Here is a 72089-nt window from a genome sequence, read left to right on the forward strand (position 1 = left end):
TGGGATGCCTCACTCAGCCTTGATGCAGAGGGGAAGAGCTTGGTCCTGCCTCAACTTGATATGCCATACTTTGTTGGCTCCCATGGGAGACCTTATCCTTTCTAAGGAGTGCATGGGGGTTGGGGGTAGAAAGGAGGTGGGGAGAGGAAATGGGAGGAGAGGAGGGAGGGGAAACTGGTTGGTGCAGGATAAATACAAAATTTAATCAAAAGCATATTTTATTTTGAAGAATTTTAATCTTATATAAGCCTTTTGAAAGTTGCAGATATTTATGGAGTACAATGTGGTGGGCAGATTCATGCAAACGTTGTGTAATGATCAAATAAACATGACCACAGCTTTAAATATTTATCATTTCTTGAAGGTGATAACATTCAAAATGTGCTAGTTTTGCTATTTTGAAATGTACGATACTTTGATATTTGGTATAGCCACAGAAGAAAAGAAAAACTCATTCATTCCTCTTATCTAACTGAAACTTACTGGATTTACATGACATGTTTAAAACAATAGAGTTTTTTAAAAGTAGTATGACGTGGAAATGATTTAGGACAATAACATAAAATTATGTTTAGTCGGGCTGGAGAGATGGCTCAGCCGTTAAAGGCTAGGCTCACAACCAAAATTATGTTTAGTAAATAGGGAAACTGAGTAAATTACACGATCAAAACATATTATCAAGAAATAAAGAAATCAGAGGCTGAGGAGATGGTTCAGTATTCAATAACACTTGATGCTTCTTTTCACTAGGGTTTCTATTGTTGTGAGGAGACGCCATGACCACAGCAACTCTTGTAAAGGAAAACATCTAATTGGAGTGGCTTACCGTTCAGAGGTTCATTCCATTATCATCACAGCAGAGAGCATGGAAGTGTGCAGGCAGACATGGTGCTGGCTACATCTTGATCAGAAGGCAATAGGAAGTACACTGAGACACTGGGTGGTATCTTGAGCATATGAGACCTCACAGCCCACCTCCATTGTGACACACTTCCTTCAACAAGGCAACACTTACTCCAACAAAGCCACACCTCCTAGTACTTCCACTTTGTTTGGGGGCATTTTCTTTCAAACCACCACATTCCACTCCCTAATCTCTAAAGACTTATAGCCATATCATAATGCAAATATGCGTTCAGTCCAACTTCAAAAGTCCCCATAATCTATCATAGTCTCAACAATGTTTAAAGTCCAAAGTTCAAAATCTCTTCTGAGATTTATGCAATCTTTTAAATGTAACATCAAAATAAAAAAGCAGATCATATACTTTCAACATAAATAGCACAGGATATATATTACTATTCCAAAATGTAGGGAAGGTAGCATAGTGAGGCAATACTAGACCCAAGCAAGACTGAAAACCAGCTGAGCAAACTCCAAACTCTGCATCTCCATGCCTGATGTCAAAACATTCTTCAGATCTCCAACTCCTTTCAGCTTTGTTGACTGCAACATACTTCTTTCCCTTGGGCTGGTTCTACTCCCTGTTAGCAGCTTTCCTTGGCAGGTATCCCATGGCTTTGGCATCTCCAGCATCTTGGGGTCTTCAAGGCAATCCAGGCTTCAACTTCACAGCTTCATTAAATGGCCTCCATGTAGGGATATCCTTGACATATGTATGGCCTCAGAGGCTGTCCTTAGGTACTGAGGCAAATTCCATAATCCTTTTTTTTTCTATCCTTAACTCTAAAGCCAGAACTACATGATGAAAGATGCCAAATTCTGTTTTCTGGGGCAGGAACAGGGCCCCCCTTGTTCAAGTATGTCTGTACCAGCATTCCATCCTTTACTGCCTAAGATTGCTGCCCTGAAACTTGCTCTGTAGAACAGACTGGCCCCAAACTCAGAGATCCATCAGCCTCTGCCTTCAGAGTGCTGGGCTTATTTCTAAGGCATGTACCACCACACTTGGCTCTTAGCTTTTCTTTAATTCCTTTTCACAAGTTGGAAATTTAACTGGATAGGATCTTGCCCTTTATTCCATTTTGTAATCTGTTTATCTCCTTGAATCTAGGACTTAGCTACATTCCACTTTCTGATGCTCCTCAAATATTTTTCCTTGTTCAGCTTTCTCCTTTTCATTTTAACTCTGTATAAGAGTGACCAGTAATAACCATACAACAGAGTCAATACTAGGCTGTTTCAAGATTTCCTCTGCCAATGGAATTAACCCAAATCTCTTCACATTAGCCTCAGGTAGAGTCTTCAGACAAAGGCAAAAAGCAATCACATTTTTTCACCAAAATATCACAGGAACGATCTCTAGGCCACATACTAACATTCTTCTTCTCTGGAACCTCTTGATCCCTACAGTTCATCAAATCACACTCAGCACCACTGTCTTCCATGCTCCTACTAGAATGACCCATTAAACAGCACTTAAAGCATTCAACTGTTTTTCTAATACACAGTCCAAGATCCATATTTCTTCAAACAAAAGCATGGTCTGGCCTATCACAGCAATACCCCAGTCAGACGGTCTGTATGTCAAATCTGTTGCTCTGATTGGTCAATAAATAAAACACTGATTGGCCAGTGGCCAGGCAGGAAGTAGGTGGGACAAGGAGAGAGGAGAATTCTGGGAAGCAGAAGGCTGAGTCAGAGAGACACTGCAGCCGCCGCCATGACCAGCAGCATGTGAAGACGCCGGTAAGCCACCAGCCACGTGGCAAGGTATAGATTTATGGAAATGGTTAATTTAAGATAAAAGAACAGTTAGCAAGAAGCCTGCCATGGCCATACAGTTTGTAAGCAATATAAGTCTCTGTGTTTACTTGGTTGGGTCTGAGCGGCTGTGGGACTGGCGGGTGACAAAGATTTGTCCTGACTGTGGGCAAAGCAGGAAAACTCTAGCTACAAATGGCGCCCAACGAGAGGGCAAGAGTTTCCACCTAAAACCTGAGAAAAGATTCTAAAACGGAGCTAAAAACAGCTTCCTAATTGTCTCTCTCAAATGAGCGGCAGCTGCCGGTTTGAGTTACTGGCGGGTTCCTGGCGTGTGCGCTTGACCTACAGTATGGCGGGAATGAGGCCTCTGCAAGTGGCACATTAAGCTGCATGGTGGATTTAGCCTTTGCTAGTACAAAACAAAAAGAGGTTTCTGGGCTACACGCTGCTTTGATAAGAAGCATAGACCCACTATTTCTGAGAATTGATGGCTCCCAAAGCTGGCGGAAAACGCACCACCACCATGTTGGGAAGCTGAAGTGGGCGGAGCCAGCAGCCACAGCGCTGTTTCAGGCTTAAAAGGCTGCAGTTTAAAGCAATAGGCTCAAGGTAATATAAAAAACATAAGCCACGTAAAGATGGCTACCACACAGAGAATCTGGATTATGTTCTCTTTGATATTCATAACTGAAGAGAAACATTTGATTGCAAAAGCTGTTGAGTTATGCCAAACTGTGTGTTTTAAAGGTACCTTGACTTTAAAATTTGGATGTAAGGATATGTTGCTTTGGAAAAGAGGCTCTGCTTTTGTTTCTACAGAAAGCCAGAGGCTATGGATTTGTTCCAGATTAAGATACATCAGGTTTGACCAGCCAAGACCACCTGAAAGGTCTCCGATGACACCATGGCCCAGATGATCCAACATCCAGAATCATTTCAAGGCAACTGGCTCAGATGATACAGTCTCACGGACTACTCCATGATCCTAAAATTTTCTTTGTGTCCCCATAAGATACAGCGCCCCCCTCCAGCAGGAAGTAGTAAGAGAAGCTACGCCCAAATTCCCAAATATACCAAGCTGACTTTGGAGATGTGTAAAAGTTAAAACCTTCCTTTTAAAAAAAAAAAGAAAGGGGAAGTGCTGTGGGACGGTCTGTATGTCAAATCTGTTGCTCTGATTGGTCAATAAATAAAACACTGATTGGCCAGTGGCCAGGCAGGAAGTAGGTGGGACAAGGAGAGAGGAGAATTCTGGGAAGCAGAAGGCTGAGTCAGAGAGACACTGCAGCCGCCGCCATGACCAGCAGCATGTGAAGACGCCGGTAAGCCACCAGCCACGTGGCAAGGTATAGATTTATGGAAATGGTTAATTTAAGATAAAAGAACAGTTAGCAAGAAGCCTGCCATGGCCATACAGTTTGTAAGCAATATAAGTCTCTGTGTTTACTTGGTTGGGTCTGAGCGGCTGTGGGACTGGCGGGTGACAAAGATTTGTCCTGACTGTGGGCAAAGCAGGAAAACTCTAGCTACACATTAGCCTCAGGTAGAGTCTTCAGACAAAGGCAAAAAGCAATCACATTTTTTCACCAAAATATCACAGGAACGATCTCTAGGCCACATACTAACATTCTTCTTCTCTGGAACCTCTTGATCCCTACAGTTCATCAAATCACACTCAGCACCACTGTCTTCCATGCTCCTACTAGAATGACCCATTAAACAGCACTTAAAGCATTCAACTGTTTTTCTAATACACAGTCCAAGATCCATATTTCTTCAAACAAAAGCATGGTCTGGCCTATCACAGCAATACCCCAGTCAGTCCCTTAGTACCTTCTGCCTTAGTTAGGGTTTCTATTGTTGTGAAGAGACACCATGACTACAGCGACTCTAATAAAGGAAAAACATGCAGTTGGGATGGTGACTCATAGTTTCAGAGGTTTAAAGGTTTAGTTCATTTCATGATGGCAGGGAGCAGGGGGATTGCAGGCAGACATGGTGCTGGCTACATCTTGATCAGAAGACAAAAGGAAGTGTGATGACATACTGGTTAGTATCTTGAGCATATATGAGATCAAAGCCATAGCGACACACTTCCTCCAACAAGGCCACATCTACTCCAACAAAGTACCTCCTAGTACTGCCAATTCCTTTGGGGGCCATTTTCTTCCAAATCACCACACTATTCTTGTAGATGACCTGAGTTTATTTCTTAGCATCCATGTTGAGCAGCTCACAACCTCCTGTAACTCAAGATCCAAAAGAGCTAACATCGTCTTTAGCTTCTATTGGTACTGGCATATGTGTGAACCTACAGACAAATAACACGCACGCATGCACACAAGCATGCACGCACGCAAGCACACACACACACACACACACACACACACACCAAATTCAAATATTTAAATAATTACATAAATCAGTGTAATCTCATGATAATACTGAATATAATGGAAATTGTGAGACTTGAAATAGCCACAGAGTTTTATATATATATATATATATATATATATATATATATATATATATTTATATATGGATATTATAGGTGGAGCACATACATGTCATGGAGTTTCCAAGACTGTCTCAACCTATTATTACACTAATAGCTACATTCATTAGGTACTTAGTCTACATGAATTACTTTACATATTAATTATAATCACCTCAGCCTTAAAGTTACTAAAATTCCCCACATTTTTCAAACAAGTAAAGCAAGATGTAAAGCCATAGAATAACTTGTCCAAAGGCACATGGATTCAAGGTGAGAAGCTGAAATTTGAACCTATTATGGCTCTAAAGGTTTTGGTACCACACAATAGCTCATGTTCTGTGATCACAAGCATTCTTCCCAGGAAATATGCACTGATTTTTAGCTAAGAATATATAGTCTCTGTTATGAGTGTAAGATATTGATCTTTCTTCTGAGCTGCACATTTGTTATTTATTAGTGGCAAAAGTTGCCAGATGTTGCAAGCTTATCCTGATATCAGGAACTTGAGCCCCTTAATCTTTCAGGAACTCCATATGAACTTGAGCTAATGACTGCCCAGGAAATGGATAAAACCTAGGCACCCAGTCTTAGTCCTGGGTAGAGGACCAGCTTGTCTCAATCATCTCCTCCTGGATTCTGTTCTTCTGGCTCTCATTGCTGGTTTAACTTGTATTATTCCCTATGCCCTAGTACATATGGCTTGGGTGTGTGTAGGGACAGCCTTTAGAAACCTTTGCTTCTCTGGTTTGTTGGGTTTGCTTCCCATGATCAGTGGAAGGAGAAGTTATGTGACATCATACCTTGAGATAAACATCCTGTGGGGCAGGACAGGGAAGCCCATGTGGAGCCTCTTCTTAGTGTCCCTTCCATGAACATGATTTTCCTCTTAGTGAAGTCTGGGAAGGAGGAGGGACTTCATTCATTGCTGTCACTGCTGCTAGGTTCCTGTTGTCAACCTCTCCCTTGGGAGTTAAGCCAATGGGAAGTCTGGAGAATCTTCCCAGTGTCTTGGCAGAAGTGTGCAGGGAGGAGCAGAGAGTCTTAGGGAGAAGGAGGCAGGAGGAGCTGGAGCCAAGCAGTGAAGGTCCCAGAGCTGCAGTGGGAGGAGGTGAGTGGCACTCTTATGCATGCTGATTTATTTTAGGCTTCTAAAAATGAGTGACTGGTGCTCAATAATCTGTATGTTATGAGCATTCATCTACTCTTCAACTGACAGCTGAATGTCTAAGACCTGGCAGTTACACCCCATTACTTGGGGACAAATGTCCCCTTCACTCTTCTGAGGGGGTCTTAAGCTCCCCTACCCCAATCTCTGGGTTCTATGGGGTTTGTGGTAGAATTAACTTCAGAATAACAGTGACAGTGGATGGCAATATCTATTACATTGGTCAACACACCCTACATATAAGAAGCACCTTTATTCTTCACTTTGTAAGAAAAAGCCTACCACTGCTGCCTGCTATTGAAGTTTATAAAAGATAACATGCACAAGAAATGCAGTGAATATTCAAAGACCAGAGTCTGGGCTTTGGCAGTACTGAATAAATATCTGTGAATGAACAAATGAATGAAAGGTTATTTACAAGATACTCATTTCTACCTCCTTTTCTAAAGCAATGGTTTAAAAATCCTACCATACAAGTTACATGCCAACCCCAGGTCTAGAGGGCATAACACAATAATGGTAACTCCCTCAAAGGTCTGCTGAGTTAGATAGTCCCTGTTGAACATATTTTGCTTATTATAAAGATTCAGCAACTTTTGGTGGTAAAGTTGGGGACTTCTATTTAAAAACAAAAAGAAATGCTTTTCAGTTTTTAAGTTCTCCAACAGGTCCAAAACTGGGACAGTTGAGCTTTGAAATATTTCTATACTGTAACTGTCTTCTACAATTTATAGCCTCAACACCTCTGCTAGTGATTTTGCCCATGATAAAAAACAACTCAAAAGTGTTGTTTATGTGGAAAAAAGTTTTCTTTGTGTTTGTGAGGTTCTAATATTTGTGGTGATCAAGGCACCAATTTTAAGAAGAAACCTCTTACTTACTCATAATTGTATCTGAAAGATTTAGACTCCATGTCTGCAACAGGGTTTTCAATGTTAATACATGACTGGAGATGTTCATATTTAAGTCACATTAAATTCTCTATAGGAATCTAGTAAATCTATTCAATTATTCTTTAAAAACCAAGTGTGAATTCTTCAGTTTTTCTGAAGAGTGCTTTAGAGACCAGCAGATGGCAGACACAGGAAGAGAGCAACTCCACATCAGGAGGTTACAGTGTTATCCCTGCTTGATGCACAAAGCTAGCTTTAAGTTGAGTTTGTTTCTGAGGAAACACAGAGTTCCTAATTTGTTCTCTGAGAACAAAATGAAGTGTGTTTTCCTGTCTGAAGTCGGCTGTGCTGTCCCTGGATGTGCTAAGTGGAACATCACCAGAAGAGCCTAGCTTCCTAAGTCACACTTAGTAGGTGTGAGCCCTGGAGCCTCATCAGTTTCCCTGGCTGGATAAGGGGTGGCCACAGATGACACTGGTCATCAGAGCGGTCCAGAGAGGCAGGGGTGATGGGCACCAGGTGGGCAGGCCCCTCCCTCCCGCTCTACGCACCCCTGGCTTCCATTCTCTTGCTGTATTCTGTTTGGAAGCCTTCTGCAAGCCTTCCTGTTCTCCAAGCACTTTACAGAAACTCTGCAATTGCTCCGTTTCTAACTGAGCAGAGCACACGCTACTGCAGGTGGGGAAGAACGCTGTCTTACTGTTTTCTTGGTACTGGTAGTGCTTTAAACCGGGGTATTAGGAGCTTTAAGAGTTCTTGGTTTTCAGGAGCATTTAATCCAGGCTACAGAAGCTTTAAATTTGTGTTTCCTTTTTTATGAAATATGAAACATTGTGCTGCTTTCTCCCATCTTCCCTGCTTTTAACTGTGATTTCCCTGTGAGAGGCTGAGAGAAACCTGGGGACTGCAGAAGGTATTCAAGGGACAGATTAGACTGATCCTAATTTCTTCTTCCTAGTTAAGTAAACCTATTACATCTGTGGACAGTGGAGATCCTGAATGAGCTGAATGAAACTCACTAGCAAAAGCATGTGTCAGACAAGTGAAGGAGAAACTGCCTGACGAACAAGCCTGTAACTTGAAGACAGATTGAAATATCCATTAAACAGTCTACAACAATTATATCACTCTATGAATAAAAGTTTAAGTTTCTCTCAATTATGCCATTAACTATTATGTTGCTATCTATAATGAAAGGTGAAAACTAACAATAGTGTTCGTATATCAAGTTGGCCACCTGTATTCAGAGGTTCCACTCAGCCAGCAGTAATCCAAAACATTCATGGAGAGAAACAAACTACACTGAAAACAAACATAACATTGCTTTTCTTGACATTATTCCACAAAAATACAAAACAGCTATTATTTTTGCATTGTTTGCATTGTATTAGTTGTAATAAGTGCTCTAAACATAATTTTCACTTTCAGAGAAGGACATGGGTAGATTACACACAAATCCTAAAGTGCTTTATGGAGGGCAGCTTGAACAGCTAAAGCTTTCCTAGAATCCATACCCTGTGGACTCGGTAGGACATTTACACATTTAAGGTTTTCACATGAATGAACTTTTGAAATCTGAAAGTGGGATGCTTTTGTTCCCACATGTTATGTAACAAGAACACGCCCTAGGGGATACAAAGAGAAAACCAGAAATACGTTCGCAGTGTGCTGTTTCTTGTTTTGATGACAAATCCTGAATTCTACTGTACAAGGTCACATACAGCCATCATATTGCATGGTTGTGTGGAACGGTTATGAACCACAGGATCAAGTAGCTAATGGAGAATGAAGCAAAATGCCACAAGATTCTTTCCTAGGGATGCTCTCTGCTTCATTGTAATACACAGGACCTAAGTGCGTCCAGGTCCAAGGGTTTGCAGAAACTACCTCTTATTTTTCCCTTTTTATTGAAAATAGATTTTTCACATAATATATCCTGATTATAGTTTCCCCTCCCTCTGCTCCTCCCAGACCCTCCTTACCTCCCCTCCCTTCTTGATTGTGTTACTGCTGATTAGCCCCATTTCCCTGGTTCCAACTAAGATCTCTTTGTGGCATCTCATCCTGCCTTGTCAACGTTTGTCACTTGTCTGTCAGTCAATTTGGGCCTAGAATGTGTCATTGTCCCCTGGTATCTATAATATGGGTAAAGCCCAGCCTCTCCTATGATGCTGCTGAAAATATGTCCAAATAATAAGTAGAGGGAAGAAAGGCTAGTAGACAAAGGTTTTAAATGACCAAACTGAGTAATACAGTTCTACCATGGTTCATGCTCTTTGTGGAGGTGCTGGAGATTGAGCCTAGGGCCTTGAACAGTCTAGATAAGTGTGTCCCTGAGTGATGTCCTGTACCACACTTTTTAGTTTCATATACAATGCCAAACTGTCCATAGAATTTCATAAATAAGAAGTGAGATTGTGATATAAGAAAAACCATTTTTTCTCTCATCTCTTGAATTTTAGTATTTGTGTGATAATTCAGAATTTACTTGCCAAGATTTTTCAGGTTTTTTTTGTTTTTGTCTTTGTTTTTCAAGATAGGTTTCCCTGTGTAGTTTTGGTGTCTATCCTGGATCTTGCTCTGTAGACCAGACTGGCCTTGAACTCACAGAGATCCACCTGGCTTTACCTCGCTAGTGCTGGGATTTAAAGGTGTACACCACCGCTGCCTGGCTGATTTTCCAGTTTCATTGAGTATGATTAATAAGCTGTTGTGGAAACTAAAAACTGGAAGATACTGAAACATCTTAGAAATGAATGAGGGCCACTAGAAAATGGTAAAAGATTATGTATATTAAGGATCCAGCTCCACACATATATGTGTGTGTGTGAGTACACACATACACACACACACACACACACACACACACACACACACACACACACCTATATCACAAAGGAACAATAAAACCAACCAATCCCCCCCACACACACACTCACATATTTGTTCTCTTAGCCTTCTGGAGCAACGAGATGGAAATGAAAGTGTCAGGAAGACTGCGGTGAGATCCTGGTTGGGTTTGCTTTCTCTTATAGCTTCTGCTCTGTCTTCTGTCTCTCTGTCTCTCTGTCTCTCTGTCTCTCTCTGTCTCTCTGTCTCTCTGTCTCTCTCCCCCCCCCCCGCCCCCCCACCCGGGGCATTAGCATTGGATTTAGGTACCACTGGAATATTTCATGATGATCTTATTTCGTATTATTAGTAAAATCCGCAAAAGCTCTGTTTGTAACGAGGCCGCTTAGACTTTGCACCCAAGCAGCCAGAAGGACAGAAGTGCCCTTTCCTGCAATGAGGAAAGCTGGGGGAGGAGGAATGAATTGGGGAAATTTACAGATTTATGTTCAAATACAAGAAGTTTAAGATGCCTGTAAGACATCAAAGGCTTGAGCTTCTGTTCTTACTAGTTAGTTATTTGAAAAATCTCAACATAAAATCATTTCATATTTAAGTCAGTCTAAATATCTTAATATTTAAAAAATTAGCAAATAACCTGTTGTGTGTATGAGAAGATATAAGAACACATTTGTTTCAAGATAATCCTGATGAGTCATGACCAGATCCTATATGTGATGGGATTTAAGTTTGTAAGATACTTGGCCTAAAGGAGGCTCACTGGTCCAAAATTTAAACAGTTAATGTTAAGGCCATATGGGAATATAAGGCACCCCTGAAAAGTACTTTAAATCTTAGAAACCCAGAGCAGGAGGGTGACATAACTTTAATGGTTTGCAGCCTCCAGTGTTGACTCTGCGGTTAGCAAAGCAGTGGCTGGCCACCAGGCAGCGTGCTGTTTCTTCTGCTTCAGCCCATCACTCTGCTGAAGGTTCCAGAGACTTCCCTACAGGTCCATCCTTCTTAGTGCACACTTGTTATTTCACTAAGTTAAACAGTCAATGTGGGCCATTTTGAATCATCACATTTCACATGCCATGTTTTGGGAACTCCGTAAGTTAGGAACACATTCCAAGCTGTGGAACACACGGAAGAACAAGTCTGACCTGTGCTGCTAAGTAGGTCACAGCGCAGAACTGCACTGCAAGTGATTGCCGTCGAGTGGCTGTCCCACGTTATGAAAGCAGAAACTTACCATGCCATTGTGGGGTTTGAGCAAAGTGAGGACTGGCCATAGAATGAAGCTTAACCAGTTTTCAGGGAAAAAGAATGTGGACCCTGAGGAGTGTTGGTTGACCTGGTATCAGTCACTTACAGCCTTGCTTCTAGACATTTGAGGTAGAATGACACAGAGGTTCATGGAATGCTGGGAAATCCTCTCTAGTAGGGTGCCGAATTATTACTCTATTAGAGGGTTTTAAAGACAAACTTGGTTTCTGACTCAAAGGAAGCTGGCTAGTCAGTGTCCATTTTTTTCTGCCTTCTAAGCCACAGAGTAGCATGTCCACATTTTAATTACAAAAGGATTTTAGATTTATTACTTTTATTTTTCCTCATTTGTTGTCATTGTGTGTGCATAATGTTTGTGTGTGAGAGTAAAGGCAGGCACATGCCACTGCTGTGTGGGGCGAGAGGTCAACTTTCAGGAATCAGTTTTTTTCTCTTTCACTGGGGTTCTGGGGAGCTAACTCAGGTCATTTGGTTTACATGGCAAGGGCTAAGTGATCAAGCCAGTCCTTTGTATTTTTAAATTAGCACAAAAGTATTATGTTTCATAGTGGATTTTCATACATGCTTTTGCTGCTATAATCCTGTTTCCTCCATCTCCACTGCAGTGGCCCCTCCCCATGCCTATCCATTTCCTCCCACCATTAAGCCTCGCTCCACTTTCATGTCACACATATCCTTTCTCCTTTCTTCTTCCCACTCTATACCCCCTGTGAGTGCCAGTGTTTATGTGGAGGAGGAGAGAGAACAACTTTTGAGAATTGAACTCAGTTCCTTAGGTCTGCTCAGGCAAACACATTTATCTGGTGAGTCATCATCTAAGTGTCCCCATCTCAACATTTTGCAGGATGAATCATATCCATCAGCGTTTCATTGTGCTATAGTGTTGGTCATCTGAAAAACTCCACAATGACCCACTGGGCTATATCCAGTTTCCAGGGAACTTTGGATCTCCATATTCACCAATGCAGCAAAGCCTTTTGAATACTAATTGAACAACACTGTTTTTATACGCTCAACTTTCATTCAGGTTTTAACCTTCCCCGTTGCATCCCAAGTGCCTTGCTATGGTCCCCACTCACCTATACTGCCAAGGGACATGGATGTTTCTTGGTTTCTGTGTTCCCACCACTACCCTTCCATCTTTGAGGGGTCTCTGTGCAGCCCAACTAATTGCTCCATTATTTCCCACGGCTTTCCTCCTAAGCTGGGTGGAATCACAGACCCTGCCTTTCTCTTGTCTCTGGTGTTTGTCCTGTGGTTTTGACCAGGGGAGTTCTGTATTTGTTCCTGGCACTCCCAACTATTGATTCAACTCTTCCATGAGCAGCTGACAAGCCCCTCAGACTCAGACCCCCAGACCTTAGCAACCTCTGCAGAATTTCACATATACCTTGTGAACATTTGTTTAGTTGTTAACCAAAATCCAAACAATACCTTCTTGAATTTTCTTCCCTTCCCCTCCCAAATCAAATCCATCCATTTATCCTGAAGGTAATATTTAACTGGTGACATTTCGGAATACATGTGAACATACATATATGTGTGTAACAACAATTAATGAAAAAGGAGGCCATGGATTTGAAGTGAGCAAGGCAGGGTATATGGAAGATTTTGAGGGAGAAATGCTAAGGAAAAATAATGTAACTATATAATAATCTCAAAAATGAAAGAAATAATGTTTAAAAGATTCTCCTTCTGAAGTTTGGTCTCACTTTTCTGCACCTTACCGCTGCTCCTGCCCCTTACCTCTGTCACCTTGGGCTGGACTGTGGAAATCATCCTTTTTGTTTGGTTTCCCCTCTTGTCAATGTATAATCTACTCTATAGAGTAGTTAGAGCATTTTTTTTCACTGGACCCTCTGACCCTTTTGGATAAAGCCCAACTTTCTTAAATAAACTTATAGCTGGAGCCTCACTGGACAATCAAATAGCAATGGATATCTTCCTTTTGTTTCTTCTTTCTAGGAAGCTAACTTCCCCTTCTGATCACCATCTACACACATTAGAGGTTTACTCTTACCTTTTAGACTTGATTTTTGATGTTTATTTCCTGTGAAAACCTCCCTTGACCATACAATCTAAATTAGTGATTCCCATCTCATTACCTTATTTCTAGGAGTCCATGAGTTTCTCTTTACTACACTTAATAATTTATAGTGTAGATTTTACATACATGTCTAATATGTTAAACATAATTTGAGAACTTTCACACAGCTGAGAATAGCCTTTAACCTTTTGTGTAGAGGTTCAGTTAGGTGAATGAGTGGCTGCTGGCCTTTCATCAGGTGGATTTAAGTCAGGACAGATGTCTCTGATTCTTCTGTTCTTTCTGTTGGAATTCTCCCCAGAAGACAAGGAGTTTTCTCTATATCCCCAGCAGGCAGAAATGCCATCACCATCTCCTAACATTAAAAAATAAAACATAATGGGCATATAACAAAGGAGTCACAAATTTTTTAGAAGTTTCTTGGAAGCCTCTGTCCAGGAGCCTCTGTTTGTGTGACTCTTGGCTAGTCTCTAGATACATGGTCCCTCCTGTCTGCACAGGAGGTAGGAACTGGATTTTAATGGAAGAAGAATTATTCTACCCCAAATTAATTTCACTTTGAATAAAGATGGACACTGAATATTGAGTATATTATCCGAAAACTTGGCTTCAGCATACATGTTAGTTTGAAGCCTGTTTTCTTCATTATGTCCTAAGTTCCTTAAGGAAGAACTATACTTTCTCTCTCTGGAAATGAAAACAGCCAACAAATTGAACCTTTCTGGTAATCATAGGATAGCCCTTTCTCAGCAATCCAGGTAGGGATGCTATATCCAGGAGGCCAGGTTCCTCAGAAATCTAAACTTCCCATGCCGTATTGACTTCTATCATTTTGTACCACATTTGTGGGTTCTTTTGAAATCACCACCTCCTGAACTTCCTATGATTTCTCCATAGCTTAATTTTCATATTGACTTTCCCTTTCTGTCTGTGATGGTCTGTCCATGTCCTTAGCTCTCCTTCTCCTGCAGCCACTCTGCAAATCTTTGGTCCCCAGAGCTCAGAAGCATGGATTCTGCTAAAGCAAATGATAGCCTCCTGCTTCACTTGCTTTTCCTGCTGCTGTTGTCATAAAACTTAGGAAAGCAGCTTAAAGGTGAGAGGGTTCACTGAGGCTCACAGGTCCTGTTTAGTCCAGCATGGAGAAGCGTCAAGGAAGCAGGAATTTGAAGCAGCTCCTCATCACATCCACAGTCAGAAAGCAGAGAAGGCCAAGCACACACACTGCTCAGCATCTCCACTTTAGTCTAAGGTCTGGCTAGGGATGGCACCACACATACCTGAAAGGTCTTGCCACCTCAATGCAATCAAGATAATCTTGCAGTGAAGAGCACAAGCAATTGGTTATCCAGTCCTGAATGGTCAGCCCTGAAAACATACACACAAGCAACATTATACAGCCTGAGCAGTTATATTGAGGAATAGATATGTATATACATATTTGTCTAATAACAATAGTGAAAGGAGGGACTGAGCATTTGAAGGAAAGTAGTGAAGAGTATATGGGGAGGTTTGGAGGGAGGAAAGAGAAGGGAAACGTTGTAATTATATTAAATCTCAAAAATAAAATTAAAAAATTCATGAGAGAGAGAGATAGAGGAGAAAGAGAGAAAGAGAGAGGAAGGGGGAGAGAGATCATCTCCCATAAGCATGCCTAGAAGTCTGTCTTCCCAGTGATTCTAGATTCTGTTGACAACACTAACCATCACAACTCTAGACTGTTGCTTTCATGAATAATAAATTTTCATAAAATCCTTGCATACATACACTAGACATGCATACATTTGTATCTGACTTTGATATTTGGCTTTATAGTAAGAATCATTTTAATAATGTCATTTCATATTAGTTTAATATTATTTCTGATTTAAGCCAAGCAAATAGCACAGCTAATGCCAGCCTCTCTTACAAACTTATTATTGGAAATTCTAAGAAACTCAGATCTCATGTATAGATGGAAAGATATATATATGATTACATTCACATATATTTGATATGGCACACTAGATATTAAAAAAGATTTAGTGTTTCTGGTTTTAGGATGCCCTTTTGGACAACTGAGTAGATAGACGCATTTGTATTTTTTATATTCCATTTTTACTTACCTGAAAGGCATTACATCATAGACAATTACTGTTTTATTTTCTGTACTATTTTTAGTTCAAAATTCCTTCCTTCATTGTTTAGAGCCTCATGTACCCCATTGTTTGGACACATCACAGTTTATTCAAATGCCTCCTATACATTGAGGTTATTTATGGCACATTGGATTTTTAAAATATTTAATTTTCTTTTATGTATATAAATGTTTTGCTTGAATATATGTCTATGTACCATGTGTGTGCTCATACCTGGTGCACTGGTGCATACAAAGGCCAGAAGAGGGTGTTGGATCCCCTGGGATTGGAGTCACAGATGGTTTCACGTGGGTGCTGGGAATCAAACTCAGTTCCTCTGGAAGAGCAGAAAGTCCTCTCCTAACTACTGAATCTCCTCTCCACTTCTTATTTGTGATACTGTGTAATTACAAATAATACTAAGATGAATAATTTCATATATCAACATTTTTATATTGTCAGAAGTGCATCTTGATAGTCCCAGAGCTCTAATTGTTGGGTCCAGATGATTGCCTTTGCAGCTTTTTAAAAGATATTGCCAAAGTATGTAGTTTTCATCCTCTTATCAATGTCTTTAACCGAGTAAATCTTTTACATTTTAATGGAGTTTAATGGATCAGTATTCTGTTTATGCGCCATGTGTTTGGTGTATGCTTTAAAATCTGGTGGTCTAAATCATGAAAACATTCTGCTATGATTTATATTTCATATTTCAGGTATAGATCTATGGTCTCTATTTTCCTAATTTGTGCACACTATACAGGAAGTCATATTCAATCGTCTCATGACCATTTGCTGAACAGATAAACTTTCCACACTGAGTTGCCTTTGTATGTATTTCAGAACAGATCAGACATGAACTTGCCTCAAGGCTGGAATGGTTTTCAGTGACTTCTGTGTCTTTCTCAGTCAGCAGGCCTTGAACTTGAACATGAGTTCTTCTAACTCTGTTATTGAAATCATTTTAGTAATTTGGTTGCCTTTCTACTTCATTTAAATTTTAGAATTATTTTATTCTATAAAAATCTTCAGTAATTACATTAAAATTCAGAAAATGTAGGGGGCTTTACTTATTTTTAATGTATGAAAGATTTGCTTGTATGTGTGCATGTGCACCGTGTGTGTGCCTGGCTGCAGAGGCAAGAAGAGGGCACGAGAACCCTTGTAATCAGAGTGACAGACAGGTGTGACCTACCATGTTGAGCAGTGGTAACAGAACCCAGGACCTCTGCAAGAGCAACAAGTGCTCTCTCCAGCCTTTTAAAACATTTTTTATTAATTCTTTGAGAATTTCTTATATCCACAAAATGTATTTTGATCAAATCTTACTGTTCTATTCATGCAATGAAAAGCTATGACCAAGGCAATTTATAAAAGGAAGCATTCGATTCAGGGCTCCCTTACAGTTTCAGAGGGAAGTTGTCCTTGATCATCATGGTGGGGAGAGTGATGATAGGCAAGCGGGCATGGCCCTGGAGCAGTAGCTGAGAGCTCATTTGACCCAAAGGTTACAGGCAGAGAGAGACAGAGACAGAGACTCAGATGGGGACAGACAGAGACAGAGATACACACAGAGAGAGACAGACACAGAGATATAGACAAAGACACACACACACACACACACACACACACACACACACAGAGAGAGAGAGAGAGAGAGAGAGAGAGAGAGAGAGAGAGAGAGAGAGAGAGAGAGAGAGCAATTTCAAAGCCCACCCTCAGTGACACATGTTCTCCAACAACCCTATACTTTCCAATCCTTCCCAAACAGTTCAACTAACTGGAGACCATGTATTCAATTTGTAGGGACCATTCTCATCCAAATCACCAGAGATCATATCTGCCCACTCCCCCTAACTACTCCCAAATCTATTTCCTATCCCTTACCCCTTCTAAACTTTCTGTTTTCTGGTTTTGTTTGTTTAATGACCACTTAGTCAGATTAGTGCTCCTGTGTCCTCATAGCTGTGGGACCATGCACTGGAGCAGGGTACACCTACCAGAGGTTGTATCCTTAAAAGACACCAGCTTTCCCTTCCCCAGAAGCCACCCCCCGCCCATGGATACTCAGTAGAGCCGGGGGCTCACGAGTCTCTTTGCTCTCTGTGCTGGAATGTGGCCTGGCTGGAACTTGGGCAGGCCACCACAGCTGCTGTGACTTCATGAGGGCAGATGTTCATCGTGTTCAGGAACACTGCTGCACTCTGGTCCTCCATGCCCTCTGGCTCTTACAAGCTTTCTGCCTCCTCTTGAGGGAGTAGGTATGATACAGATGTTCTCTTATAGCTGAGCATTCCAGACACTTATTCTGCACTTTCACTAGTGAGTTTCTGCATTAACCACCATCCTTCATCCCACTTAATTTTTACCTATTCCTCTCTTCTTTTTGCTTGTGTTGTGCTAACTCTCTTTCAAATTTCCTTCACTGGTTTTGAAACATGGGGATTTTTTAGACATTGAGTTGTAATGGGTGGCTTTATGTCAACTTGACACAAACAAGGATCATTTGAGAAGAGAGAATTTCAATTGAGAAAATGTCCCTATCAGATTGACCTGTAGGCAAGCGTGTGGAACATTTTCTTGATTGATAATTTATGTGAGAGGACCCAGATCACTGTGGGCAGTGCTGCCCTTGGGATGGTTGTTTTGGGTGTTTTAAGAAATTATGCTGAGCAAGTTGTGAGGAACAATCCAGTAAGTAAAGTTCTTCCATGACTGCTTCAGTTTCTGCTCCAGGATTCCCACCATGCTTGAGTTCCTGCCCTGACTTCCCTCAGTGATGGACTGTGGTGTGTGATGGGAAATAAACTCTTTTATCCCCAAGTTTCTTTTGGTTTGTTCTTTATTTCAGCAACAGAAAACTCACCTACGACAGAATTGGGGATTTGAAATAGGTTTTTGATGCAAAAGCCTTGACCACGTGTTTTTTGGGAGGATTGTGGTGTCATTTGATCTTTGGGCTGGAAAACCCATTCAGTGCACATTGTTCCATGGATTGTCCTGTTGGATTTTGGAAGATACAACTGTTGAGAGCAGTGCAGATGATAGAAGTCTGGCCTGTGAAGCTCAAGAGAGATGTTTGAGGGGTACCTAAAGGTTTTATCAGGGAATTTTATATTTTGAATTAAGAATCAGTGATTCTGATCAGTTGGGGCTAAAGAATCAGCCATGATTAAGACCAGCATCACTGAGGTGAATTCTTCTGGGAAGTGTTTCTTCAGAGTCAGCACACAGAAGCTGTGTTCCAGAGGCAGCCAAAGTTGTACATCATCTTGGAAGCCAAATTTGATAATGTGTAAGAGTTTACAAGGTGGTGCTGGTTTTGAAGGCAGGTAGTAGAAGCCCAGGATTGCAGTGTTCAGGGAGGGAAGTTGAGGCTTGGCACCATGACCTCTGCTTCAGTTCCTGCCTCCAGGCTCCTGTTGTGACTTCCCTCAGGGATGGATGGTAATTTTTGAGGTGAAATAAACCCTTTGCTCAGTAAATAGGTTTTGGTCATGGTGTTTATTTATCACCGCAATAGAAGTCATAACTAAGGCAGGGATAATGTATTCTTCTAGCATTTTTCATTTTCCCTCTTTATTTCTTTTCTGGAAGTCAGTCCAGTGATACAAACACTAGCCTGCTCATTGTTGTCTCATGAGTCCTTGAAACACTGGTCATTTGAAAAAATCAAAGGGGATATTTTGTTTCTCATCTGTTTAATTTAGAAAATACCTGTTGATTTTTCTTTAAGTTTACTAACTCTTCTTCCTGCTGTTTCAATATACTATTCTTCAGTGACATTGTATTTATTTTGTTTGTGGTGATTGTGTATATGGGATGGGGAATGTTCTCTTACAGTTCTTCATCGTATTTTTTTGAGAAAGAGTCTCTCACATAACCCAGAGACCACTGATTCATCTAGGCTGGATGGCTGGGGAGTTTCGGGAATTCTCCTGCATCCACCTGCCAACCATTGGGCCTTTTACATGGATGGTAGATCTCTGACTGACTGAGTCTTTTCACAAGTCCTCAGTTTTGTTTTAATTTTTATTACATTTGATTCTAAATACTCAGTTTGGTTCTGTTTTCCACTTATTGTAGGAACATTTTAAATCATTTTTAAAACACTGTTTTTCTGTTATTACTGGTTCTTTCAATAAATAGATTTTTATTGTTCTTTCTTAATAATTTGTGTACAACTAGTCAATTCATTTCACTAACCATTAATTCCCTTAGACAAACTCCAGGGTAAGGGAAGCAGTGCTATCTAAATTAATTTTGCAGGGGTTAACTTTTCTGTGTTATAAATATAATTATATATGTAAACTTAAAGCATCCCTTCTCCATCTCCCACATATTTGTACTCAAGCAAAAAAGATTTTAAAGTCACACTTCAAGTGGGAGACTTTGGATAGAAGCTCTATGGTTATCACTGGAAGCTGGAATAAAACTCTTAATTGATATGAAAAATAGAAGCAAATAGATAAGCTAAATGTGTTGTTTGCATTGAACTTAGTCACTGGACTTGAAAGACTGATTCTTCTTGATAGATATAGAATAACACATTTATTTGGGAAGTTGAAATTCTAAAGTGGAAGGTAAACTTTTTCTTTTTAAGAAGCTTGAGTTGAATTTTATTTATGAAACTCTCATCATCAATCTGATTATAAATGTCAGCAGAACTAAGTTCAAGGAGAGAGGATGGATAACAAACAAAAGAGTGACTCAGTTGTTGGGCATTTACATTTGTTGTTCGTTACTATTCATTATGGTTGTCACTATGACAACATGAGGAAATAACGTGACACAAATAAATGAAAACCAATATGGCCTTCACTATTTGGGTTTCTGATAGAAGGAGATTAGAAGTCTCGACAATTGCATTCATTTAAATGTCTGAGAAGGATGTTATTTATCGCTGAGTGAAAGCTAAAGACTATTTGTTTCATAAGTAGAAGATAATGAGAAGAGCTTGGAAGACATAGAGCAAGAAGACACGGTAAATATTTACACAAAAACAAGATAAGTAGACTAGTTGAATTCATTTGTGCTCTGCCCTCAAAATAGTGACAAAAATGTACTAGGAAATAAAAATAGACAAAACATACAATCACTTAAAATGAATCTATCCCAGTACAACATGTAATTAAGCCCTGGAACTTGCTCCTACAGGATTTTATTCAAATAAATAGCTCAAATCAACTGAAAGGATATAGTAAACATGGTTTATATAAAAAAAATCTCAAAGCTTGGAATTTGGAACAAGTAATGTGTTAAGCAAACAAATGAAATACAAACAGCTTAATGTTCAAGGTAATGTGTTGGCATGTTTTATGAGGTGCAGCATATTTCCCTTAGTTTGAGTCTTTTTTTTCATTATTGTGCCTTATGTATTACTATCCACTTACCAGAGAGATTTTACACTGTCAGTCTAACTACAGTTTTTCTTTTATAAACATGTGGAACTGAACTCAGGACCTCATTCCTGCTTGCAAGTCCTCTGCCCCCAAGCTATACACCCTGCCCCTCACCAGCCTATAGCTACAGCTGCAGTTGGAATGGAAATTCCTCTGGGAGAGGGGTGTCACATACATCATAGTGAGTGAGAATACTCTACTGTAAAATTCAGGTCATTGTCATTTGTGTGGCCTCAAATGCGCTTGGAGGATGGCAAGGTCAATGGAAATTTGGGCTACAATTGTCTGGCAAGAGGGAATAATTGACATGACACTCCAGTTCTGTTCCCATGACTGAATTTCCTTCTTGGACTTATGTCACTTTGGGATTGGTTGGTTGTAAATAAACGGTTGCAGACACTGGAGTGAGGGGGATTTCTGAGTATAGTGGAGAAGAAAACAAGAAGACCTTTAATTAAGGTGGACTTGAAAATCCCAGGAGGATTTTTCAGTTGGCATGTCTTTTGTGTCCCTGGCATTTAATTAACCTTCTAGTCACTTGTAACTTTATCTCTACAGTAGAGGCAGAAGACTAAGGATATAGGCTTAGAGGGGCTTGGAATCACTGTAGTCAATTATCACCATCATTAGAAGAGAAAATAGGGAATGCATTCATAAGCTTTAACTTTTCCATCTTAACAGCAATCTCCCTCAGAAAGTTTACTGCAACAGCTACTTCAAAAATTAGTTTTAATGATTATCCATGATTTTATTTTTTTTTTCTGCTGTTACAGTGGTCATAAGGCATCATGGAGGCAATCAATAGCTAGTTGGTTTTTAGCAAGCAAGCTCTCTTTCTTCACTGGAAAGAGGCAGATATGAAGAAAATGAACAAACACCTCTATGGTGATGGTACTGTTTAATTCTGGTAGCCTTTTACAATAGAGGAGGGAGTCACTATGCTGACATTAACTGTTCTTTGGAAGCCATCCAGATGGAAAATTTTGGACTATAGTCCCATGTGTGGTAGGCTGTGGTGGTTATAACACAAAGCTCAGTGTTGTGATGGGAGATCCTGGAATGTTTGTGTGGCTTGTTCTGCAGGCAAAGGGGTGAGCAGTTGATTGGACACTTTTAGTACATCCGGTCACTTTTCAGGGTACAAATCCTCCTCATTGAGCTCCAGCCCGTAGGATGACAGGGTAAATCTGGGTGGTGTGGTGTGGCTTTCCTTTGCCAGTCAGGAGGGTGGAGGACAGGCTGGCACAATGACAAGAATGAACTACCTGAAGCTTTCTCAGTTCAGGAAAGAATCTGGAGAGGTCAAGTGCAATGATTAACTCCACAGATACTTCTCTGGAAAATTACAAGAAGGAGCAAGGGAGGGTGGAAAATGGTAGAAAAGGAAGCCAGGCCAAGTTAGGGTACAGAAGAGTGTTTGAGTTTAATGAATGATAAAAATGCTGTGTTCAATTCTGTTTTAGATCATTACTTTAGGAAAATTCGCCTAGGTTATGAAAAATTGAGCCATAAGAGATCAATACCAAATTACAATAAAACTGAATATTAAATTTGGAATCACAGCTGTTTTCAATCTTGATATAGTCTTATAGAGGAGAATATTATGAGATGGGCTAATGAAGACTGTTGTCTTAATTTATTTGCAAGAGTATCTTTAACTATTTTACTATAAAGAGCAGAGATGGGAAAATTACCTTCTTAAATCTCACTCACATCCAAACTGAATAAACCACATAATGATCATCTTAGTCAGATACTATTTTGAAACCTCATGGAAAGCTAAATGCTTGTTAACTTCTGTGGCGACAGTACTGTGCTCTGAGTCATGGAGGATCCACCCCAAAAGTGACATCAAAGCATCAGTAAGCAGGTCCATGGGAGACGGCATCTAGGGACAGCCCTAAGACCTAATTCTATTGTTTTTTGAACAAATTGGACTAGGAATGCCCGCTTTGGCTCCTTAAATAGTGGTAAGTGAGGTTCTCACTTTGGCCTCCGCTTCTTTCCAACGTGCATGACATGGACATTGAGTGCTGGAGAGCGGGGTGGGGATGTTTGCCTGTGAGTGAGTGTAATTATCATCACTGCTTCTGTGTGTAGGGATGCTCCTGCAAACACCTTGCTGTTTTTCAGATTCAAATATGCCTCTCTTAGCCACTGTTGTGGGTGACAGCTGAGTTCACTGTTCACAGTCAGTTGTATATGATAGAGGCCGTATGCAGAGTTCTAAAATCTGTCTAGGTTGTTTTCTTGGAAGTGGTAGTGCAGCTTGCGTTTCTAGCAGTTATTGTGCTTAGATTTGGGCTTGCAGGAGGAAACTCAGTCAGTCTGGGCCATAGGCTGTAGCTGTCAGTCCTCTTGGCTTCACTGTGCACCCTCTCATGACTTGTTTATCCTTAACTAGGATTCCAGTCCACCCTCTAACAAAACTTTGTATCAGAATTAGAATGCTAGTCAGCTGTATACATTGAGCTGTGGACCTACCATTGATGTATTTCCTTATTTTCTTGTAGAGGTTTTAAAAATTATGAACTGTAACTCAGAAACAAAGCTGCTCTTGATGTATTCACATAACTTCACAGAAAGAACATTTCCAGTGTTCCCAACACCTCTTTCTAAATTTTGTGCTCAAGAAAACCTCCCTCCCTCTCATGGGGACTAAGGCAACTATTTCCTCTGAATTGTGTGTTCACCCACGGGAGCATCCTCATACATATATCCTTCTCGGATTAGTCTTTGGTAGACTATTATACTGTATGCATGTTTTGTGGTGAATATTTGATTTCTAAACCTCAATTCTGTAAGTACCACGGGAGCCCTTTGTCCTGATGAAGAGATTTTAGTCATCAAATGGTAGCATAATTGAAGGAACTAGAATATCCGGTGAGAATTGGGACTGTTCTGTGTGGAGCCTTGTTTGGAGATGTCCTATATAAGTAGAGGTCGTGTGAGAAGAAGTGGATGAGTCTTTATAAAGGTCACCTTAGACTGAGGAAGTTCGGGATGCTGAGATCAGAAATCCTGTGGACACTGGGCTGAGGTGAGCATCTTCTCTGAACCTCAGCCACCTCTTCTTCCTGCTGTTTGTGCTGAACATTCAATCTCATCTGCCTTACCCTCTGCAGTCCTCTTGTGATTAAAATCCTTATGTATTTTAGTAAAATATTTAATAAAATATTAATTTGTATTATTATTTAATAAATAAAGAATTGAGCCACCAAAAAGTCAAGTTGCTTGTTCAAGGGCACGGCTAGTTGGAGTTGCCCAGCTGGAACATAAGGCTGGACTTAGTAGTTTATTCTGTATTTTCTTTCCAGGTTACATATGGTGTAAGTAATGAGGAGTCCAAATGCTAGACCATGTGAAACAGCCGTCCACACTTGCCTCCACCTCCCACCTTTCCTCACACTTACTGCAACAACAGCACTCAGCTGCTTTGAACCATGTCTTGTTCTCCAGATACCCAACCAGCTTGCTAATGTCACTCATTTTTGCCTTCTGCTAATGATTATCTTTAGACATCCCTTCATATGAAAACATGGTATATGTTTTGAGTATTCTGCTCTTCACAACACTCCCTAAAATCCAACTGTCTTCCCTCTAGAGAAATATATCATGCTTTTTATTTGCATGCAATATTTATCACAAGTCAGAGAAATTTATTCACAGATGCTCTAGACGTTGTCTTATGATATCTGTTTCACAGCATAATCTTTTTTATAATGGTAATGATGACCACTTTATCTTATTCTATATGTTTGGTTTCTATTTTCTTCAGCGGTTTGTTTCTCTACTGATGAAGGTAGCTATCTCTGTCCATAGGTTCAGTGTCCTGGTCTAAGAGGACATTCATTTAGAGAATCTTGAATGATCAAGATTATTCAATGTTAGTGTTAAGCCATACAATTATAATGAAGGCAATGCTGGAACTGGGGGAATAACATACGAGGTCAACTCAGAATCACTAATTTAACTACAAGCATGCTTCTCCGGAAAGATTCAATTCACTGTCTTCCTCAAGTACAGTATTCCCTTGTCCAAACTTGCTAGTAAATGAGTCTTGTGGGGAGGCACTTTACTGCGTTTCCTGTTATCTGCTAAAATCAGAAGGGGAGAGGAAGAGAGAAGACAGCAATATCACAAATCAGCCACTGAACTTCATATGTAAAATGCCTTATGTACATGTTTAAAAAACGTTGCTATAATAATAATATCAAATACATTCAATCTCATGAGAAAATATCTATTCTGACAACTTTGAATTGAAGCCATAGTTAATTGCAAATTTTCGCCACTTTGCTTTATAAAAGGCCTGAGCACAATTTCACCTAAGTAGATTATTTTTAAGCTATTGTGGTCATCACAGTAGGAAAAGGGGAGTGTCTGAGTCAGAGGCTTTATATTTCAGAGTAATGCAGGGAACTCTTCCAGACTCACCCAACCAGCTGCAACTTCCTCTATGAAGACAGTAAGGTAAATGCTCCAATGTCCACAGTGTAAAGTTGAGAGAGAGAGAGAGAGAGAGAGAGAGAGAGAGAGAGAGAGAGAGAGAGAGAGAGAGAATGAATGAATCTTAGCTACTTTTCTGTATGTGAGAATTTAAATGCATCAAGGTTTCAAATGTGCTTCAGTTCTCTCTGGCTCATGGCTTCTCCTGACTGACTTTGACTAGCGTGGTGGAGAATGGTAATTGCCACAGTGTGCAAGATCAGCTATCAGTCAAAATTTTATGTTCAGTCTTTGAATAGATAAATTGAGAATTACATATAAATCGAGATTTTGTATTTCCAGTGCTCCTACTTACATCACCATATGCTAGAATTTACCAGTTCTTTAAAATAGAATCAATCAAAAGGGAGAGAGTCATAAATTTATCAAAGTTTAAAAATTTTAAAATAAATGGAAAGATTTGAGAATACTTCTAGAGCAGCAATTGTCTTGTAATATAATATTTAGAGTACTGGTAAGAAATAAAAATTAAATTTGTTTAATAGTTATTCTGTTCTAGTATATAATTTTAATTCAGTAATTATAAAAGCTTTCCTCCAATAATTAATTAATAAGACCAACTAATTTTTCTTGTGTGATAAAAATTACTCTAAGATTACATATGCTTTTACTGTGCAGTTAAACCATGTATTTTATCAATCAGATGCGAGTATTGGACCATGAAACAGAATCATTCTAATTCCATGGTTTATTGAAGTTGTTTCATGCCTAGATTTGCTTATGATTCATTTTAAAACCATTTTCTTGATAGTTTAACTAGATTATTAAAACAAAGCTGTACTTTTAGGGTTTTTGCTTTTGTTTTTTCACAAATAAGTTGACACCAGAAGAGGGAAGGAAAACTTCACCAGTTTTGAAACATTCCACAGGTGACCAAGTAGCCTTCAGGTAACTATGATTTTTGTCTGAAATTTGGGATTTAAGACATTACACGAGACATTTGTATCTTTTATTAACTTTAAAATTATGAACTATTTTTTATTATTTTGTAGTTTTATACTAAGCTGACATATATATGCAAGAAACACAAGAATGTGGTATTTGGGGGTTAAAAGAAAAAATCCTCTGCCTAGCCAAATTCTTTTATTATTGAAGTATTTTTTTTTTGTCATTATACTATCTCAACAGCAGTGAGCTGGGTGATGATACTGCAGGGACACCTGTAACTCAGTGAGCTGGGTGATACAGCAGGGACACCTTCTGTAGCTTGAACCTGGATTACTTTTCTTTACAGTTGCCTTGGTTATGTAACTAAGTGCCAAATATTTGCGACTCATTGGTGCTTTTCTTTTCATACACAGTTAATTTTATTGGCATTTTATATATTTGTTTTTAAGTTACTACCAAGTTCTTATAGGAGAAAGGAAAACTCTTTTTTTTTTATCTCTGCAATTCTTTATTAAAAAATACTGCTATACACATAGAGACTGAGAACAGGGTTAAAGATGAGCAACAGAGACTGGGACTGTGACGTTAGAACTTAACATACTGGTGCTTTTTAGGGACAATGTTGATATCCAAATGACAGAACCAAGGTCAAAGCAAAGTTCAAGGGCACCCTCAAAGGCATCTGCAGAGAAGTAAATACCAACAGGTTTAGAAGAGGCACAGACAGCTGAAATGAGAGACACTACATGATTTCCAGGTTGTCCTTTCCGTGCTCTGTCTGTCCTAACAGGAAGTTACGGGGAGTTCACATCCTTAATTCGACACTCTCACATAGTAAAGGCTTCCTATGGACTAAATATTAACTTTCAGACAACCTCCTAAATGAGTTTACATTGTGGAAAAGAGGGCTCCCTTAAAAAAAAAAAGGAAAACTCTTTTTGATGCTAATTTTTACTCATGTCTCAGCATTTGGAACTTTGAGGCATAAAGTCACTGAATCAGTCTTAAGTTAAGTTGTCTGTCTGCCAGTGGAATTCAGGCTTCACCTATGAAAAGGAGGGAATTTTGCTTTCATTTCCCAAACATATGATACATCTTAGATAGAGAAAGTTAATAAAATCAGTTATGCAAAGTAGAATTTTTCTGAATTTATCTTCAACATGTGTGAGCCTGTTTGCATGGGTTATTGAATGAATTTAGTGCTATCCATCATGCTAAAAGTTAGGGCTTCAGGATTTGTTATTGTCTAGGAATGTCTTGGCTCATCTTTTTCCATAATAACTTTTTATCAGTATGATGTCTATGTCCTGAAATCTATCTTAGCTGATGAAAATAGTTACACTAATTTTTTTTTTAATGAGCAAATTTGTGCGTTAGTTTTCTTTTCTTTTTGATATCATGACAATTTTATGAAACGTTACCATGTTGACTTAAAGTTTAGAAAATAAAAGCTTTTATTGTTTTGGAATGTAAAGAAGAATGATGTCGAAAAGTCAGAAATTATTTTTTAACCCAAAATGTAAATCAGTAAGACACAATTTGTAAAGAAGTGGGCAGAATTGGGGTTTAACTTGTGATATCATTTTACTGGATAACCTCCATGGGCCTGAAAATCCCTTTAGTTTCATTTTAATGGTTTTAGCCTGTGCCGTGTCAGTGTGTTAAAACAGACGATGCACACAATTCCCCTGTGATATTTAAGACGGGTTACTATGCTTTTTCCTAAGAGTGATTCCTTTCCTGTGCACCGAGTCTCTGCCACCAACACAGACTCTTCTGCAGAGAGAGGTTCTAAACACATCGTCCTTGTGGAAGTAATGAAATTCTGATGCCTCTAAGCTTAATGAAAAACATCAGTGCGTGTTCCATTTTTGCTTCATGTTTTTATTCATTTGGTTCCTAATTTTTCAAGCTATAGATGTAATCCTCTTTTCCACAGCCAAAATACAATTGATTCTCTAAAAGGTTTGGGGACCATAGACACTGTCAGTGTCACGCAGTGAGCAAAGGTGGCCTGCCACTACTGAATCCATCCAGAGCACTGACTTGTATTTTTCTTTTTATGTTTTGCTGGAATCTTTTATTTGTAGTATTAATGGCAGTCACCAATGCTCTTTGTCCTGTATTAGTTGGATATGATATGAAATTAATTTCATAATTTTCTGGGTAGTTTTTATCTGATTTTGATTTTGACATTGCTAGAGAACCCAGAGCCTTGTGTATTCTGGGCTACTGAATTTCACTTTCAGCTCTAAATTACATTTTCTCTTCCTTCTCTAAACTACACTTTGTTGTGCTTTTTTTCTGTTTTTTGTTTGTTTGTTTGTTTTGAGATAGGGACTCACTGTGTATCCCTGGCTGGTCTGGAGTTCACTGCGTAGACCAGGGTGGACTTGAATTCACAGAGGTCTCCACCTCTGGAGTCCTGGGATTAAAGGCCTGAGCCACTACATCCAGCCTCCTAAATAATTTATGAAAAGAAGATAGATATTCTTTCTTGGAATAAAGTGTGTGTTCAGTGTGACTGATTTTCTTATTCTATGTTCCTGGAATGTAACTTGTAAAAATTGGCAATTTTAGAATATACCTTTGTGCTATTTGTATCTTCTTCCTGGAGATCATCGTTATCTCTCTAACTTCTGCTTGTCCAACCTCATGACTGATATAAAAATTTTCTCCTTTTAGAGAGTAAGGGGCAGAAGGATGCATGATTTTTCTGTTGCATATCATTACTGTAGTTCCAATAAAAGATCATCTCATGGAATAAGCTAAAAGTTAGACTAGAAGAGTGAAAAACTGCTCCAGTTCATGTAACTATTAACAACATGTGTTGGACCTCCTGAATAGCTGCCATGGTATCAGATGAAATAGTAAGGAGAGTAGTTTGGAGCATCCATTCAAATTCACTTCATCAGAGCCAGGTCCCCTGTGACATTGGACTTACTAAACTGGGGAGAAAATCTTCAAAGAAACGCTGAGTCGGTAACTGAGGAATTCCAGGGTGGGATCACTGCCCTGTATTGCAGCAACAATGCTATGTGGATTCTAAGACAATTTTATCCTTGATTCTGTATTTGCTACTGTAACTGACTTTTCTAGAAAAATTTAGACCTCTGCGCTGCAGTCTCAGGGATGGTCATGATACCTGTAACAATAACTACATTTTCTATTTTAAAATATCAGACATGGTCTTTCAAAAGGCAAATAAATTTACAAAACCAATGATGAACTGTGTTTAAAATGTAAATGGTCTGACAAAAATCATGGTGAACAATGGTTCCATGGGTATGTATAGAGACCATAAAGGAGACAGTGTGAAGAAATGATGTGGTAAAAGTAAGGATGCTTTAGGAAACATGGCTGTGTTGAACAGACTGAGTGATGGTGGAGTACTCCTTGCAGTCAGTCATAGTTTTGATCTACCCCACTTTACAAATGTTAGGCTAAATGAGAATGAGTAAGTACATGAATTGCATCTTGAAAACAGGTCAGCAAGGACCATTGAGGATAAAGTACTCCAAGGAAAATCAGGACTCTGCTCACAATGTGAATAGGAGAGCTCAGTTTTTCTGATATGTCAGGCTGAGGAAAATGAATGTGTTCTGTATTGTAGAACCAAGTGGACAGGACCTAACGAATCATCTCTTTCTGTGCCAAGTTATTTGATGATTTCACACAAGGGTGAAGAAATGAAGCATTGAATTAATAATAGTAAACAAACATACAAACAAACAAATGTGCTCTGAGATAATTTAACTCTTTGTTGACCTCTAGGCAACACTTGTTTTCACAATGGCCTCCCTTGCTGCAGCAAATGCAGAATTTGGCTTCGACTTATTCAGAGAGATGGATAGCAGTCAAGGAAATGGAAATGTATTCTTCTCTTCCCTGAGCATCTTCACCGCCCTGACCCTAATCCGTCTGGGTGCTCGAGGTGACTGTGCACGTCAAATTGACAAGGTCAGTGTTGGATTTTCCAATCATTCATAGGAGTAAACTGTCTTCTCCAAGAGAATAGTCCATGCTAAACACGGGGCTTCACCTCCAGGCCTTGGTTTTCAGTTGGGAAAAAGAAGAAATAGATCTCGGATGATTTTACTTAACACACTGCTTCTGAAAGTTCTTTACTTTGATAGTAGCAGCAGCATCACCTGGACAGCTTGGTGGGGATGTAAATTCTTAGGCTGAATCTGAAACTCTAAGTGGGGGAATGGGTCAGCTATCTGGGTTTTAGCAAGCTCTCTAATGTTTGAGCGCCACTGAATGAGTATGCTGAGGTACCATAGAACTTGACAGAGCATCCCAGTTTTGTTTTGTTTTGTTTTGTTTTGTTTTGTTTGTGGTGCTGGATATGGAACCTCTATACTTGCTTGACAGGTGTTCAACCACAGTCTGATGTCCTAGTTTAAACACTGGTTACCTGGACACAAATGACAGTGATATACACCAGATAATAGGAGGCTACCTAAACAGTGTTTGTAACCACCGCCTTCTTTACCACCTTCAGAAAGTGCTTATTAACAAACCCTGTGCAGCTCTGCACCACAATGGTCAAGGTTTACGTCCCATCTCCTAGGAAATCATCACAAAATTCAGCCACTCACCAGCAGCTGCCATGCCAGGTCCAGCTGTTCCCAGAGGCTCAGAAGCTACCCCCTTTCTGGTCCCATTTGTGCCTATTGTTTTAATTGAGTGCTGTTGAAGATTGTCTGCATATGCCATTTAAACTGCAGTGATTCTTATCTTTCTCTACATAACTCAATGAGTCTGAAGCTAGTGGGCCGCTAGTGAAGTACTGGCAGTTCATTAGGAGTCAGAGAAATTTACAGCCAAGTCCACAGAGGGCCACACAAGGTGACAGCAGTGTCAACTACCCAACTACCTGTTGATGACATCATCAGATGCAATGTCTGGGACAATCCCCAAAAATATAATTTTATTTGGTACTCTCATTAGCATGCGGAAGTGGCATTATTATCTTGATATTATGGTGAGATTACCATGCCGACTGTGTGGTGATGAATGTCAGGCCTGTGATTCAAACTCTGCATAGTTTTTTAAAGTAAGGTTTCTCAACTGTGTCCTGGTGAGTCGAAAAAGCCACTGTCCGGCCGGAGTCTTCTCACTGATATCCATAGCCTCATTGTTCACTCTCATAGATGACTTTCCAGAGCTGCTGCTGTCATCCCATCCCACAAGAAACACGAGATGAAAACATCAGCTACAGTCCTAAAGGCATTTATAGTTTAGTCGTGCCAAGTTTTAGTGCTTTGTAGCATGCTGATTCAGTCCTGCCCCAGTTAGCTTCTCTTACAGCATATTCCCATTGGCACTATGGATCACGTGTTTACATTTCAGGGAAGCTCAGGGTCAGTTAATGGAGTTACAGTTTGTAACTTCCTTGTCTGCGTCTCTGAAAAGCCAAACAACTGATGGCCATTATTCTTTTGATGCTCAGAGTATCACAGTTTGGTTTTGTTCACTTTTATTATTTTATTTAACATTTTTAAAATCTTTGTCTTGTGTGTGTTCATGTATGCAGTGCTGGTTCACATGAGCCATGGTGTGCATGTGGAGGTAGGAGATAACTTGAGGTACTGGTCCTTACTTCCGACTTCTTTGAGTTGTCTCTTGCTTATTCCCACCATGTCATGCCAGGTCAGCTGGCTGAGCTTCCTCGGCTTCTCCTGCCTCCACTTCCCAGCATGCTGGAGAAGGGCTGGCTCTATAGACCAGCAAGTCTCTGCACCCCAGTTTTACATGGGTTCTGGGCACTTACGTTCAAGTTCTCATGTTTGTGTGGCAAGTGCTTTATCCAGTGAGCCATCTCCCTAGCCCAGCATCGCCTCTGTCTGTCAGAGCAGAAACACCTTCAGTCAAACCTGTCAGGCAGTCTTTGCCCAAACCCTAAAACTTCCTTCCTTTCTGACACGCCGTGTTGAGATGGACAGTCTTGGCTCATGGGAGGGTTCTGCTGCTCTTTAACGAGGCCAGGCTTTTTACAGGACTAAAGTCAAGAATCAGCACACTTGTGGTTTAAATGCTCTGAAGGCTGCTGCCATTCTGTGAGAAAGACAGAAAAGTATAATTATTTACAGAGTTGTGTATCTTGCCTCATGCTTTTCACTTAGCTCTGATTTTGTTGACCTTTCCCATCTATCCTAATACGGAAGGGCAGACATTTCTCTTCCCCTTTGCCTGATGTTGCTTTTTCCTCCCACAAGTTGCGTTATCCATTATAATAATAATAATATCCATTATTATTATGATATCCATTATATTATTAATATGCCAGATTTGTATCTACCGTAACCCATGAATTTGGGTTATAATATTATTTAAAAATTGTGTTTTCTAAGATCTATTTGAGGTTTCCCAAAAGCATTTAAAATAATCATTGTAGTATATATTCTATTCTATACCATGTAAGAAGAATGGCCGTTTCTTGATTGGCATGAGTACTCAGGTGGGAGCTGAGGGAAACTGTATCCACCACTCCCTCTTTATCTAAAGCTTAATTCAGGGATCCAGAAACTCACAAGGCAGAGTTTTCAGTCCTAGCTGAATGAACTCGGTAACTAGTTACTAAAACTAAAAAGAATCTCTGATTTCCCTTCATGTTCACAAGAGGCCATGGCAGCATAAACTAGTATTTCAGGTGGGAAAACAATGATTCCGATGGAAAAGTGAAGAAGTAGACTTATGATAAAGACTTTGGAAATTTAATATTTCTCCTTATGAATCATTTTGCCCCTCTAGCCAGGGTAGAAATACTGTTGAACCAACAAATTCCTGTGTTCAGATAAAAAGGCTGGGTATCCAGTCAGAATTACAGTGCTCCGGTTTCCACATGCTAACAACTATGTCTGTCAGATCAACTATCAGTGCAAAAATGCAAATAACCCATTAAACATAGTCAATTGATAAACTCTGTTTAAAAAATTAAGGGGAATATCTTCTGAATATAATTTTCTATAATTTAGCTTCATGTCATAAGTTTATTAGTAGCAATTTGAGTCCTGACATTTCACCATGGAATTTTATATTTTTCTTACATTGCATATTTTCAAATAACAGTCTACTCACACTGACTTAAGGGACTATATATATATGTATATATATATATATACATATATATGTATATATATATGCTTCACATTATTGATTAGCATCTTTTTACAAATAATGATTGTAAAATCATTTAAAGCTCTAAAGAGCACAAATGAGTCAAATGCTGTTTTACAATTTATACTTACATAAGTCTAAGAAACCATTTTCAGTGTTCTCAAAGAAGCGTCTTGGCATCACTAAATGTCACTCCTAGTGCACCCTTCACATCCTGATGGTTAAACTCTTCTCCCTTGACTGTTTGGAAGAGCAGAGAGCTACCCCTTCCAGCCTCAGACTTCTCCTTTTAGGAAAAAGAGATCCAAATGGATCCCTCAAGTTCAAGGTCAGTAGACACAAACTGGATTCTGGTTCTGTCTCTCCTTAACCTGAGATGACCAGCAACTTTTCCTGTTCACTGAGAAGCACATGACTGATATTCCCACACCAATGGTACAAAGTCATAAGAATGAAACATTAATACTGAAACAGCCATAATAAATTATAAGATTCATACTTTTGTTTTCTCCTTAGAAATAGCAAAAACAAACCATCCCATGGTGCAGGAAGTCTACTGAAAACAGGCAGGTTGTATTTTAAAGGTCTAGAGTACCCTGGCACATTCTGTCTTTAAATTCACTTTTCCCACCAGTTGTAACAGGCAACTATTGTATTTTCTATGTCACTGAAAATTCAAGTGTTTGGCCAAGTCTGAATGAGACAGGGAGTCTGATGCTGTTCATCTTCACAGCACAGCTCTGGGAAGAAAACAATGTACCAGAGTTAATATGTATTATGAAGCTGCCATCTTGGTGTCTGCAGAGACACAACTTGCAAACTTAAAATAGCTATTGATCTGTATATCAAACCTTATTTGTTCATTTTGCTCTATCTACAACATACCTCACATTACCATTCCAGATGAAGAGCAGGTTCCAATTGTTTTTAGCCTGTTACAATGAAGGTTGCTAGAGTCTTTGTAAGGCTTTATACTTATTTCTGAGTTGTTCCACTTTCACCTAGTCAGTAGGTTAATTAAGAGTCTGATGATGAAAGCTTCCCAGAGACACAGGCTAACACTGGCTGTTTTAGTTAAATTTCCCTCTCCAGCTTTGGAATAGCCCTCCCTAGCCTGAGAAACATGGACTTTTGTTGTTGTTTCTTATGGAAACACAATCAAGAGTCCAGGAGCCATGAGCTGAGTCTGTAGAAATGATCCACCATGTCCTAGCTGTTATCTAACTTTCATATTAACTATTAAAGGAGCAGAAGTAAAATGAGTCCAAAGCTGCCTCTGTGCTGTCCATCCACAGTCCCATAACCAGTTACCATGTGAGCAGGACATTGTCCCACTTCTGAGGAGAGGGAATATTTTGCATTTTGGATGTCTAGACCTGAAGCTATAAAGACTTGGGTACAGTAGCAGTTGTTTAAAAGGTCCATGAGAGCCACACTGGGAAAGAAAAGAAATCTAATCTTGATTAAGTTCAAACAGTTGTAAGATCATAAACTATCACTCAAATTATGATTGACTTTCAGATTTAACGTTTCTTAGATATTCAATGGCTGTTTCTCACTTTCATGTAATAATACCTAGATAATTAATGCTGTCCCTGCTCCCTACTTGGATAAATATATTTTTCAGGTTTTTTTTATTATTTTCAATATTTATATAAGTTGAATAGTTAACTATTAAGATGTTTTTCTAGAATGTACAAAATTAATTTAAAACTTCTTTCATCTTGCTTTCACTGAAGTTAACTCTAATTTCCATTCATGGTACATATCCCAATGAGCAGTCTGTATCTTACCCAACACAACACTACAGCTCTCCCTGTCCTGTGAGCTGACAAACAAACACAGCAAGTCTCAGTTCAGTATTTTATCTCATCAGGATTGCTCTTTGGTAAAGTAATTAGTAATAATAATAATTCAACTTCAAAGTAAAAATTTTACCAAGAAACAATAGTCACACACACACACACACACACACACACACACACACACACACACACCCGCACACACATGCACACACACACGCACACGCACACGCACACACACACACACACACACACATTCATGAAGCACAATGTGATGTATATCTATGTGTATATTATAGAAAGATTATCAGACTAACATATTCATCATTTCAATAACTTGTGTTGCTTTTGTTTACTAGATCCTTTCTACTTAGCACCAGTGGAGACAAACATTTTCTGATAGACTTCTATGGTCTGTCTATTGAGAGTCAAGCCCTCACCATAGCACCTTATCAAACCTATAGATTTAAGACAAGAAAGCCCTAAGAACTAACTGCTGAAAGAATTGTCCAAGGATCTGTGGCTCACAAGCCTCACAGGCTTTAGTAAACACTAAGAATCCTTTATAACTGAGCGCATGATGTATGGTTATTCACCATTGAAACAAATTTCTCTTTGTGAGGATGTAAAGATGATCAAAAGTGCTAACAAACTTTTAACTGGGCAGAAGATATCAATCTTTCCAGTTTTGTTCAACTATAAGTTCAAGATAGTTTTATTCCAAATAAATCCACTTGATATTAAAATTTCCAAACTTGAGACAGATAAGAATTTATAAAATTCTATAGACATAATCTTGAATTATAGGGAGAAAGTCTCTCCCCTTCTTCTGCCAGAAGCTACCAAAATGTGTCCTAGTCAAGATTCCATAACCCAGAAGGCAAGTTGTGGGGAGGATGGGGGCAGGAGGGATGATGGGCTTTAATACAAGCTTTGTAGATGAAGCAGTCATAACCACATGTATACTGTCACAAAGCAATCCTCTATCCATCAAAAATGTTCTTTATCAAATCAGAATCATATTTGATATAAAATGCATTATTAAACTTGGTCAACACAAAGGAAAACCTGAAATAAATCTTTGTAGTAAATGCATAGTGCAAGAAAACATATAGCTACGAAGAATAAAAAAAAATGTGAGCCCAAACTTGGGTTTCTGCACTGAAGAGAAACTTATTAGGTAAAACAAAACATATATTTAAGTAATTTTAAGTTTAGTAATACTAATAACTTGAGAATTGGGGGAAAGTCTATATGTTGAGAATCTCATAAGACAGGGAGGAGCAGAAAATGATGAGGGGAAGGAATGATTCAATGCTCAATTGGTGATGATACTTTGGGGACATGGCAAGTTAAAATAAAATTTAATATTAATTTATAAAGTGAAATTTGAAGACAAACAGAGATTACCATTGGTAGAAAATGCTAATGGATTTCATCATTTCAAAATTCGTTTTAAAAAAGGGGAGGGAAACCAGAAACTGGTAGGCCAGATTTAAAGAAATATTACACGAACTCATGAATGGTGACCTAATGAGTACTGACCCAAATGCTCCAATGAGCCCCCACGCTATTCCAAAGTAAGGCTTAGGTGTTCCATGGGTCCCGGAAAAGCGTATTTTGTATTGCGTGATTCTTGTAGTGAGCACCGGGGTAGCACTTCAGTGGACTGCATTGAAAACTGTTGAGTTTCACTCTGTGCACGTGTGTCAGTAACTTTCTGTTGCTGTGACAAGACACCAGAAAACACTGACCTTTAAGAAGCAGGGCATGTTGAGGCTCACAGTTTTAGTGGTTTCCACCCGTGGTTGCTCGGCTGTCACTCACCTCACTGCAGCGAGAGACCAAATGAGAAAGCTGTCTCTTGCAATAATTTCCTTTCCCAATAATCCATGAAACCAGGAATCCAGAACTATTTAAGCCACTGAGGAAGGTCAGCTCTCTAATACTTCAACCCCTTTCGAAATTTCTGCCTCAGATCAAAGCACTGGAGACTAAGACTGCAGCACATGAATTCTGGGCACTTTTAAGACAAAATATGGCAATAATAAAAATAAGTGCAGTGAATGAACATATTTGTAGGAAACAACATCACTGTGCTTTTTACGGAATTAATACAAATCCCTAAGTAAGTCAGTGTGTGGAGCAGGAAGAAAATGTCATAAAGATGAAAGCTAGAAGCCATTTCTCGGTCTCGCCGTTGACATTCATCTGGAGTCAGGAGGAGAGCAGGCTCTCACACACTGGTGAAACTGAAGGGACACCTGAGGAGCATTTTTAGAAATAAGTTTTTATTTCAAAACCTCTTGCTAACTGATCCCTCCACATGTCCTAATTCTGACAATATTTTGTATCATGTTTGCAGGCACTTTACTTTAATACCCCATCAAGACAAGGAGACTCCTCTAACAACCAGGTAAAGAAAAAGCCAATTAGAAATTAAATTAAAGAAAAACCCTCTTTTGAATATGTGTTAGTGCTTTCTATCTCGTTAAAACAAAGAAATCAATTTTAAACTCCCAAATTTCAAATAAAATTATATAAATTATCAAGTATAATTTTGATAATTTAATAATTAAATTATCATTTTTTTGCTTACCAGGTTGTAGTAAAATATTGATGATCAGCCTTTATCTTCTGTCCTTTACAGTTAAGTGACATTGGCAAATTAATGTATTTAATTAATTAATAAATGAATAGAGCCAATTATTAGCTAATTAATTAACTAATATGGATCCTGAGCTAATTGATAGTTTCTTATTGATAACTTTATTGCACTAAATTTTTCAGTTTGATCACAGATGAGGAAGGGTAAAGGCACTGAGATGTGTGAAGTTTTGCTTGCTGCTTCTGTAGCAATATTTTCCCATTCTTACATAGAATAATACACTTGATTTATTTCATGTATAAGTGATATTATGCATCTTTGCAGTATGAGATTAAATTTCTGTCCCTGTTTGATAACAGCCAGGACTGCAGCATCAACTGAAAAGCGTCCTTGCTGACATAAACTCATCTCATAAGGATTATGAACTCAGCATTGCCAATGGACTTTTTGCAGAAAAAGTGTTTGACTTTCATAAGGTGGGTAAAACTGCTTGTCTCAGAAGGTTGCATCCACTCTAGACCTGAATCTTGTTCCATCCACTATATAAATAATGCCTTCTACCTTCCTATGAGACAGGAAAAAAAAGTTATTTTATTTATTTATTTATTTTGCTGCTACTGTGGTCTTCAATATATTACCTTTCGATCTAGTGTACCCACATATTCAGGGTGGCCCAACTGATGGACTTCAGATATAGGGGCCATTGGCAGTAGCACTGATGTTGAGTGGTAACGGGAAGTGCTGTGGGGGAATATGTGGGGGAGTCCATGGACTCAGAGATGAACCACTTGAGACGATGCACAATTCCCAGTGAGTTGTCTCTCCTCACCATTTTTTTTCAGATATGCTCCTCATTTTTCCTTCTAGTTGTTTGTTCTCAATGAGATTGTACAAGAGTTCTTCCCAAGTAGGTGTAGCCAGATGAGGCAACCTTTACAGAGTGGACAGAGGAGAAGCTTAGACTCACCAAGAGTTAGAAATAGGTCAGCTGACTAATATTTCTGCATGACATTGGTAATCAGCACACCATCACAGCATCCTGCCTGCTGAAGGCCAAGAGGTCCAGACTGCACTCTCTAAGCTACTGCACTCATGCCGCTTTGAAACCTTCATTGAGTGACCGCCAGAAGCTGGCCACTTGGTTAGGACTATTAAGCAACCACGCGTCTGTATCTCCCTGGGACGTTATCCCCCTTCTACTTATCCACTCCTCAAACAACCATCCATAAAGCCCTGTTAGTGACATCACCAGGCTAATCAGCTGCATCTTTGCCAACTCTCTGTGTTCCACCCAATCATTACTGTCCCTTCCAATTGTCACCCACTCAAATTCTTTGCCCCTCCCCAGCACCGCTCCCAAATCCTTTGGGATCCTGCCAATGAGGAAGTATTAGGCCACTTTTTGTTTTGCCACCATCTGAAGAGTTTTTTTTTTTTTATGAAGTTTTAAGAGAGACATTCTGTGTGCATCGTATTTAATTTTCCTAGTCTCACACAAATTGCTAACTTATTCCTAAGGGAATGCTAAATCATTAAACGTGGAGTTGGTTTGTCTGCTGTGCTGTTGTATACAGCAGATCCGCATGTTCTTCCTTTTCCTGACACTCATGGAATGAAAAGACACTGCAGTAAGAAGCACAGGAAGCACAGCAGAGGCAAGACTTGGTCAAGAACATGGAAAACGGAGAGAGAACTCTTTTTAATCAAAATGTAATTATGTCACATACCTCCCTCAATTTCCTCCATTTGGCCCCTCCCAGGCCCCTCTCCCTTCAACCCTCTCCCATCTTCCCACTCTCAAGTTGATAGCCTCTTTCTCTTTGGTTATTATAGTCCCACAGGTACACATATACACGTATGTTGTTTGTGTGGATATGGTTTCAGGGCTGACCTCTGTGCATTGGACAACCATAAGGGGAATAATCTGTGGAAGAGGCTCATTTTCCTCCTCTCAGAAACCATTAATTGCTTATAGTTCTTTGTCTAGGGGTGAGACCCTTTAGAATTTCCCCCTTTCCAAGTTAACATACCCATCAACATTGCCATTGTTCTAGTCTTTTTATGTAGTCATTTCTAAAAGAGACTATTTCACAAAATACTTCTTGGTATTTTGGCCCTTACAGTCTTTCCACCCATTCTTTCTAGATGTTCCCTAAGCCATAGATACAGGAGCTGTTACATAGATGTTTCTCTTGGGCCAGGGCTTCCATGGTCTGTTGAGCTCTGTATTAATCCAGTTGTTTCTGTGATGATCTTCATTTGCTGTAAAGAAAAGCTTCTTTGATGATAGCTGGTAGTTGCACTTATTGTGTGTATAAGGATAATGTTTATAATGTAGTTTGGAATTATTTTGATGAGAATTGGCAGTTACACTTATTGTGGGTGTAAGGATAATTTTGGCAATGAAGTTTGGAATTATGCTGTTCTAGCAAAGCGGTGGTAATAGATTCTTTTCTAATGTCCATGAACTCACTAGCCCTGGGAAGCTGGCTGTGTTTTCACTACTGGGCATGATTTCACTCCTGCTGAGGGGTAATTAAGTCTAAGTAGGAAGCTCTTGGCTGCCATCACTTATTGCACCTTTGTTGCTTTGCTGGTCACTAGTTTTGTTCATAGTTGTTGCAGCCTTGTCAGACTGTTTAATTTTTTCCCTTCCTTTAGCAACTTGCATAGTATTTTCTGGACTGACGAAGACTGTAGGAAAGAGGCTTTCCATTCCAATCTAGCTCAAATCATCTGAGTCCTGTGTCCTAAGTTTGGGGTGTCTTCAGCAATAGCAACCCATCCTCAACCCCTGAAAGACAAGCAAAGACTACATCAATAGTTTACATTACTTTAGGAATCACTTGGACTGCTGTGACCAACCATTCAAAAGGCAGTTTCTCATGCCTGGTACTGGGATTTTTGTTAGTTCATAGTTTTTGTGGGGAGCATTGTCAACTCAAGTGACTTAACCACCTTTAATATATAAATATATATTTGCATATATTATACACATATTTTGTATAATTTTAGGTAAATACAAAGTAACATGATTCCTTGAGGCTTTATCAAGCAACTTTGATATTATTTGTCCTCTCAAACATCTATAAACATAGTTGGTTATTCTTACTTTCTCTTTTCTTTTTAATGATGTGGATCTTTCTGGAGCTATGTGCACATGAGTGCATTTGCCCAAGGAGGCCAGAAGAGATCATGGGATCCCTTAGAGCTGTAGTTACAGGGTTATGGTTCACTCAACATGGGTGTTAGGGACTGAACTTGAGTTCTCTGGAAGAGCACCAACAGATAATCTTGAATTCTGAGCCATTGGTCCAGCCCCCACAGTTAGTGATTCTGAAAAATATTTTTGAACTTAAAAATAACGAATTTAATTGTTAGCTCAAAGATAGGTAATTTCTAAATTTTTGTTTTATTAATATTCTTTTTATTGACATTTCAATATGGATAAAATATCTGGTAATAAAAATATAAATTATCTGTATAAAGAATATGCAATTTTAAAATATCAAATCATTACTCTGATTCTTTGCTTTCCTAATTTTTCCTATGTCTTGGGTCAGATTTCTGTAAACAACGTTCCATATTCCCTTGATTATGCTATGATTTGGATATCTTCAGTATTACTGTGGATTGGGACCTTCTATCCGAGTTGATGATCTTCCCTCATGTCTCTATACAGGTTATCAACTTTTTCTCCATGCTGTTTTAGTAATTAAATCACCAAATCATACTTGAAACTCAAGAACATGCAAAGTTATCTCCCTTTTGAAATTTACAATATCAGGTTGCTATCTTCTGATTACAGAAGTCCATGCTTCCTATTCTTTTAACACCTCCATTAATTCTTCAGCTCTTGAAGTATTCAATCATTTGACTTTTCCCCTTTCTCAAATGTATTCATTGTTATAACTCACTCCTTATGGATCTGCTCTTTAACCAATCTTTAAACAATGTCATCTTCTCCAAGCAGTCTTGTAAAACCAGTCACTGCTGCAGACTTCCTCAGTGACTGTGTCAAGGCTACTAAATGATTACTATAGAGGACTTTAAATATACAGTCATTAATACACCAATGGTCACTGCATCACCAGTCTCCAGTCTCAGATAGGCCTTCACTTGTGATCTATTCTGAATAGTTAATACACTTCCTAGAACTTTCCCCTTCCATTTTTTTGAAATAGATACTTTCTTCTGATTTTTCATTCTTTCAGATTGCTTTATATTTGTCTTCTTATATATCATTGTTTTCAATGATCCTTGAAATTGAAGCTGTTGAGGATTCTAATTTTATTGCATTTATTTTCAATCTACTATCTTTATATAGAGAGAAGTGATGTACTCATGTAATTTCTATGTCCCCAATGTAGTCCTTCAAATCTTTGTGTTTTTTCTATAGCTGTGTGATGGATCATCCTTCTTCTCAGTGCCAAGCTCAACTTTACACAGTGTAATCCCTCAAGTGAGCATCATGCTTTATGCTTCTAGATGTTCTCTTCTTCTTTGCTCTCTTGTAATGAGCAATACCAATAGGCATTAGGTCATCTTTGATGCCTCATTTTCCCCACATTCATATTCCATCACTAAATGTGATCTGTTAAGTCTTCTTTCTACTTGTCACCCTATTTTTAAAAAATAGGAGGACAAAAAATGAAACTAAGAAGGGAGAGATTGGGAAGGATATGGGGCTCAGAGGGAGTGGGAGTGATACAACAGGGTAATTAAGTGAACATTGTCACAACATATTGTATATACATGCGAAACTGTAAAAAGAAAATTCAAATCTGAAATAGCTCCAGATGTAACAAACATTTTCCCCCAAATCAAAAGTAAAGAAAGAAATTAAAAATATGTTGAAACAAATGAAAAATACAATACACTAAAGCTTATGGGCTACAAGAAGAAAAATTTAAGAAATAAATTTGTAGCAGTAAATACCTACTTTAAAAAAGGAAAAAAAAAATCAAAACCATGTATAGAAGGAAGTAAACAAGAATAATAGAGCATGTAGAAATTAAATAGACAAAAGAAGAACAATTGCAAACAACCGTGAGCTGAAGATCAGGGAATTTTTTGGTAGTGAAAAGCAACTTTGACAAATGTTTAAGTAGATCAGCGAGAAAAGCAGACCCGATACCAGAATCGAAGAAGACAGTGCACCTGACATCGCAGGAATCCAAACGGTATCGAGACCTTCATGAGCAGTTACATGCCAGAGAGTGGGGTACACTAGGAAAGTGAGAGAGTGCTTGGAAACATACAACTCACAAACGCTGGCTCAAAAGAGCGGGAAACTTGAACAGAATCACAATGAATAATGTTGATTTGAAAGAAAAAGTCTCTTTTCCAAGGAAAGCTCGGGACTCCTGAAGTCACCAGATAATTACAGGACTGTCAATCTTGGTGAAACTCTTCCAAAAAACCTGAAGAGAAAACACTTCAAACTCGTGTTAGAAGGCCGGCGCCGCCGCGCTGCACAACGCCGCCGCCGCGCTGCACAACGACAACGCCGCGCTGCACAAGAACCCTGTTAAAAAACAAAATGAAAGCCCGAGTCCTTTAGAATATGGACTTTAAAATTCTGTTATTAACTATTAGAAAATAAAATTCAGCAGCATATTAAAAGAATCATTTTCCATGGCCCAGGAGGATTTAGATCTGGGATATAAAGATGGTTCAGTACATGGAAACTGATAAATATAATATGTCACATGGATGAGATAAAGGGTTAAAACATATGATCACGTCAATATATGCAGAAAAAGTATTCAAAAAACTAAATGTGCACAGTAAGAATTCTCAGTGAATTATGGAGAGATAGGATGTACATTATTGTCACAAATAAATATACTCAAAGAAAATTGAAAGAATGTTGTCTGAAATCAGTAACAAGATAATGATGGCCACTCTTGTCACTTACATTTAACATATTAAATACAGAAATAAAAGTTATAAAAGATATTCAAATGAGAAAGGAAGCTGAACTGTCCAAAAGGATGGTGTTCTATCATGTCTATATATCAATCTATCTATCTATCTATCTATCTATCTATCTATCTATCTATCTATCTATCTATCTATCTATCATCTATTTATCTATTATCTATCTATCTATGTCTATCTATCTTATCTATCATCAATCAATGTATAATCTATGTATCGTCTATCAATTATCTATCAACTATATATGTAATATCTATTTGTCATCTAGCTATCTATCTCTAAAAGATCCATCAAAATCTATTAGAACTCTTAAACACAATAAGTAAAATTACAGTTTTGAAAGTTAACTTACCAAAAGTAGCATTCCTAAACACTCCCTACAGCTATCTGGAAAAGGAATCCTCAAAGCAGTCCCATTTATAAATAGTTACCAAATGCAACATTTAGGAATAAGTATTATCCTTGATCTCTGCATTAGTATTCCATTTTTGTGAAGAGACACCATGACCAACGCAATTATAGTGAGAAAACATTTAATTGGGGGCTTGATTACAGTTTCAGGGGTTTCAGCTTCAGAGTTCTAGTCTACTGTCATCATGACAGGGAGCATGGCGGTGTGCAGGCAGACGTGGTGCTGGAGAAGGAGCTGGGAGCTCCACATCCAGATCCACAGGAAGCAGGAAGAGATAGTCACTGTGCCTGCCTTGGGCTTCTAGAACCTCAAAGCCCACCCTAGCAACCACACTTCCTCAACAAGGCCACACCTCCTAATCCTTCCCAAGTTGTGCCACGTCCTAATGACTAAGCATGCAAACATATGTGCCTCTGGGTGCTATTCTTATTCAAACTACCACAGTCTGTATATGGAAAACTATAAAACCTTAATAAAGGAAATAGAAAATAAAAGAAAGTTTATGATCAGATTCTCTTAATTTTTTTTGGATAATAAGAAGTGTGAGAATTCTGTTGTCTCTGGAAAGAATGTGACAGAGGAGTTGGGAAAGACAAGGAGAAAATATGTGAATGTCATTCTAGTGAGTTCTTCAGCCAGGGTTCTCTAGAGAATAGAAACAACAGTCTACAGAGAGATTTGCTATAAGGACTTGACTCAGTTGACTTTGGAGGCAGAGAAGTCCTAAAAGCTATAACTGGCGAGTCAGATGGCCTAGAGGCCCTAGGTAAAAAGCTGTCAGTGTCCAGACTCAAGAAAAGCCCATGTTTTAGTTGTTGACCGAAGGTCAAATTGTCATCATCCCAGTTGCAGCAGGCAAGCTGCATGATCCCCTCTCACGTTGCTCCTACTTGTGCTTTCACTGATGGGAGCTGGTTGGAGGAGGCCGCCTGCAATGGGGCACACATCTTCTGTCATCCGTCTGATGCTTCAATTCCACACACCCTCCCAGAAATGCGCTAAGTAAAATTTGTCATGTTGACACATGAAGTCAACCACCACCGAAAAGGTTAGTGATAGGAAGTTTCTCCTGGGAAACAGATGGGATACTTCTGTTTCCAAGACAAAGGAAATAATCTGGAATGATTTGTGTCACAGACAAATATAACACCATTAGCTCACAATGATAGATGTAGAAGAGTTTGGGACCTGGACAAAAAGATTAATTTGTTTGGACAACTAATATTTCCTTTTTAAAATGCAGTACTCTTGAAAAGAGATTGGTACAACATGTTAATTGAACTTAAAGAAAAATGTATAAACACACAACAGCCTGTAATGCTCCCAGGGCTGCCTGGAAGTGGTAGACTACGGTAGTGTCTATGTAGTTCTCCAGCCCTGCCCCTCTTAGCCTTTTTTTTGAAGGCTTATGTTTATGATATTAACTTCTCTGAATGTGGATGGAGTTTTAAAACTAATCTTTGTAATTAGTATCTGTGAGTGGATAGGTAGAAGGGTAGATGAATGGATGGATAGGCAGATGGAAGTTAAATAATAAATAAAGAGTCTGATCCATAAGCAGATATTCTCATCCTGTAGATAGACAAGAGATTGCTAGTCAATCCTTACCATTAGTGCAGAAAGTTCCATAAAATTTGCTGAGATAATAACTAGTAAATGTAGATCAATATAAGTTGTATTGAATATTTTTCTAACAAATACAAAAATTTTTGTTCCAAAAAATTATGTATGTGTTTGCTATATTTCTATAATACTGGTAAATTGGGTAACTATTTTCTTTTTATTAAAAATAAGTACTTTTGAACACTGATTAGGTAGAAGTAAGTGTGTTTTGTGCTAGGAAATGTAATAAACAAAGCATGTGTGGTCTCAGCTTCACAGGATTTGGTGTCTTATGGAGGAATTAGAATATCTCAAATGCAAGCAAAATGTATTATGATATCTGTGATTACATTTGAATAGATAGTGGTGCTTATAACCAGGATTTGGTAATTATATGTTAAATATATGTATGAAATTATCATAATGTCCTCCCTACAGGTGTATTTTTAAAATTAATTCTTCATTTCCACTGCCTCCAAAGTGAGAAAATATGACCCGAGTTATAGCAACAGGCTATAGTGAACTTGAGGTTGAATATTGATTTTACCTTGTCTGGATTGGGTTAGGAGATGATGGTTAAAGCTTACTGCCTTGGCTTTAGCCCTGCCTTCTCATCACTAGTATTTCAGTGTCCCATTATCTCCCTTCCAGCTAAAAGCCTTTCAAGGCCACTTATCATACATAAGCGAAGGCCCTGAACTCTGAACAGAGCCGGAAAGGTTTACACCTCATTTTCCTAGTTTCTGTTTTTTTCCCCTCTTCACAGTATGTGCTCTTGTCACCCTAGATCCTTTTAATCCCTCTAGAGTATCATCTGTGCACCTGCCTGATTTCAAAGCTTAGGTATTCAGACCCTCATTTGCCTTTAAAATGAAAAATGAAAGTGAAGGCGTTGTTATGAGCCGCAGGAGGGACCTGGGAAGGATGTCTCTCAAGGAGAGACAGTAAGTAATGCTTGGAACACCAGTGGGACAGTTGCTGACAATAAGGAACATTAGAGTGGAAGAGGCATTGTTCAAAGGTTTGGAATTAATTGAAATAATACATTTATTTTGTACTTGGTTGTGCTATTTACAAATACAAAATCTATATTCTTATTTGCAGAATTATATTGACTGTGCTGAAAAGTTATACAATGCCAAAGTAGACAGAGTTGACTTCACAAATGATATAGAAGAAACCAGATATAAAATTAATAAATGGATTGAAAATGAGACACATGGCAAGTAAAATATTTTATTTTCTACACTTTTTGTCAGTTGTATGTAAATATTAAGATCAGTGTACTTGAAAGATGGGAATTTTTATGCATATAAAATATAGTCCTTCCTAATCCAAAGCAATTATTGCTATTATTTAAGACTATTTGCTTGGTTGATTTAAATATTTTTAAAATACTCTTTAGCAAGATAACATATTTGGCAAAGGTAGTACCTTCACAGAACTGCAACTCTTTATGCTACTTTTAACAACTAAAATCTGAATTCTCAACAATGTTCTCCTCTAACACAAAACAAACATAGGAATCCATTCATCTTTTGTGTTGCTAATCAACTGATTCCAAAGCTAATATTGCCCATTACCTAGTGCTGGGTTCTGATTTGTACTGTGAATATTATTTATGTAATTGTGTTTTGCTCTACCTCAGAACTATGAGCCATGTGACTCACACTCCATTTAGCAGCATACAAGTACTCCTTGGAAGAAGAAAATGATTTCTCCATTTCCTTTGCTCATTCACCATTACATTATTACCATGTCTTTGCTCACTACCCATCACAAGCCTCAAATGTACCACTTTTTAATACTTATCACTCAAAAGAAATGACATAACTTGGTTTTTAAAATAACAGAGTGGCATTCTGTACAACAATATTCAAGAACATTTGATTGCCCCCTCCCATGTGCAACACTTACAGAGTTCTCATCCTTCTTTTGACATGCAAATATGTGCATCCAGTGCATAAACTATACTTATGATCTAAGAAGACCATGATCAGTACTTCAAATTGTCTCCATTATTCCAGGTATTATTTCCCACTTCCTTTATGCGATGCAATAGTCACACTTTATAATGACAAGTTGGATCATTTATCACTATGTCCTTCCTTTTACATTGAAACCCAATTAACGATTCTCTATCATATTCAGGATAATCCAAAAGTCTTACAAAGAATCAAACTTTCTCATATTCTGGGTCTTGCTTCACACCTCTCCAATCTCAATCTTGATATACTCTAATGGGGCACATTTCTTTATATGTATTTTTCTTTTCCACATTCCTAGATTTTTGAATAGTCTCTGCTTTGTGGGCTATCTTTCTGCTCCCTAAATTCTTGCAGCTTAAGCAGCTAACTCTATTCAATTTTTCCTAATCTGTGTTCTTTTAGCACACCATACTTCTACATTGTTGCAACACTGTATACCAGAGTGGCTTTCTTGGTTCTTGACGCTATTGTGCTATAGTTGTAGAAGATTGTGGTGATATATCGTGTACCCTAATAAACTTGCCTGGAGATGAGGAAACAGAACAAGCCACTAGATTAAACATAGAAGCCAGGCAGTGGGGGCACACACCTTTAATCCTAGCACTTGGGAGACTGAGATCTGTCTAGATCTCTGTGAGTTCAAAGCCACCCTGGACTACCTGAGATTGACTCAGTCTAGGAGAGAAACAGAATCAGGCAATGGTGGCACACACCTTTCTTTCTAATACTTGGGGGTCACATGCCTTTAATCCTAGTACGAGGAAAGTTGGGACAGGAAATGATATGGGTGGGCAGAGAAAGGTATATAAGGTGTGAGGAGACAGAAATTTGGCTGAGGAAAGCTGTTCAGGCTGAGGAGTCCTAGAGGTAAGAGGTGGCTTGTTCCTTTTTCTCTCTGATCTTTCAGCATCTACCCCAATATCTGGTTTCAGGGTTTTTTTTTTTAATTAAAGGGCCATTTAGCAATTTGAGTTACAGAAGATCATTTAATATTACCTCCATATAATGTGGCTAGCCAGCTAAGTGATTTAACTCCTGTTGAAATAGCAATAATTGTTGTGGCTGGTGTAAGCAGAATTGGGTGTTTACATCTAAATCCACAGTGAATATGTGGTAATCTCGGGCAATGAATCCTAGAAAGCCAACAGATATTATAGCTAATATTATGACTATATAGACAAAGAATTCTTTTTACGGGGGAGGTCCAAGATGGCATAGACTACAGCTTTCATTGCTACAATTTAAGCATCTAGAATAAAGGATATAACTAACAAAAGTCTCATTAACGTGAATTGGGAGGAATCAACCTTTTTAATGAAATGGAATTAATTCTACTTGGAGCAACACAGTTTCAGAGGGGTCCAGTCAATGCCACACAGTGGCCCCGGGAAGCCAGGTAGGAGTCATGTTGTCATTGCTTTTTGTTTCTTCAGTGATATTCCCATTTATTTTTACTTTCAGAAATATATTTTTATCTCTCACACATGACTGGGTCCAATTTTGTGTTTAAAACTATGTCATAAATAGATAAATTGATTTATTGGTCTAAGTAAAGTGACTAAGTACCTTAATCTTAAGATCTCCATATATGTTGGTCTTATCACTTTTGCTGATCAACAATTGATTGATTGATAATAATAATTGATTATTTCTGGGAAACACTGAGTTGTTTCCATTCATCACATAGTTGTGACATCTGATGCTATCAGGAGTTTAAAATGATAAATCATCATTTCCAGTGCAACTGCAGCTGATAGTGTTTCTGGGAAGTCCATCCATCAAGACTTGCCTGTCATTGTAGGCCAATGAGTACTGCTCTGGCTGTCAGGGTTTCACTCTTCTGAGAACCATATTTTTGAAATCTCATTGTGATTTTTGGAATCACTTGAAAGTTTTTCTGTAAGCAGTGCTGAGAACAGGGGCCCTCTTCAGGTTTCCCTTTTCTTGTGAGGTCTTTTACCACATCAAAAAGTAGGTTCTTATAAGTTTATTACAAGGAACTTTTCAAACTTTCTTCTCATCTGGTGTTTGTGTGGCCATATTCTTTCAGTATAGTTATCAGTCATGTTTTCTGATATCCAAGTTTCTATTTTGCTCTGGAAATGCAATTCCCTGGACTTGGCTTGAGTTTCTTCTGTAAGGCTTGATTTCTTCATTGCAGGATTGTCCATTTCACAGCTGTATGAGGCTGAGTCCACAGCGCTGTGGTCTCCAGGGCCACAGTGATGACTGCAGTTGCTTTCTTGTTAAGTAACTGTATTGATAATCTAATGTCTTTGTGCTTCAGTTCCCTTACCAGGAAACTGAAACAACAGCAGCACAGATTTCATAAAGACTTTGTGAGGGTTAAACAAATACTGTCCTTGAAGGGTTCAGAAAACACCAGGCATATTCCTTACTAAGATGTTAGTACTAATTTCATAATTAGATGTATAATAATGATCTAGGAAAAAATCATATCGATTAACCAGTGTGAGCATATTTAAAAATTGTTTCAGTATAGATGAGCATTATTCCCTTCAACTTATTCTCAAAAGGAAAAATCAAGAAGGTGTTAAGTGGAAGCAGCCTCAGCTCATCGGCTGTCATGGTGCTGGTGAATGCTGTTTACTTCAAAGGCAAATGGAAATCCGCCTTCACCAAGAGTGAGACCCTCAACTGCCATTTCAGGTCTCCCACGGTATGTACATATTGTTAAGGGATTTCCCCCTAATCATATTGTCCAGTGTGGTAAGATCCATCTCTTGCTTTATAGAAGTGGCATTATTGTCTTGGACAAGTCTAAATGTTGTTAAACTCCCCACAACTTGAAGTGATTAAGTTGGATAATATCTAAATTTCATTTTAATCACTTATTATTTTATGTTAAATGCAGAGAAACATTGGACAAGTCTAAATGTTGTTAAACTCCCCACAACTTGAAGTGATTAAGTTGGATAATATCTAAATTTCATTTTAATCACTTATTATTTTATGTTAAATGCAGAGTAGATTTAAATTTAAGCCTTAGTTTTATTTGTTACATATAACAAAAACAGACTGAAATTATCCTTATACATGAAGAATCTTAGTACTGATCATCATCAGCAGTGTCTTGCCTTTGGTACCTACAGGGCAATCCCTATGTGAAGTCAAAGCTGATGGAGAAAGCTCCTGGTTTAAGTGTCTCTGTGAGGCAGAAAGAGATGAGTACAGAAACACTCTGGAAATTGTGCTTGGACAACAAGAAAATACAATAAATCATAGTAAAACACAACTTGGACTTGGACTCTCTTGTACTTTCAGTACAAAACATATTCCAGAGGTTTTGTTAGTGCTTCCATGGCTGAGGTGGTCAGGATTCTGAAGTGAAATTTTGTCCTGTATTTCTTCCATCCACTTTTCACCTCACAGATTGTATGGGTTGCCTCCCTTTTAATAATAAGGACACAGTAAGCAGCATTCCTGCCTACTGGATTGTCTTTGGAGTCTATTTAAAGAATGTATTACCATATAACAGCCTCTTTTTAAGAAGCTTTCCTGCTGGTCCATATACTCTTGTGTCAGCTTTATAATAGGGTATGCTCTGCAGTCTTGATTGCCGATGTCACAGTTGATGCTGATAGTTTAAAAGTTAGTTAAAGAAGAGGGATTTTTAAAAAGGAAAGGGACAGGGGTCATGTGGATCTTTTAATTTTTTTTAACACACAGAGACTCTGCTTGCCATGAGACTCTGCTTGCCATGTGATTAGACTAAGGGTGTGTGCCACCACCACCTGACTTCTGTTTATGGCTTGCTATGACCTCTTATCTCCAGGCAAACTTTATTTATTAACATACAAATAAAATATCACATTTCAGCACAAATAAAATATCATCACAAGGAATACTAGAATAAAAAACAACCCAAAAGTTAGTGAAATACCTGTAAGATAAATGACTCTTTTGCTGTGTCCATACAGAAACAGCATTCTGTGGCTGAGCCTTCCTAGTTCCTACTTGGAACAAGCCCACTCTGACTTCTTTGTATGGGTACACATGTTATTTGTTTCTCCCTGTGTGCTCTTTCTGAAGCACAAAAGCACAAACTTGAAGGAGAAATCTTTGGTTCAAGGACACAGAACTAACTGTCCCCCCATGTGGAAATTTTGCCCTAAAAAAGAATATTACAGAAATGTTGCCAATTTTGTCTGTTTTAATATCAAAAGGAAAAAGAACTTGTTATACTTGTGTGGTATTTCTAAATCTATGAATGGTATCTTCAAGATAAGAATTAAAATGTTCCTTAAGTTAATGAGGTATAATCTACCACTTTACAGGAATTTTAAATTTTTCTAAGACATCATTCTGAAATTACATGATTTTGATAGGTCTAGTCTGTATTTTGCTTCTGATGTGAGGATAAAGCTAAGAAATTCACTCTTCATTTATAGAAATTTCATAATCACTCATTATTTACTAGAGACATTTCAGCTAAAACACGAAGTACAAGGCAATTTTCTGCCTAGTAGCTATATTAACCCACAGAATCCTCCACTACCCAGTGCAGTGTGGGGGGGGCTGTTGAGATTTCTATCATATAGATGAAGATCTGGAAGTAGAAATGTGAGGTACCTTGCCCAAAGTTACCTAGCAGAAATGTTTCAACTAAAGGACTAACTCAAAGTCTCAACCTTTATAATTAACCAACACTTGCAACATATCAGAAAAATCTCGAAGGTATATTGACCAAACCCATATTTTTATGTGTACTTGGCCAATGAGTGTGATGATATGGGATTGTAAACACCTCTTTGTGATCTGACTTCCAGTGTCCTGACAAAGCAGTTGCTATGATGCATCAAGAACGGAGGTTCAACTTGTCTACAATTCAGGACCCACCCATGCAGGTTCTTGAGCTCCAATATCATGGTGGCATAAGCATGTACATCATGCTGCCCAAGAATGACCTGTCCCAGGTAAGCTACCATTGTCCTTTTCCTACAGGGAATATTATAAACAGAATACTCTTGGTTATTTTATTTTCGTGTGTGTGTGTGTGTGTGTGTGTGTGTGTGTGTGTGTGCATGTATGTATGCATGTGTGTTACATTGTGAGGAAGTTGACACTACAGAAGGCTAAATCAAGGAGAAAAACTTAAATTCAGAATAAGAAGTTATAGATCATTTACGAACTAGATTATTTAAACACAGAAATTTTCAGTGAACTAAATTGGACTATGTAAATTCAGGTCTTTTATAAAAAATATAAGTTTGATGCATTTGAAAATTATTTAGAATCTAGGGCATCTGAATTTAAGAGGTATCCATATGTAGAATTTGTACTATTTATGAAAAATCCTTCCCATTATAAAGCAGGCCAGTTTGTTTGTGAACCTTTTGAAGCGGCCAGGATGTTGGAGAGAAGTGCTTACTCCAGGTGTACAGTCGAGTCTGCTCACTTTGCACCAAGGGGCAGCTCCCATTATCCTCTGAGATTAAGAGGAAGGGAGAGATCTTCATCCCATTCCCTAGAGCTGGGATCCTGGGTCTCTTGCCTTAGGCCACCTAGGTTTGCTTATTATTTTATTTTTAAATTTTATTTTATGTCTGTGGATGTTTTGCCTGCGTGCATGTCTATGCACCAAATGCAGGCCTGTTGTCCTTGGAGCACGAAGGAAGGCATCAGATTCCCTGCTCTGGAGTTAGAGATGGCTGTAAGCCACATGTGGGTGCTGAGCATTAAACTGCTGAGTCAACTATCCACCCTCCACTGGTTTATTTTTTAAGCTATTCAAACATTTATACTTTGTGTCTTTCATGATAGGAAATTGCTAAGCTCTGTTTTCCTCTGATGAGCCCTCATTTCCATATTCTTTTTTATGTCTACTCCTATTTTATTACAGTAACTTTAAAATACTTCACAGAAATATTAACTCTAATTCTATTTTTAAAAGATTTTTCTTTTTATAAATTTTAATTATTTTTGAAACTTTTGAGAGTATAGTATAATTACAGCATTTCCCCTTTCCTTTTCCTTCCACTAACCCCCCTCCCATCCCTGCACATACCCCTCTTGGTTCTGTTTTGCCCCCCATTATTCTACATTGCCTCTGTTTTTTCCATTGTGGGCTGAGATCAGACATGTCATCACACATAAATCACATACCACACATCACACGTAAGTCATGGTTTGTCATGGCACAATGAGTTAAACAGGCAACTTATTTAAAAGTACTTGAACTATTCTGTTTTTAAACTATTCTTTTCAATCATTTTCTCTTTGAGATTCTTTCCATATCTAATTCATGTACTTAAATACAAAAACCCAGAAGGGTGTCATTAAAGAAAACCCTGTGTTACTGTAGTTCCTATTTCATCCTTTTTCTAACAATATGTTTCGAAACTTTTAAAAAATTTCTACAGATTGAAAGCAAGCTGAGCTTTCGGAATCTAATGAGCTGGACCAATAGGAGGAAAATGAAATCTCAGTATGTGGAGGTGTTTCTTCCTCAGTTCAAGATAGAGAAGAATTATGAAATGAGGCGCCATTTGAAATCCCTCGGGTTGGAAGATATCTTTGATGAGTCCAGAGCAGATCTCTCTGGAATTGCTTCTGGAGGCCGTCTCTACGTATCAAAGCTGATGCACAAGTCATTCATAGAGGTCACAGAGGAGGGCACCGAAGCCACTGCTGCCACAGAAAATAACATTGTTGAAAAGCAGCTCCCTGAATCCACAGTGTTCAGAGCTGACCATCCCTTTCTATTTGTCATCAGGAAGAATGGTATCATCTTATTTATGGGTAAAGTCTCTTGCCCTTGAAAATCCCATTGGGTTCCCATAGAGTAGCAGGGGTCAAATAACATCTTCAGTGGATAGAATTTTAATTGGAAGTGCATGGCTTTATTTTATTTTGTTTCAGTTTATCGATGCTCAGCAAATGATAGTGGTAATTTGACCCTTTTCAAATACCTGGTTAATAGTCTCAACCCCTGCTTTCATCACTTCTACTTCTGTTTACTTCCCTCTGTCTAATTCCATTGGCTTTCTACCCACAATCTCCACTACCATTATTTCCAAAGGCACATCTGAAAACATAGGTTCTGCTCCACTAGCAAGGAGAATGCAGAAGCTACCTGGAGGGTCTTCTGTTTAAATGCTTCAGGTGTCAGAGATATCCCTGCTTCATGATACAGTGATCTGAGAAGTAAGCCCATTTGTTTCCTAGAAATCAGTATAAAGGATAACTTGTCCTTGCTGAATAAAAGACACTGGAATTTGCTTTATTACACTTGACTTCTAATCACTGTATAATTTAGAGTTTCAAAAATGCAGAATTGAGATTGATAAGCAACCAAAATGTTTCCTTAATGACCTTACATTTATAGCCTTTGGTTTTCCTTGATGTGATTTAATATATGTACATAGTTTTCAAATATTAAATACTTTTTAAATGTTGGCTGTTGTTATTTACAGCGTATTATTTCATATGCTTTCAAGTTTATGATTTTTTCCATATTTATCATAATAAAGATGTACAACACCGACACAGTGTGACTGTTCTACTCTGAACAATTTTGAGTCTTTCAGCTCTTTATTTTCTAGACCATGGAAGGAAGCAGTGAAAGAAAAAGATGCTTTTGCAACACAAGATTAATTTGACTCAATGTTGTTTATTTATGACACATAATATTACTTTTACACACACACTAATGAGATAATTGTATTAGAATTTAAAGTTATAAGTGAGAGACACAGATAAATCCAAGTAGGCTACCTATGCTTTCGCTCCTCTCTCCCTCCATCCCATTCTGGTCACCTTGGTCAGTTGGCTCCTTTGTATAGAGACTTCCCTGTGCCCAACCCTCCTTGTTACCAAAAACGCTGTAGCCACCTCAAGAGGGTGGTACAGATCTTGGTAGTCTACCCTTACTGTTCCTCCTTTCCTCCTTCATCCCAGTTGTCCCAGACCCAGCTGCTTGTTGGGACAGGCCCCTTCCCTGAGGCTCTCTCTCTCTTCCTTAGGATATTGCTTGACTCCAATCCCACTTACTACCAGGGACTCTGTAGCCACCACACATGGCACAGACCCAAGTAGGCTACTTTCACTTTATTCTCCTTGTTCTCCACTTCAATTGTCTGTGCCAAATCCAACCTCCAGTCTTTGCCTAGGTCTTACAACCCTGCCCACATCCAGTCTTGTAAGTTTACTGAGCTCTAGCTCCCTTGAAACCTTTTCAATCTCTATAGCTAGCCTGAATCGAATACTCTGTGTACCATCCCAGTATGATCAGTCTTACTCAAGCCCTTCCCAACACCCAGGGTTTCCCCCATCTACTATCCTGTAGGTCAGCTCAATCAGGTGAGTCCCTCAGACCCTAGCCTACCTGTAACATATCCAGCCTCCAGATATAGCCCAGGTTATACACCTGTGCACAGATCCAGCTTGGTGAGTCCCTGGAAACTTAACATCCTGCACCATGTACCACTCTCAAGCCTTGTCTTAGCTACATAGCCTGAATGGCTTTCTAGAAAGATACAGAAAAATCCACAAGAAAACTTCTAGAAGTGACCAGCAAATCAGCAAATTGGAAGAACACAAAATCAACTTTAAAAATTAGTAGCCTTTCTATCTACCAAAAATTAACATGTTGAGAAAGAGATCATAGGAACACTCCCATTTACAATAATGCATATACATGCATGCACACATGTGCACACATGAATATCCCTAACAAAAGAGTGAAAAATATCTATGATAAAAACATTAAATTTTTGAAGAAAATAGATAAAAGAAGACATTAAAATGGAAAAAATCCTCATGTTCATTCATGTTTCAGTAGAATTAATTGTGCCCAAATGGCACTACTACCAAAATTTATATACAGATTAAATGCAATTCCAATTTTTAAATCTCCATAATATTCTTCACATAAATAGAAAAAAATCATAAAATTCATATGGAACCACAAAAGACCGAGTACAGCCAAAGCAATCTCTAAGCTACCAGAACAATGTTGAAGGGATTACCATTCTAGATTTCAAGATATATTACAGAGCTATAGCAATAAAAACAGCATGGTATTGGCATAACAGCATGGTATTGGCGTAAAGCAGACATGTAGACCAATGTAACAGAATTGAAGACCCAAACATCAGTGCACATAACTTAAGCCATTTAATATTTGACAAAGCTGCTAAATACATACATTGGAAAAACGGCATCTTGATTAATGGTACTAGGAACACTGGAAGTCCACACATAGAAGAATGTAATTAGATGAATATCTATCATCCTGTACAAAAATCAACTCCAAATGGATCAAAGACCTCAATGTAAACCTGAAACACTGAAACTGCTGGAAGAAAATGGGCTGCACCCTACATGAAAGAGGTATGGAAAAGGACTTCCTGAAAAGGACCACTTTCTCTCAGGATCTAACTCCAACAATTGAAAAGTGGGACCTCATAATACCAAAAAGCTTTTGAACAGATGAGAAAGTAATCAATTGAGTGAAGAGGAAGCCTACAGAGTGGAAAAGAATCTTTTTCAGCTATACATCTCATAGACGCCTGGCATCTAGAGTATGTAAAGAAATCAAAAAATAAACAGTTAAGAAAACAAAATGACCCAAATAAAAATGGGCTATGAATCTGAATAGAATTATCAAAAGAAGAATTAAAAGTAGCTAAGAAATGTCTCAAAACATGGTCCAAAAACAGTGGCCCTCGTGGGATCATCAATGTTCATCGCTGAATGCTATAAACAAATCTTGGGCTCAGTGGTAACAAAGGTATAGCTGTTGAGTTCTGCTCTCTCTGTTGGCTTTCATGCTTATAGGAGCAGCATCTGAGTGGCTCACCACTGTATCCCACATCTCTAGAGTGATATGCACTGGGACCATCTGAGCATGGCTCACCACTGGATCCCACACTGCTAGAATGACAAGGCACTAGAAAACACTTAATATGCATTTACAAGGAAATAGTTGTCAGTCCTGGGGATATATATAGGAAGATAGGGCCTATGAGGCCAAGAGATGAGCCAACCTGGAGTCTGCCTGAGGGTCTAGCAACAGGCACTGTCAGAGGTTCTGATTGTGTCTAGCCAATGAGGGGCAATTATGTAATGTCACAGGATCTGGATGCAGCCTGGGTGCTTGGAGGAGGGTATATAAGGCTCTCCCCATTGCTTAATGAATGAGTCTGCTGTTTGCCTTTTTCTTGACCCCTGGTGTCTGTGCCATTGACATTGCGCCACACCTTCTCACCCCCTTCCCTGAGAGAGCCATTAGGACACAGCAACATCTGGGTGAACTGAACAGATTCTGGGTCATCTCCCTCACCTCACATGTACTGGACAGCACCTCCAAGATGGTGTGTTTTGGTGAGAAGACTCCTCAATGTTGTGTTTTCAGGCCTTTCAGCAGGTAAGTGTTGGGACCCCCATTTCTTTCCTTCTTTTGTGTTGTCTCTCATGCTTGTCTGCCTGTCCAGTTAGGAAGGCACATTTTTATGTTTTGGTTCACCTGGTGCCTTCACATAAGGGCTGACCCCCATCCCCACCCCCAGGAGGCAGAAGCAAGGTTCAGCTCCTGAATGCTGGCCCTCTTCTGGAGACACCATGTGGGCATAACGGCTGTGGCATAAGAAAGCATGGAAGTCCCCCATTAAGCCTAAAACACAAAGGTCCAACACAATTTTCCATCTTCTCTCTGACTATTGCTCACCTGATGTCTCCCTCTGCAAAATGAGTATCCTCTCCATCACCTCCACCACTTCCACGTCTGATCTCTCTATGATATCCAACTATGAGATGGCAGACAGTCCAGGCCCCACAAAACCTCCCGAGGAGAGCACGGCCACAGTTAAGACCATGTGTGCCATTCCCAGTCAGACCCATTCCCACAGTAGGAGGCTACACCTCTGCTGTGGTACCCTTGGAGTGAAGTCTAATGAGTCAGTCCCAGATTTACCTCACTTCAAACAAGTCCTCACTCAATGGGCAATGTAACTACAGACTTATTTTGATTGGTATGGTCTGTTCAAAGCTGTGATGGAGCCATTTGCCTTTCTTAGTTGGAAATTGGCTTACAATGAGGAAGCAGAAGCTTAAGTGTTGCTGGGTCCCTCCTCCTAGCAATTAGGCTGCGTCCTGATTTGGTGACGTTGCCTGGTCATCCCTCATTGGCTGGGCATGAACAGGAGCTCTGATAGCAATCTGGTGACATTGAGTAGTCACCCTTCATTAGCTGGGCATCATCAGGACAGTGTCTGTTGCTAGGTCCTCAGACAGATTCCGCATGATTGGGAACTCTGACAGCACCGGTTACTCAGCCCCTCAGGCAGATGCCAGGTTGGCTCATAAGGAAGTACATTATGTGAATACCTTGGCTACTGGTTTCAGCCAATTTCCTCAACTCTATGGGCCTGTGCTACTATGAGCAAACCTCTTAATTAACATTCCAGTGACCCTTAACATGCTAGCTGGATGAGGTGACTTTGTCCATCCCATCCATCAAGCACAGATTGACCAAAAAGCTTACTACCAGCAGGTTTCTGACCTGGCCTTCAAAGCTCTTAAGGCTCTAAAGAGTCCTGTGGGACTCTTTAGCTTACTTCTGCAATCTTATTCAACAGCCAGGGCAACTTTTTACTGATTTTCTGGCATGTGTAAATGAGGCAGTGGAGCAGAGAGTAGGCCCAGGCCCTACTAGGAAAATGTTGATCAACAATTGGTTTTGGAAGGGCTTAATGCCCCCACCCACAATGTGGTTGCAGCAGTCCACAATGAGGACATTTACAAGTGAGTACTGGCCACAAGAGTTCTTAACTCCCATAAGGGTATTCCATCACTGCCCTTACCACTTCCCTGGATGCCTTCTTTGGAGACCAGCAGCATAACAACACACCCAAAGGCCCGCAAATAGACAGATCTTGCTGGGGATGTGGCAAACCAAGCCATTTACAGCATGACAGCCCCCAGACAAAGCCTAGGACCTGATGCCTCAGATTCAATAAGGTATTTCACTGGGCAAAGGATTGCAGATCACAGCCTGCTGAAGCACCAACCCCTTTAAACTCCAGGTGGGGCACTCCTCAGGCCTTCCAGTAAGAAGAGGCTCTGGTAATCCAAAAATCTATTGGACAATGCTCATTTTCCCTCACTCCCCAATGCGGACCATATATCTTGATGGACAAGCTGTCAATCCTAAAGAAATTAGTTACAGAACAGCTAAGGATGGAACATATAGACCTGACCATAATTAATATAATATATATTATATACCCCCGTATTTATTATTCTCAAGAGATTGGGATGCAACCTACTGCCTCCTACAAGATCTTCATGCTATTAATGATCAAATGGAAAAAATGGGCTCCACACAACCAGATCTCCCCCACCCTAGTGCTATTCCTCCATCTTATTATATTTTAGTTTTAGATATTAAGGATTGCCTCTTTCAAATTTCCCTGTCACCACAGGATCAAGACCGCTTTGCCTTTACAGAATGGGAACCTAATATGCATAAGATAGCCAAGAGGTATCAATGGACAATTTTATTCCAAGGAATGAAGAATAGCCCCACAATCTTCCAGTTATATGTTTCTCAGGCCATGATAAATATCCCCAAGGATGTCCTTTTAATCCATTACATAAATGATATCCTTCTGGCACATCCAGATGCCAAAGGGCTGCTGAAGGAGTGTTAAAAGATCTTGAGTCATTACATCTGATGGCGGTGTCAGATAAGGTTGAAATGATACCCTCCCCTTGCCTTTTTGGCAAGCAGACATTGCTAAGCAGGTCTGCCCCTTTCCTTTAAATTGGAAATGAAGGAATTATACACACTCTCAGAATTACAACAGTTATGTGGCAGGGTTAATTAACTTAAACCCTTTGTGCCCATCCCTGACCGAGAGATGAGACACCTCTTTTAATTGTTGGAGGGCTCCATCTGTCCTTCCACTAAGGTTAGGCTTACCTAAGAAGCTAAAGATTTTCTGCAAAAGGGTTTGGCCATTTTAACCACTGCCAGCCTGCAATGCCATCATCCCCAAAGGCCCTTATTGGCAAGTGTTCTCTGGACAGCCAGGGGATTCTTGGGAGTATTATGGCAATCTGGGCATCTTCTATGGATACACCAAGCACATGCTGACCTCTAAGTATGACCAATCCTTCTAACTCGGCCTTAAGGCATGAATGCTGGCACAGAGAACTATGGATGAGAACTAGATAAGCTTGTCTTCCCCTTTTCTCTAAAGAATAAGCAGTCCCTCTGGGTGGATTCTATCTCATTCTGGAAAATTGTTGGAGGATTCACAGGCACTATTGACAATCATTTGCCAAAAAATAAGATCTTAGCAGAGCTCCCCACACTTCTAATAAAGATGCAATTCCATGCAGTGCCCTCCTTCACTCTCATGCCTTACTCCACCCTGGCCTTTTCAGATTCCAGCAAAAACAGACAAAGTGTTCTTATCCAGTGCCCTGGATCCAAAGATGTTACACATGTTATCCCTAACCCTGGTTCCATTCAAATGGGTTAACTATTGGCCCTCCTAAAGGCTCTAGTGGAGTGCCAGACCAAGACCATTAATATTTTTCTGATGTAGCTAGGCGGTGGTGGTACATGCCTTTAATCCCAGTACTCTGGAGGCAGAGCCAGGTGGATCTCTCTTTGTGAGTTCAAGACCAGCCTTGTCTACAGAGCAAGATCCAGGACAGGCACCAAAACAACACAGAGAAACCCTGTCTCGAAAAAACAAAAGAATTATTTTTTTTCTGACAGCCAGTTTGTGTGCTGGCTTTTCCTTGAGTCAAAGACTCACTGACTCCCATTGCCAGCACTATGCTGCTCATACAAGATGTCTTAAATCAGAGGACTGAGCCCTGGTACCTACCACATATTAGATCCCACTCCAAATTGCCAGGAATATTGGCTCAAGGAAATGAAGTTACAGATGTCATCATATTAACAGCTAGTATAGACCTCCTAGAACAAGCCAGAGCTCTTCAAGAGCAATTTCACCTGTCTCCACAGAACCTGCATAGGCTTCTCCCCGAGCTGCCAACATTCTAGTGCAAGCATTTGTCTCAGTCCTGTGTCACCTGCACCCCTCTTGCCCCTTTGGGGCCACTTCAATGTGCAGGAGTCAACCATTATGGCTTATTGCTCAATGACATTTAGCAAATGAACATTACACATTATGTTCATTTTTGCAATGTTAGATATGTTCATGTGATAATAGATACATGTTCCTCCCTTGTGTATGTTCTTGCCTTTTCTGGGGAAAAAAGACTGTTAATGATTTTAAAGCCCTTAAATCGTCCATGTTGGTCATGGGAGTGCCTTGGACTATAAAGACTGACAATGGCCCTGCCCACACCTCTCAACAGTTTAATGACTTCCTGGGATCCTGGCAGATCTTTCATATCACTGGCATCCCCTAAAATCCTCAAGGACAAGCCATTGTGGAAAGAGCCAACAGAACTCTTAAAGAATTACTGGCCAAGACCATCTCACCAGAGGCAAAAAGGGACCCCCATCTGGCCCCAGCTGAAGTCCTTTTCCATGTAAATGTTCTCAGCTTTGATGAGGTGTGACTCAGTCCAGCATATAAACATTGGTTATTCCCGCCCCAGTGCACACCTCTGCCCCTAGTAAGATGGAAAGACACTATCTCCCTCTGATAGTAGTCACCAGCCCCACTGCTGACCTGTGGGAGAGGGTATGTTTGTGTTTTTTCTCAGAGTTCAACTATGCCAACATGGGGCCCAACAAGAGATGTGTATCTCACCATGGACTAGCCCACTTCCACCAAAGAAGAATTGGCTATGGATGGGTAATATACATACTCACCACCATTACCTCCTTTATTCCCTCAAAAGCAGAGGATGTATGGGCTCTGGTTCCCTTGCCTCCCATTCTATTACCAGTGACAAATTAACTCCCCTGCTTTCTCTATGATATTTACCACCAACTCTTTCCTAGGCCTGCCATTTATAGACCTGGTGCTGACCACCAAAAAATTGTAGGGTGCCCTGGTCTGTGAAGGAAGCCCTTTTCTTTACCCTCCCTTTTTTTCTTTGTCTTGTCCAATATCTAAGAAATAGAGCTAGTAAGAAACATGTCTCTACTGGCCTGTGATCCACGCTTTCAGTCAATTTGCCTCACCCCTTAATTAGTCCATTCTACTCCTGGAAAAAATATCCCTTCTCAATATAACCAGAGTCCTGGCAATGTCTTTGGACACAGATTTTTAAATAAGGTCTGTGACAACTTTAAAAGGCTATTTGATCCCTCCTGGATGCTCACTTATGCTTTGAATGGCAGGGTGATACTGTTAATCCTTATTCTCTTTATATGCCTCCTTCAGCACATCCGACAGCATTGGGCAGTGACTAAGGCAACTCTTCACATTTTAATGGCTCTTAGATATCCTGCTCATAGCCCTCCGCAGGAGGTTATGCATGCCTGGTTCTCTAAAATTCAAAAGGCCCAATCCTCTCCACCCAAGTGGCTCCGCAGGAATGGATATTCTTCCAGGGCTCGTAGTCAATGACAGGTGAGAGTTTGCTAGGTAAGCCAACCTAAGAGCTTGTTAGGCAAGCCAACCTAAGACAGACACAGTCCAGTTGCTGAGGCCTCCGGAGGCAGGGTCTGAGCAAAGAACTCTGGCTCTTGCTGAGCACCCATGTAATAAATAAAAAAGGGGTAGATATGTAAGAAGATAAGGCCTATGAAGCCAAAAGATAAGCCAACCTGGAGTCTTCCTAAGGGCCTAGCAACAGGCTCTGTCAGAGGTCCTGATCATGCCTACCCAATGAGGGGTGACTATGCAATGTCACCGGATCAGGGCACAGCCTGGGTGCTGGGAGGAGGGCATATAGGGCTCTCCTCCTTGCTGAATAAATGACTCTGCTGTTTGCCTTTTACCTGACCACTGGTGTCTGTGCTGTTGACACCATGCCTTTTGACCCCTTCCCCTGAGGGAGCTGTAAGGACCCTGCAACAGATGTGATTTGGAAAAAAGTGTGGCCTTAGAAACATTTTAGTATCAAATAAAGTAGCTGTTTCTGTAATGGAGTTCCCTGCATGCAAATGTGGAATTTTAACTTTTAGGTTCATAATCTAGTCTGCTTTTTAACTGTAAATATCTCCTGAGCATATTCAAAATTATCTCTCTATACATGATAGCATCTAGTGAGGTGGCCTTAATAAATGATTATGGAATCTATCTATTCAGTATCTTTACTCAAGTTCACAACTACCTCTCTAAAGGGTCCATCTGCATAACCTAGAATGAAAAACATCCATTTCTAGTATGAAACACATCTGCATCCTTCCTAGTTTATGTTACACTTTCTTGAGTACCTTCTTTTAGTTAAGATAGATATAATCTAAAGGCCCAATAATAAATAACCTTGTACCTTCTTCTTCACATTGGAATTGTTACTTGGAGATTACCACTAAACTGCCTCTTGAATGTCCCAGGTCTCCTTTCTTTTCATCATCTCTGAAAGAGTTTGCCTCCTATAACCTGTATCTTCTCTGCTTAAAACTTAGTCATTAACATATTATAAGATTCTATGCTTATCTGTAAATACAATTCTTTTTCTGAAACAAATAGGGCCAAGTCTTTTTTCATGGAACAGGGAATGTATTTAACACCTAAGTACAGAGGCAGAACTTCTTGCTATGATACTCAACATTATATATAGCTTACTCTACCTCTCGTCCTGCTTGTTTTACACTTACAAAAGTGTAGTGTGTGTGTTCTAACCACTAGATCACTATTCTTATGTTGCTGTATCTCATCTGACTGACACTCTCCCTATCTTTATCTAATAATTTTCACTTGATTGTTAGAGAAACTGGTTACACTCAAGCTTGCCATGTTAATTTCTTCTCAGTTGGATTAAAATAACAAAACAAACAGACAAAACAACAGAATGCATCCTTTATAGGTAAGGAATTACACATGGTAGGGATGTTTTCCTTGTTTTAAATCCCTTAAGATCCAAAGAAAGTGAAAATGAATATGGTGCCCAGATTCAGGATCTGCTTTTCAGCACTCATGGTCACCTTCCCCAGTCACTTCTTCAGAACTCCCTGTGTTCTGCTGCTCACAGGCCAAACACTATTTAAAGGCATGATCTGCAGTGTGGAAGGAAGTGCACTTGTAAACTGTATTTCTACTGGAAAAGGAAGAAGTGCTTTACACCATCTCTTGAGTGCAGGGTAGGATGAGTACCTGACATCACTGTTACATCTCCTGTTTTCCCATTTAGAAACACTTCCACAGACTTTCAATTGTTAGTACTGTCTTGTGAGGTAGAGATTACTCTGGTTATTATCACTATTTGCATATTATAGGAAAAATAAGAGTCAGAGACATTGGCCATTTGCCATATCATGTGTTTTTCTATCAGAATGTGTTGCATTGAACTTCATCCCAAATCTGACCTGGCCTTGGTTCTGTTCAGTCCCTTCTGAACAGAGCCTCCACCTCTTGTGGCTCATTCCTTGTGCATCTGCCTTCTGAATTTTGGTGATTTCATACTTTCCCAGAATTCCACACCTCTTATAAATGGGAGCCAGTTCATGATTATATGGCCATGTATTCTTATGTATTTGTACAACATTTAAGTGGTTTCATGTGTCTAGATATCATTTATAATATTGAACTTTCTGAGAGTTTTTGTAACAATAACTTACCTAATAAAACCTAAGTATTAACTCTGACAAAAGGACAGGTATATTATGCTCAGTGAAAAATTTCTTTCTATAATATTCTAGAATCCTTTCTCTAACGGATTCTACATATTCCCAGAAAAAAGCAACACTTGTGTCTCTAAAATGAGTGTCATCTGACATCTACCTCCTGTGTTTCTTCCTACAGATAGGCTGGCACAACTAGAATATCACTCATGAATGTAAACGTTCTTTCACAGAAAGACTGCCCTACAAATCCAACTCAGTTGTCCTTTTGTATATTTTTTCTTGACTATAAGATTGTCAGCCAATAACAAAAACACTACTTGAAACATGAGAATATTTCAGTGAAATTTAGTGACTAATCATTTATAAGTAGCTTGTGTTTTGGTTAATTTAAACAAAGTGAAACCACACTTTTCATCTCTTTCTCATTGGTACATTGGAAGGAAAAGAAAAATGACCAAAGAGAAAATGAAGTGGGGAAGAGAACAGAAGTTTCTTCTAGATGTTTTGTTTTGCTTTTTTTGAGACAGGGTTTCTTTGTGTAGCCTTGGCTGTTCTGGAACTCACTCTTAGACCAGGCTGGCCTTGGACTCACAGAGATCTGCCTGCCTCTGCCTCAAAGTGCTAAGGTTAAAGGTGTGCACCACCAACACTTGGCTTTTCTAGACATTTTAAAAACCTTTTTTAAAGTACTAATTAATTTCCAAGTGTGACTCCTCAGACAAGACTGTCAACACTGGTGCCTGATTCTTAGGTTCCATTTCTATGGGTGAAGAAGCATTATTAGACTATCAATGAGGTTCAAGAAGTATGAAGTAGACGTTTATAAATCAGTAGCATTATTAGACTATCAAAGAGGTTCAAGTGGGTATAGAAGCATGAAGTAGATGTTTATAAATCAGTAGCAAGGTTGTGAAGAATTCCTGTGGGAAGAAATGCTTTAGGTCAGAGTTAGAGCAATGAGCAATTATCATGCCACATAATACAGCTTGTAGAAAATACAAACAGTACAAGGTAGACTGGAGCTAGAGGACAAGCTGATTGTACAGGACCTTGTGTACCCTGGGGCTTGCCTCTGTTGTAAGGTTAATACAAATATATTAGAAGGCTATAAGCAGGTGAGTGACTCTTAAGTTGTGAATTCTTGAATGATTGTGATAATTTGTGTGGTAGACTCTTCCCTGGTGTATTCTTCCCTGGGGAAGACTTTTTCCCCACCTTCAGCACTCCTTAATTACTTGTAGGGTTGAGACCTCATGTTCTTTCCCTCACCCAGCCCACTTTGGCATGTCTATCATTGTCCTTGTTCAGCTCATGTTTAGGTAGTCATGTTGGTGAGAATTTAGAGGTGTAGCTTCTGGCATTACTAGGAGACTCTGTCTCACAAGAAACTTTCTGATATTCTGGTTCTTACAGTCTTCCCACACCCTCTTCCAAAATAGTCCCTGAGCTTTAGGTGTGAGAGTTGTTTTGAGGATTTATCAGTTGGTGCTGGGCCCCAGAACTCTGCATTTTGATTTGTTGTTGTTTATTGTAATGAGTCCCATCTGTTGCAAAGGGAAGTTTCCTTGATGAGGGGTGGGGTCTGCACTTTTCTGTGGGTATAAAGACAAATACTTAGGATATAGTTTGGGAGTATGCTGGTTTAGTAAGGTGAAAATCAGTTTCAAGAGTATCCAGAAATGCACACATATAAAAATTTATGTAGATAATTAAGAAACTTGAAAATCTCCTGAACCCCATGTATCTTTAGATGTTTTCTAGTTACTGCAAACAACCCTCATTAAACTCATTGATTTACAGGCACACACAGAAAAAAAAGAAAACGAAAAAGAAGCATAGAAGAATGGAAAAGAAATGAAAGAATACAGGCAACTAGCTGAGAAGAGGAAAGGAATTGGAGAGGTCAGTGTGAAGGGATCAATAGAGGATGATGGGGGGCTGAATATTACCAAATGGATCATGCACAGCAATTAGAACTATATCCAGCATTTATAATTAACATATACTAATAAAACATTTTAAAAGTCACTGGAATGTATACATTAGGGCTTTGTAAGTGGAAGTCAACCACTGGAATGTGAAGAGAATCCAATGTAACAGCTCGAGACCATGAGATGAGTACAAAGTCTTTGGAACCAGTCATAGGGTTACAATATGCATTGTCATGCACCATTAAACCTCTCAGACAGTTGCAAAGACATACCCACTCACTCTTAGCCATTAATTAAGGTTTACAGATAATAGACCTCACTCCTAGCTCTTAATGTCTTTCTAGACAATAAACATAGGCAAGGGAAACTGGTAAAATGTTCTTGTGTGAAGACTGTTGTCATCATGGATAGGGAAATTTCAAAGGTGTCATCTAGATGAAGAACTATGGGCAATCAATGCCTGCTGAGTGAGAACTAGTCCTCTCCAGGGATAGCTCCTGATGTATTATCTAATCCCAAGTGGTTAGCCCTAAAACATATATACAAGTAACATTATACAGACTGAGCAGGTTATATTTAGGTATACATATTTAGGTGTGTGTGTGTGTGTGTGTGTGTGTGTGTGTGTGTGTGTGTGTGTGTGTGTGTAGGTATGTATGTGTATGTTGCAGGAATCTTAAAAGTTCTTATTAATAAAATGAAACCTGAGGCCAGTTATTGGGGTAAACACGAAGATCAGAGTGCCAGAACAAGCCACAGCTATCTCACCCTGCCAATTCCTCTGCTGGTCCTGTTTCCTCAGACTGGAAGCTTCTGTGTCCTCATCCCAATGGCTCTCAGCTGAACTGCTGCTGGAAAGCCTGAAGCTTAACCAGCCACATGTTTAACCAGCCAAATGCTTCTAGTTTCTGGTCCTCACGCCTTATATATCTTTCTGCTTTCTACCACCACTCTCTGGGATTAAAGGCTGGCTTTCTGGGATTAAAGGCATGTGTCACCATGCTTGGCTATTTCCAATGTGGCCTTGAACTCACAGAGATCCAGAGGGATTTCTATCTCTGGAATGCTAGGATTAAAGGTGTGAGTGCCACCATTTTCTAGCCTTTGTATCTAGTGGCTGTCTGTTCTCTGACCCCAGATAAATTTATTAGAGTACACAATATTTTAGGGAACACAATACCACCACATGTGTATATGCATGCCCATGTAACAACAATAAATAGCATAAGGTGCCATGAATTTAAAAGAGAGCTGGAGGTGGGGGTGGTTTGGGGATTGTTTGGAAGAGAAATGAATGGGAAGGGGAAATAATCTCAGAAAACAATGAACATGGACATACAAAATGAATAAGTAAAAGGAATAGCATGAGAATCACATCCAAAAGTTTGTAATTGTATTTTTAGGTGTTATTTAATGCAATAAACTGAATGACCTTCTCACAAAGACCATTAATTATATATCACTAACAACATCAGCCCATGTTTTTACTGAAAACCCCTTCTTTCTGTCAGCAGCTGTCTAGTTCAGTATGAGCTTATGAAGAGATCTCTGTTCCTTGGATCTTGGAAAGCACCTCTGAGTGAAGCAGATGGAGTCCATTTTTCAAAATCAGCTCCTCTGCTCTCCCCATTTCCATGAGCCCAAATCGTTTGTATTAGTGGACAATGTGATTGAAACTATGCTTCCTTGAGAACTTGAGATTTTAAGAAATTCATCTTCAGGGATCATGAAACTACGTGGAAGAGGAGGCAAAAAGATTGTAAGAGCCAATGGGGATGGAAAACACCAAGCAAATGAGGCCTTTTAGACACAACAGTACTGCTGCACCTGTGAACTCACATGTGGCAGCCTGCACAAGGCCTTCACTGGTCTAAGCCAGATGGGGTCCTGAAGCTAAGAAGGGAAGTGGACACAAGTCCCCATCACTAACCCAGAAGCTATCTCCAATTGATAATTGCTCACAAAGGGAATATCCGCTTTCTCCAACAGTCTCACTGCATGCAGGAGCCACACTTAGGAGCAGGCCCCATGCCCGACAGTAGATGACCAACACAAAACAAAGTCAATGATATTCTTAGAGCTTTTTGTTTGTTTGTTTTTGCCTCATAAAGTTTTGTCTGGGCATTTTGTAAAAACTCTACAGGTCTTATGCTCATATGTTATGGATTCCAATTTTGTGTCTTTGTGGGATTTCACTGTGTGTAAACATGTGTCTCTGAATCCCTATGTGTTACTCATGCTTTTTCTCTGGCTCTCTTTTGTTGTTGTTCATTTTTTTTAATCCTATTCAGGTTTGTTTTTATTTTATCTTCTTCTTATTATACATTATTACTATTTTCAGTTGCTTATTCATTTTCTAAAAAGAGAGAGAGTAAGAAAAGGTGTGGATTTGGGTGGGGGAGAAGGTGAGGAGGATCTGGGAGGGGTTGGGGAGGAGAAACCATAATCAGAATATATTGTAAAATTTTTTATTTTCAGTTAAAAACAAGTGAGAATTTCTTAGGCTTAGGGGGAAAAATCACCATTCCCTGTTTCCTAGAGTGTTTAAGTTGTTATGTTTCTTGTTTATTATCCATTGGCTTCTTCATTCTTTTCAAAATGGTCTCATTAGTGTGGGCTCACATTCTTCATAATACTGTGATTGAGCTAACAAGGAACGATGAGTTCTGTAGACACTTTTCACATCAAGCAATTGTGACAGCAGAAACACAACAATCTTGCTCCTCAGAGGTTCTTTGTGATGGCTCTAGCAAGAGAGGAAAAGGACCTCTTTAAAAACAGACAGAATGAGTTAAAATCCTGAATGTGATTAAACAAATTATGAGTTCCTTCATTCTGAATTAGCCTAGCTGTTTTCAATCCTGAGCCTTGCTTTCTTGTTTTCAACTTAGCAATTGTTCACGATTCACTGAACCCTTTTCCGGTTTCAGTGAGAGTGTAACTAGAGGCTGCAGTGTATGGGGAATCTGAATGAAGAGAAATCGGCCCTGGATGTCTGCCAGTGCACAGTGTATGCAACCACAAGTGAGGAGTTAAGGCTTGGGGTCATGAGACTTGAGGACAAGACCCTCCCTTCCCCCTCCCCCTTCTAAGCTGTGTGATCCTAGGTAGAAGATCTCTCTTCTAACTCAGTGTCTTCATTTGAAAAGTAGTATTATCTTATACTGAATCTGAAAGAGTTGCAGATAAAAATGATAAAAAAAAAAAACATGTAAAACGTCTGATAAGTTCTAACTGCCCAATAAAGAGTATATACACTGTGATTTTCACCGAGTAAAACTGCCTGTGTCACAGAGTAGAGTAATGGATGCCCGTGCACTGAAATGAACGTGTTTTTCTTGATATTACAATGCAAGACCATTCTTCATTTTAGTTTAATTTGTTTTTATGCTCATGTAAATATGTATTGAATGTTCACAATATTTGAAAATAATAAAGCTTACTCTTATTTTTGTTTAAAGAAGGAAACCCATTCTTTCTGAAGTTTCATGCCATTATCACCTTTCCCTAGCTGGACTTTTCCTACACAGTCCTCATACTCAGCAGACGACACCCTGTCTCTCCCCTGCCTTAAGAGCTTTTCTAGAAGTAGTTCTTCCTGGTGTGCTTCTGTAGGCTGCAATGGGGAACTGGATGAGCTAGTTTTCCTTGAGAACACAGTCCGTCCCTCCTGGGTGTCTGTCCTTAACATCATACATGAGGACTTGTATCACTTTTTGTGGAAAATTTGAGAATCCAGCAGAGTAATCTTTTTTTCAACTTCTGTGCCATTTCTCTTCCATAAATCTTAGGCAAAAGTCAAAGGCTGACAAACTGTCTTAGAGGTGGGCACCTTTTCTCACTTCTAACCTGTGAAAATCACAATCCAAGCATTTACTCTCATGTTTACCCTGATTTCATAAGCTCCACTATTATTTCAGTATAGAGCATGTACAGAGGACTATTGACAGTTTCCTGTTCAACTGTATTTTTCTGCTGTATATTTCTGTATATATCTCATGGGACATTTTATGAAAATATAAAGCCCCTTTGTTTTTTTATGCTTGAAGCTTTTTCTCCCTTCCTCTCTGTGGCTTGAACACCTGAGCTGGAATTCAACTATGTCCAACTGGTGTTACCTAATGCTTTATTGGAGGAGATTCTTCATGAAAAAGACAAAATTATCTTTATTGGTGGAAAAATGAAGGCACAATACTTAAATCTATAGTAATAAATGAAAAATTCAAGTTCTCAGGAAATCCATACGAAATGAATTAACTATATTACAGTTAATAGAAACACAGAGATAAGATTTCTGAGAGTTAAATGAACAAAACCACAAAATTATTGTCATAGAAACTGCATCCATGTACTAAAATTGCTTAAGAAAACAACCCATTCTAGTTTACATGCTACATGAAATTGTGTGCTCAGTGCTCAGACTCTTCTTTAAACACATGAGAAAACTTCGCCGTAGCAGTGTTTTATAGCCATTGGGTGTGATCTTTTAGAGTGTTCTAAAAGTTATTTAGTGACTTTCCACAAATAGTTAGTTACATTTTTATTTATTTAGTACACGTTTGTGTGTGAGTGTGTGTGTGTGTGTGTGTGTGTTTGGGGAGGCACACACATGCGAAAGTGTTGCATGTGGCGGTCAGAGGACAAACTGGGGTAGGGTCAGTTCTCCCTTTCTATACATGGCTCTC

The 72089-nt window shown here is 39.2% G+C and overlaps 1 protein-coding gene across 3 annotated transcripts; it reads left to right on the top strand.

Annotated features, from left to right (window-relative positions):
- The first annotated feature begins 3928 nt into the window (after positions 1-3928).
- Serpinb7 (serpin family B member 7) lies at positions 3929-54805 on the top strand. 3 transcript variants are annotated; one of them, XM_076547207.1, is made up of 8 exons: positions 3929-4013; positions 30079-30264; positions 37597-37647; positions 38199-38315; positions 46901-47018; positions 50322-50464; positions 52575-52721; positions 54168-54805. In XM_076547207.1, the coding sequence occupies exons 2-8, from the start codon at positions 30097-30099 to the stop codon at positions 54564-54566; spliced, it is 1143 nt and encodes a 380-aa protein (XP_076403322.1). In that variant the 5' UTR covers positions 3929-4013; positions 30079-30096; the 3' UTR covers positions 54567-54805. The 3 variants fall into 3 exon arrangements, with proteins under 3 accessions (XP_076403322.1, XP_076403321.1, XP_006993758.1); XM_076547206.1 differs by lacking the exon at positions 3929-4013 and adding an exon at positions 6154-6272; XM_006993696.4 differs by lacking the exon at positions 3929-4013 and adding an exon at positions 25350-25380.
- Positions 54806-72089: the final 17284 nt, after the last annotated feature.

The sequence above is a fragment of the Peromyscus maniculatus genome, chromosome 11 (genome assembly GCF_049852395.1).
Source record: "Peromyscus maniculatus bairdii isolate BWxNUB_F1_BW_parent chromosome 11, HU_Pman_BW_mat_3.1, whole genome shotgun sequence".
Taxonomy (NCBI): domain Eukaryota; kingdom Metazoa; phylum Chordata; class Mammalia; order Rodentia; family Cricetidae; genus Peromyscus; species Peromyscus maniculatus.

Bases quoted from the DNA above. Each gene is read 5' to 3' on its own strand.
- Serpinb7 (XM_076547207.1), top strand. From the start codon at position 30,097: ATGGCCTCCCTTGCTGCAGCAAATGCAGAATTTGGCTTCGACTTATTC. The intron at 30,265-37,596 runs GTCAGTGTTGGA...TCATGTTTGCAG, and splicing joins GTGCACGTCAAATTGACAAG to GCACTTTACTTTAATACCCC. The intron at 38,316-46,900 runs GTGGGTAAAACT...TCTTATTTGCAG, and splicing joins AAGTGTTTGACTTTCATAAG to AATTATATTGACTGTGCTGA.